Source organism: Glycine max, chromosome 14 (genome assembly GCF_000004515.6).
Source record: "Glycine max cultivar Williams 82 chromosome 14, Glycine_max_v4.0, whole genome shotgun sequence".
NCBI lineage: Eukaryota > Viridiplantae > Streptophyta > Magnoliopsida > Fabales > Fabaceae > Glycine > Glycine max.
Window position 1 is genome coordinate 31094966 of NC_038250.2, and position 72089 is coordinate 31167054.

The 72089-nt window shown below is 36.5% G+C and overlaps 1 protein-coding gene across 1 annotated transcript; it reads left to right on the forward strand.

Moving 5' to 3' along the window:
• Positions 1-30719: 30719 nt before the first annotated feature.
• Positions 30720-33678, forward strand: LOC100792746 (uncharacterized). The gene is made up of 2 exons (XM_006596187.4): positions 30720-31742; positions 33400-33678. Exons 1-2 carry the CDS (start codon positions 30940-30942, stop codon positions 33464-33466), a joined length of 870 nt encoding a protein of 289 aa, XP_006596250.1. The 5' UTR covers positions 30720-30939; the 3' UTR covers positions 33467-33678.
• Positions 33679-72089: the final 38411 nt, after the last annotated feature.

A 72089-nucleotide genomic window follows, 5' to 3' on the forward strand; every position in this document is an offset into this window, starting at 1 on the left:
TTAGGTTTTGGAATTTATTTTAGAAGCTACACTAATGAATTTGTGGTCTAATTAAATTGGATCATTCTTAAATCAATTGGACCTAAACATTGGTGTTGCAATTGCAAATTGGCGTTGTCATTCACTCATTGAATTGGAGGATGTTTTCCAGTAGGCAATTGAACTATAAACTACATGATTGGATCTAGAATCAATATAGTGATTTGTGATTAATCCTACCATGTGTGTGAATTTCTTAAGTCGAGCTTCATACCAATTAAATTTTTATTCAAGTTTGGTGAATTTTTTTATCTCCTCATAATTATCAAAACACCCTTTTCTAACTCTCCTAACTTAATTAAGAAACAACCACAATACCCTTCTTTTTCTTCAGCCTTCAATTCAAAGCATTGAAGCATAGCAGCAAGGGTGGTGTGAACAACCTTGAGTGCTAGTGAAGCTCAAGGACACCCTCTTCTTCCACTCCCAAAAGGAAAAAGTTGATAATGTTGTCCCCTGACCCCAACTTGACCCATTTTTCCACTCTCATGATCATCGCTAAGAAACCTTTCTGGCCTAAACTCAAGATGGTCATCCCAGTGCTTTGGATCCCTACCAATAGCCCACACATTAGTGAAAACCTGAGTCTTTACTGGAATGTCATATCCAGCAATGGTGTCTCACCCAATATAGTGATTTACAAGAAAATGAAGACCAACATTTAACCACTATTAGATCCAAAAGCCTAAGAATGGAATCATGCCTAAAAATGATAGCGTATGGGAAATATATAGTATTCATAAATATTTGAAGAAATAATAACCTTAATCATGCTTATCCCTAGGTAGGACCACATACCTCAATATGTAGTCAAGCAATTCAAACATCAAGATTTCCTGATTACTAGAATATACAGACCTCCTCCAACTAAACATTTGAAGAACAAGTTGAATTGCTACCTTCATGACTGTTGTATTTGAAATTAAGAGGAAAAAGAGTTAAATAGATGATCCATTGTAAGTAAAAGGTTAATTGGTGATGAAAAGTTCAATTTCAATACCTCATGAATATTCTGCTGCAAATCCAGAACAAAGTTTCCATAAGCTGTGAGAGGAATATCCAAACATACCCATAGAAACCATCCATGTTTTGGTTCCAAAAAAATTTATCAGAAATAAAATACCATTGAAAAAGAAAGTTTTTTTCATGGAAGCCAAACTGAGGAGTTAAAACATAGGAAGTAAAACAGAGGAAAGTCATGCAAACTGTTTCTTTTGTAGCTTGAATTTTTTGTAACCTTGTAAAAAAGTAAGACAAATTTAATAACATTAAAATTTACAGATTTTATCAGGCAGGAAATATGAGATTTAAACCATATTTGAAGCAAGAAGTAAGGGAAGGAAAGTACATGTCAGCTACCTGATTGTTTCTCATATCACTTAATGTTGTCAAAATGTTGAACTACATGTATATATAAATGTATTTGCCATGTCCTGATCTGGTTTGTAGTTTTGACACGCTTATTTTGAACCTAATACATTGCTGTCTTTTAAATGTAGGTTGTGAAGGTTCATTAAAATACTTGGTATGTAGACAACACACTAGCACAGAGATTGCTCCAGGTCATTGGTAAGCATAAGCTCTTGTCCATCAATATTTTCTTTGAAACGTGTAATTAATTAAATTACTTTGCAAGATTTGTAGATACTTCTGTTAAATTATTATATGGATGATAAATTTTAGAACTGATTGGATGTTTAATATCAAGAAATAGTATGACTTTTAATTGCAATGTTAGCCACTTGATCAAAGAAACTATGATACCAAGCCAAGGATGAACTTGGCTACAGATTGTAGTTGTTAGGTGCATTCACATACTTCGTTTTGTATATCTAACAAATACTTATGTCATCCATGTCATCTCAGCACAATCTTCTCTCTTCAACCCTAGTTCTAGAAAATTGTCTTGCATCAAGTGCATTGCCTTATCTAAACCTCCAACATACACAAACTTGAACCCCCACACTCCACTGTTTCTCTGTCAGCTAATTCCCTCTTTGCAATTTTGTATCTTACTGAACCTCTCTGCACTTTCTGTGTCCAGAGTTCAAACTCATTTTAGTCTATCATAAGTTGAAGCCATCTTGTCTACTGCTTGCTTTTGGGAAGCCCTTGCCACCATTGTGAAAGCTGAAACCAGGTTTGAATGTCTATAATATTTACTATTAGTTAGTCATTATATATTGTTCTGTTAATCAAGATTATCTAATTGACTTATTGAGAACACAGTGGCTTGCATCTGTTATTTATTTTAGTATGCAAATACTCTAAGCCTCTATCTGCTATTTTGATGGTATATATTTATGTAGGTCCTTGATGATGGTATATTTTTATGTAGGTCTATGTGATATATTTATATAGAATATTTTTTTTGCATGTATTGCCTAGGATTATTTGCTATCAACATGGAAAAAGTTTTGACACTAGTTAAAGACAATAGGTCTAGTCTGTTCTGTATTGTTGCCCTTAAATCTTCACCTAATTACTTAGATTACATTACTATCAAATAACACTTATAGCTATTCAATATTCATACTTTTTGGAAACTACACATTCACTTGTATGAGTTATTAAGAGAGATTCCTCCAGCATGAAAACATCATCACCAATAAATTCTGAATGAAGCCTTTCATGTCCATCAAATTCCTTGAGTTGTACCAATTCCTCAATTGGAATCTTAACCTCTTGATCCATTCTCAAATTTGTGTAGTTTTATCTCCATTCTCAAGTTGCATTCCTCCTTAATCATTGTTTCCTTCATTATCCTCCTCCTCCTCTGCAGCCTTGGGATCTCCAGTTTCAGACTTTGCCTTGCCTTCCTCTAAAGCAGATTTAGTTTCTTTGTTATCCTTCTTTGATCCTCATGATTTCCGAGCACGTTTCTTTGGAGTATCACTATCTGTTGGTGGAGTTGACTTCACTTTCTCATTGATCCTTGTTGATCGCCTGGGGGTCTCACCAGTTCCCCAATCAAACTCTGAAATGACAGGATTACCAGGATGTGCCTTTAGGTATTGCTCCAATTATTTTTTGGTACTGATCTCCTCCCCAGGATGGTAGCTACAATAATCTAAGTAATTAGTGCAGGGTAAATGTATTATGTTTCTTCGGGTTCAGCTTGGTTCTTATTATATGTATCTTGACATTTAGAACCAGCTGCTAATCCACTCCCATTATGTATCTACAGTACCTCTGGTACTCATTTATATATATACAACTTACTTTTGCTGAGCAAAAAAAACAAATTCATTATTTTCTCCGTAGAATTGGTAAAACAACATGTGTTATCCCAAATTGCTCCCATGTTAATATGTTATCCTTTCTATTTCACAAACCACTTGATCCTACTTTTGCCAAGTCAAAATCAAATAACTTGGAATGATATCCTTCACCTAATAGGATAATGGAGCATTTCAGGTCTTCATATATGATAAGAGGTTTCATTTTACTATGCAAATACTCTGAGCCTCTAGCTGCACCAGCTGCTATTTTGATTCTTGTATTCTAGTCAATTGATTTTCTACCACACGAAAGATCTAGCAAAATGAAAGAAAGAAAAAGATATAACTCAATTTCCATTGGACATGCACTCATATACAATAAGCTTCTAGTCTTTGTGGTCATAAAATCCTAATAGAGTGACCAAATTTGGATCCATTGGACATGCACTCGTGTTTGTGGTCTCATCACCCTCATCACACAAACACACACACACACACTCATCACAGCCACACACATACACACTCATCATAGCCACACACACACACACACACATTGTCTATGGTTTTTGCTTTGATGCATAATGCGGTCCTTATAAGGAAAGTTGGAAGTCTGAGAGTTTGGCCACCATGTTGCTATCGAAAACAATTTTATAAGGTGTTACGTCATGATATAAGATGGTTCACTTGGGAATTGTGTCAAAGTAGTATGGTCATGTTCTGCTTTGTGCAGATCTTTAGCCTTCATTTCCATGTACAAATGTGTCTTTTCTGTGCAGGATTCCTTTAAGGAGCAGTCGTCACAGGGATCCTTCGTCCCCCATGGACGTCAGGATGTTCTCACCGCTGCTATTGGGCGTCCAGAGCACCCTGGATGTGTCCATGCTGCTGGAGCCAGTGTCACCATCAAGCAATACTTTGGATCGGCTCCACGGATGTCCCGCAGCTCTTCCTTGCTGCCTCCTGAAGAATTACAGTAGCTGACCCTGCAAATCAGGGACCAGCTAGAGGAGTCGATCACAAAAAAAGTGACTCGGCAGCTCATGGCATCGTTCAGCCAGATGCAGTCCCAGTTTCAGTCCCAGGTGCAATCTCAGGGACTTGCACTGCCTCCAGAGCCTCTGGTTGGTCCCTAGGGTCCTCGAGTAAGCACAAAGGAGAGTTGTGTTGATCCCTCAGGAAACGATCCTGAGACGGGTGACTCAGAGAGGTGCTGCTTGTACATCGAAGCACATCTTGCCCGCCTAGTTGCCTTGGGAAGACTTTATGAGGGATCCACTATTGTTCATAACACTCCTTTGTTGCCTGGCCAAGTAAAAGTAGGTGTGGAGGAGGTTAAAGATCCAGATGCTCTCGTTCATGTACCCACTGATGAGGTTTCCTTAGTGGGGCAAGCAATTCACGCCTTCCTTGCTTGGCCGACACATCTGGTCAAGCCTTTATCACAACAGGTACTTTACTCTTACTATATGTTTCTTCTTTTTGAATTAATTCATTCAACGTGCCTCAAATTAGGCCATTTAACTTTGTTTCATGAACAGGCAGTTGTGTCTCCAGCAAAACCACCTCAACAGCCGGATCCGGAGGTCGATGATCTGCTTTATTTGATGACATTGACCATCCCAGAGCTTTTCTTGAGGCCTTACCAGGTTACATGGGATCCCACCGTGTTCGGGGTCTTTAATCCAGACTTCCCACTCTACATAAAGCATGAAGACCTCTCTGAAATCGCACACGGTGATCAATGTCTCAGCATATTAGTGTTACAGTTGTGGATTCTGTAAGTCATTTTAGATTACTTTTAATTACCTAAGTTATTGCTTTCAATTCATAAATATTAAACTTTGACTTAACATAAACAGGCATCTAACTAAAACAAGTATGCGAGCAGGGAATTCTGATCTGTATGGATTCCTCGAGCCATAGTCCATTCAGAGGTATGGGCAATCGTAGTTTGAGGCTGAAAGTTACATAAATAGTTGGATGCAGAGTTCAGAACGCGATGTCTACCTTGGAGCCTACCTGAATGGGTAAGTCACACAAAATAACATTCTTTAATTAATGTTTACTAATATACTAACCCATAGTCATCTCCACTACAACGGACACTGGCAGATGGTGGTCATCGTGCCCAAGGAACACCTAGTTGTTTGGTTTTGTTCATTGCATAACAGGGCAAACAACAACCTTAAGGGGATAATTAACAGGTCAGTGTTCTTTTCAATACATTTGCATTCAAATACCTCAACAACACCAGTTTATAATTGTTACTCGTCTAGAACAGTGCTTTAAAAGATCTTGATGATGCTCCATAACCTAAATCAAAGGCTCCTGCTAGGTGAATTGTCGTCAAGGTACGTCATTTACATAAAACTTCCACTTATATATACTTCTTATGTGTCTGTACACTAATTGTTTAATTAATATCCAAATTTCAATATGTATTTAGTGTAATATACAAAAAGGAAGCACTGAGTGCAGCTATTATGTCATGCACTGGATGTCCACCATCATTTTAGGAAGTTTCAGGAATAACTGGGAAGCGGTACGTTTATTTCAACCAAATTCTATTTTTTTATAATTTGTATTACATTATTAACTTATTATCATCTATTTCATCATGCAGTAGTTTAACGATCCATTGGAGCTAGAGAGATTAAAGGCGCTTCGGATCCAGTGGGCACAGTATTATCTCCGAGTTAGAGCTCAGAGCTAGGATTTAGGGACATTAAGTTTAGCTTAGTTTACTTTGGTTTAACATTTTTGTCATTTCCTATGTTATTTGAACATTGAATTCATTTGTTGATAGTTGTTAATAATAAATGAATTATTCATTGTTTATTGTGATTAAAATTGCTTGAAAGCATAATAAAATGTTTATTTGCTGTGAATTGGGTCTGAAATTGCATTTTACAGGTACAATTTTGGGTTTATTGTAAAAATAGAAAGTTTATATAAAAAAAACTTGAAAACAACATCGGTTATTAATAAAAACTGATGTTAATATAGTAAACAACATCGGTTATTTAGAAAAACCGATGTCAACATACACCTTAACATCGATTTTTCAATAAACCGATGTTTGTTATTTCTAATAACATCAGTTATTTATACATAAACAATGTTAATGTACAAACGTTAACATTGGTTATTTATAAATAACCGATGTTATATATAACTAACTACAACAAAATAAGTGTATACATGACGAACGTTGACATCGGTTTTCTAGAAAAACCGATGTTAATCTATTAGTTAACATCGGTTTTTCTAGAAAACTGATGTCAATGTTCATCATGTATACACTTATTTTGTTGTAGTTCTTTATATATAACATCGGTTATTTAGAAAATCGATGTTAGCATTTTTATGTTAACATCGGTTTTTCAAAACCGATGTTAACAATAATACATTCAACATCGGTACTTTCAACATCGGTTTTAAAATCAATGTAGAATGTCGTAAATAACCGATGTTGAAAGTGTATTTTCTAATAATGAATCCCTAAATTGTTTGAAATCCCAAATTAGGTAGGAAAATCATCCAAACAATCTGTTATTAAATTTTGAAATTAGGAAATGAATCCGTAACCTAATCCATTTTCAATACTAAGCATAATCATAATCATGAAAATCAAAAATAGGATTGAAGAAAAAGATGAACATTCACAAAGATTAGAAATACTAAACTAGAACTCAAATTCAACCTTGCTTGGAGTGGATTCTTGGATTGATTGAGTGTTTAGCCTTCCATGATCATCAACAGTTAAAAGCCACGAAATATTTGCAAGGAAAAGGAAGAGAAAAAGCGGAAAGGGAAAGCAGAATGAAGAATAGTTGAGAGAAAAAGAGTTTGATTCTAAAGCTTGCACAACAAATTTCTAAAACTGTTTTTGTACAAAATGAAGTAACAAACTAACTAACTAACTTCCACTAATATATAGAGTCACTACTTAGAAAGAAGGGATGGACCTTGATTAGGTCCATCTAATATACCTAATTAAACTAATTACACAAAACTAGACCCAAACTCGCAGCCCAATTATTGAAGTGCAGAGGTTTTGACTTCCAAGGTCATATTGACCCTTGAAGTGGTAGAATTGGCCAAATCTTATTTGTGACAAAATTGAATATCTTTTTCTTAGCTTTCTAGAGACTACTAACATACTCCATTTGGAGTTTTGTAGTGTCCTATAGGCCATGCACAAGACAGATAGGTCAAGTAAGCGCAAAATCCAAAAATTAGCTACAATTCTCAATTAAGCTCAATCATTTGCCTAAGACTAAAACTGAATGAAAGTGGGAAAATAGGAGTCAAAGAGATGTTAATTGAGCTAAGAAGAATAGAAAAATATTAAACTAAAAATGCTCAATCAAATTTCCCCACACTTTATCTTTTGCACTCCTGGAAAAAACTAAAAGAAAGACTAAAAAAAAGAAATCAAACTAAAAATAACCACAATTAAAAGAAGGTATGAACAAGGCACACATATTTTTCAATGGAGCCTAACAATTCACAAAAATGAGAGAGATGGAAAATGGAAGAATGGTCTCAAGGTAACAAGCAATCCATGAGCACATGAACACAAAATGCAAAGTGGACAAGCAATCAAGTTAAAATTAAGAATGTACCATGGTGATAGAAATCTCTCAAAGAACAACACTCAAACTTACCAAATGTGTATGGGTTTCTGTTTACACTCAAGCACCACATGTAACTAGCACATCCAAATTTTGACAAGATTCTAATCCATTCAACTTGAAATACACATGCATCAAAAGATCAAAAGGACTTTTATTGGTTTGTAATGTATGTCTAGGTAAGAGTGGATATGAGAAAGATATTTAGGCTAAAACTAAGGGAAAAGAGGGCAATGAGAGTAAGTCAACAAGTAAAAAGAGGGTTAGAAACAAAGAAACAAAGTGGATAAAAGAAAAAAATTAAAATAAAAGAACTTATAAGAATGAAAATGAACCACAACACATTTTTTCATTTTTTTCTCTTCTTTTCTTTGTTTGTACATTTTTTTCTTTTGGAACTTTTGCTTTTTTAAACTCCCATTCTTTCTCTTTCCTTTTATTATTTTTTTTCTTTTTGTTTTCTTTCTTTTGTATTCTTCTCTTTTTTTTTTTTTTGTTTTCAACGTGTCACAAGAAAATAAAATGACGAAAACAAAGGAACTTTCATAAAATAAAGTACAAATTCCCCACACTTGTTTGAAACCCACTCCCAAACATAATTCCAAAGCCCATTTTCTCGCTAAAGTTTTGGACAACATGGTTTTCCATTTTTTTTTTTTGCTTGTAATGAGCTACAAAATGAAAGAAGGGGTTAAAGGCTCAAAGAGGGTGACAATGGATATCAATGCAAGGTAGGTTTATTTGGCTAGTGGCTAAAAAGAAGAAGGCCTAAATCATCTTAATCAATGCATGTGCAACAAGGAATAACAAAAGAGGCAAGGCAAAACCTAGAGTAATCTAGCACAAGGGTGAAATCACACATGAAAGAGCATGAATGGAATCATGCAATCCATCCACAAAATCCCAAAACTCAGAAGGCATCATTCTATCACACATGATCCACAATTGCAACAATGGTTTACATCAAGCATGAAATCTCTCAACAAAAATTGATACATCTCTCAATTTATACAAGTTAGAAATCCTATGAAAAGCATGAGAAAGTGTCTAAATTCAACAAAAACATTAAAAAACAACAACTATAAAATCTGTATTTTTTTATTTTTTGTATGTAAAAAACGGTAAAAGAACAATAAAAAACAAATACTATAAAATAGAAAATAGAAAACAACAACATACATCCACAGATATAGAAAAACAAAAAGAACATAATACAACTAAACAAAAACAAAAATCAAATACAGATACAAAAACTGAAATAAAATATGGAAACAAAAATAACAATAGAAACAATAAAAACAAAAAACAGAAAAAAAATAGATTTTTTTCTAAACCCTCCCCCCATACTTGAAATGCACATTGTCCTCAATGTGAGCAGGTAATGAAATGCAAACAAAGAGACAACATATAAAAGAAAAGGGAAGGAAAGTTCTCAAGTGCCATTCAAGGCACATCATCAAATAAAATTGGCAAGATCAAAGAGAGGTCCGCCACAAATTCCTCCTCCACTTTGGGGCTCTAATGAAAAAGCTTGAGTTGCTAACCATTGACTTTGAAGACTTTACTGGTAACTTCATTTTTAATCTTAATGTTTAACCAATATGGAACTCCTTCCTAAGAATCCTAGAGTCATGAAACCTATTCACTTTCTCCTTGTAAATCTTGGAGTTCTCATAGGCTTCTAAGCTGATAACCTAAAGTTCTTGCAATTGAAGCTTCTTTTCCATACCCATTTCTTCAAATGTCATGTTACAACTCTTTACCGTTTAATAAGCATTGTGCTCAATCTCCATCGGAAGGTGGCATGTCTTACAAAAAATCACCCTATAGGGAGACATCCCCAAAGGTGTTCGGTAAGCAGTCCTAATGCAATCATACCCCGCAAGGGCATTGGATAGAAAACTCCAAGTAGATTGGGCCAGAGATGCAAGAGAAGGCCCTAGGGTTCTTATGAGCCTTAGGGTAGATTTCGGGTCCATGGGCTAAGTACGAGCCAACTTGATGCAATCCTACCCCCCAAGGGCATTGGATAGAAGACTCCAAGAAGATTAGGCCAAAGATGCAAGAGAAGGCCCTAGGGTTCTCATGAGCCTTAGGGTAGATTTCTGAGCCCATGGGCCAAGGTTGGGTCCAATTATCTTTGTACATATTAGACTAGGATGTCATTATATTTGGTCCTTGTATTTAGGGCTCCATATTGTAGGTAGGGTATCCTAGAAATATAGGATTTTTCAGCCCTTGTATTTTAGGGCACCTAGACTAGTTTTTGTATTAGGGGTAGTTTTGTAATTTCACATGAACTAAGTGGATATTTGATGTGTGTGGTTGGAAATAAATTTAATTGAATTGGTAGAAGCCCAATCCAATTAAATTTTAGAGGGGGAAGTGAGCATTTGCTTACTACACCCCATTGCCACATCATATAGTCACACTTTGTGCATGTCCTTCATGCTTTTCATGCCTCATGACACCTAAACACACGTAGTGGAGAATCTTGGAATTGATCTTGGATTAGTGGGCTGAACCATAACTAAAATTCACTAATCATAATTAGTGAAATTTTGGCTCCAAAGTTTGGCTCCAAAAATTCAATTTCAAATTCAAGTGAAATTTGAATTTCCCTCCAATTTTGTGTGACACTTAGGCTATAAATAGAGGTCATGTGTGTGCATTTTTTTCAACTTTGATCATTTGAATATTAACTTCAGATTTCAGAGCTCTTTTTAAGCACAAAATTTCGTGCTCTTCTCTCCCTCTCCCTTCATTCATCTCCTTCTTCCTCCAAGCTCTTATCCATGGTCTCCTATGGTGGTGAGCTTCTTCTAGACTCATCTTCTCCTTGAAGTGGCATCTCCTCTCTCTCTTCCTTTCTCCATTCCGCTGTCATTCATCTTCCAAGAAGCAAAGGAATCCATTGATGAAAAAGATCCTAGGCCTACAAGCTCCAATGGAGCTTGCATCATGTGGTATCAAGAGCATCTTCATCTAGGTGATGTTCTTTTGCTTCCTCTATCTTTTTGTTCGGTGAATTCTCTTTAATTCCTTGTTCTTCATCTTATTCTCCATGTATATCCTCCATTGTCTTGTGGTTTGGTGCTGTTTAGAGTAGATTCAAAAAAAATAAACCGATTAAATCTTAAATCTACACTTGTTCTTGCATTTCTATGGTTCAAATTTTGTAGATCTACTCTTGAATCTTGTTTTTGTGTTGATTTTAGGTTCTATCAGTTTTCATTCATAATATTCTTGTGCTGAACCTTTAGATCTAAATTTTGTTCCAAAATATTGATTAGAAAAAAAAAAACACAAAAATCTAAGTGTAAATCACTTAATCCATGTTGTCTTAGAGTCATGTTTAGTCATAGTAATAGTCACATTATGTTCTAAGTTTGTGTTGAATTTTATTTTGTTGATTGAATCCTAGATACATTTGTTCATGTATTCTTGTCATTCTTAGCCTATCTTTTGAATTTTGAGTCTAATTCATGCATGTTATTTAGTTCATAACATGTTCTAAATCAATTCCTAGAAGTAGTCTTGTTCTTGAACTTTTTTTTGCTTTCTAATTTTCCTACATGATGCCTATGATGAAGTTGAGTTGTGGTGCTGAGTTGTGGCTGGATATTTGAATCAAAATAAGTCTTAAGATCTCTTTAATTGTGTTATTCAAGATAATTGAGCATAAGCAAACACAAATTGTCACTATCCAAGCCTTAAGCAACATAAACACTACTCTTGATTTCTAGGCTGAAATCGCTGGTGCTGGCAGCTTGAACATACGAACTTGTATAAATTACTGGGAATTGGTCACTACGTTTTTTGAGCTGAAACTTTTACTTAATTTTCTAGACATCTGGACCAAAATTATAAAAAAAGAACCAAGCGATTTGGATTAAAGGAAAAAATAAGAAAAATCTCACAAGTTGGCAGAAAAATCAATGTCCAGGAAAAAAAAAGTGAAAGGAAAGTGTGCTTGTTGTTTTGGCTCAAAATTTGTTCTATAATTGGTGCCTATTTTATACCAATCCTAGTTCTGAAATTTCAATTGAAAATTATTGTGAAAACAAGTGCCAAAACTAGAGGTTTCTTGAGTCTTTTTTTTAGAGTTTTTCTACTCTACTCTAGAGCCATTCTAGGTTTCTCTTTGAGTCCTAGCTTGCTTTTTTTTGTGCTTTTCATTGCTTTAATTGTTGAATAATCCTTGGAAATTTGTCTTGTTAAAACTCTATTGGTTTAGCTCTCATTTCATTTTTTTTGGTCTTTGGTTATTGCTTGTCTCTTTGTTTCCTTGCTTGTGAGTTGCCATATAGGGAATTGGAAAGGAGGATTGGTGCCATATCTTGAAGAATTTGAGTCAAGAAGCAAGGGGCCAACCACCTTAAGAGCTATTGGACTAAGAAGCACTCCAAATTTAGTGAAACACTAAAGAGAGAATAGCCACCACAATTGAGGACTTTTTTCTTTGTAATTTTGTAATTGGCAATTTGCTTTGCTTTCAAATTTTGTAACAAAAAGGTCTTTCATTGGAAGTAAGTTGGGAGCCTCCGCTAGGTCACCCTACTTCCATTTGTGTGTAATAATTTTAGGCAATTTTCCCTTAGGATAGTGAGTGTTTTGTTGGGAACCTTAAATGAGGTCATCCAAACACTCTTAGGATCCGCCTAGTTTGCATTTCTTGCACTTTAATTTCTTGCTTATTTTCATAGCTTATTTCCTTTATCCTCCATTGTCAAACCTCCTAGATAGCTTTCCTTTTACCAATAAGTTTTTTCCTTATCTTTCACACCTCTTTTAGTTTTTATTTTGGCTAGTTTGAACCATAGTTTATTTTACCTTTTGTTTTCAAACCCCCAACTAGAAAGAACCATAACTTAGGAACCAACATGAGTCTTCATTCTTCATCTAGTGTTAATGGTGAGGGTTCTACTCCTAAGGACCCCTTGTATAAGATATTAGATGAGTTGAGATCCCTTAAGTTGTGGAAAGAAAAACAAGAGAGAAAAGAAAAAGGTAAAAAAAGAGTGGAAGAAATAAGTCAAGATGAAAGAGAGAAAATAAGAGAGGAAGAAAGAAGAAAAATAATGAAAGAAATGAAAAGGGAAAAACATGCCTCCTATAGTAGTCATGAATCTTGCAAGAGTTTAAGTGAAGAACTTAGCGACTATTATAGAGGGCGTCATAGTTCACATACTAAACATCACTCCCAAAAAAGAGAAAAGGATAAAAGGCCTCAAGAGGTTAACATTAGCCTCCCATATTTCCATGGAAAAGATAATGTCGAGGCTTACTTAGATTGGGAAATGAAGGTTGAACAACTCTTTGCTTGCCATCATATTAGCGAAGAGAGAAAAGTTCCATTGGCTACCCTTAGCTTTCAAGGGTATGCCCTCTATTGGTGGAATTCCCTTGTTAGGGAACGTAGGATTCATGGGGATCCTCCAGTAGAGTATTGGAATGATCTTAAGAGTGCCCTTAGGAAGAGGCACATTCCCTCCTACTATGAAAGGGAGCTTATGGACAAGCTCCAAAGGCTTAGACAAGGGAGTATGAGTGTTGAAGAATATAGACAACAAATGGAACTACACCTTTTAAGAGCTGGACTTAGGGAAGAGGAAAGAACAAGCATAGCTAGGTTCCTTAGTGGACTTAATATGGAAGTGAGGGACAAGGTTGAACTCCTTCCATATAGGGACCTAGATGAGCTAGTCCAACATTGTATAAGAGTGGAGCAACAACTTAAAAGAAAGCCTTCTTCAAAATCTTATGGCTCTCACTCTTATCCAAGGAAGGACCAAGCCCATGGAATTTTGGGGGCTGCACCTTCAAAACCTAAGGAAGATAAGGGTAAGACCATAGAGAAATACACCCCTAAGACTAGTTCCCAAGAAAGGACTAGCAATATTAAATGCTTCAAATGTCTTGAGAGAGGTCACATTGCCTCTCAATGCCCCACAAAGAAAACCATGATCATGAGGGGTCAAGACATTTATAGTAGTAAAGAGGAGACTACTTCTTGCCCATCCTCTAGTGGAAGTGAAGATGAAGTAAGGGGTGAAGAGTCTAGTGAGGAAGTCTACCCCCATGAAGAAGGTGACCTCTTAATGGTTAGAAGGCTCCTTGGAGGTCAATCTTGCGATCTATCTCAATCCCAAAGAGAGAACATCTTTCATACAAAATGCAAAATTTTAGATAAAACTTGTTCTCTCATTGTGGATAGTGGATCTTGTTGCAATTGTTGTAGCACAAGATTAGTTTCCAAGTTGAACCTCACTATCATTCCCCACCCAAAACCTTATAAACTTCAATGGCTCAATGAGCAAGGGGAAATGATAGTTAACCAACAAGTGAAGGTACCTTTCTCCATTGGGACATATAAGGATGAAGTTAATTGTGATATAGTTCCCATGGAGGCAGGACATATTCTTTTAGGAAGGTCGTGGCAATTTGATAGGAAGATCATTTATAATGGCCTAACTAATGAAATTACCCTCACCTATCTTGGCACTAAATTTGTGTTGCATTCTCAAACACCTTCACAGGTGGCCAAAGATCAACTAACTTTGAAAGATAAGAGGGATGAGGAAGAAAAACTTGGAAAACAAAAGAAAAAGAAGGATAGTAAGGCCTTGTCTTCAAAGGCCAAGGGGAAGGAAAAGGAGGAAAAGGATTCCTCCAAGAATATTGTTAACAAGGAAAATCATTTTGCAACAGAATGTGATATTAAAAGAGCACTCCTTCTTAAAAAAAATTTCTACCTTCTCCTATCAAGGGAAACATCCCTTAGCACCACAATACCTCTTGAGCTTGAGGTTATTCCTCAAGTAAAGGAGTTGTTGGATGAGGATTTGGTTCGCAAGAGCTTAAATCCTTGTGCTTTATTGGTGTCTAAAATAGGTATTATTAGGCACCAAATCCCTATGATAGGTGGTATGATGAATGTGTTGAGTGGTGCAACACTCTTTTGTAAAATCACTCATGCACCCAACATCTTCATCATTTGTGTACATAGGAACTCATTAGGTAGGTTTGTTCTTAATTTTTGTTTCAATGCAAACCTAGGTGCTCATGTGGGACACCTTAGGTTTGTCGTAATTTTTTGTAGGAATAATCAACATGAAAATAATGAAAAATGTATGTTTTATTCCATTACTTTCCTTAACTTTTTAAATAGTGATCAAGGGCTTCCCATGGACCCTAAGAGAATAAAGGTCATTCCTGAGTGGCTTACTCCACCAAGTATAAGAGAAATTTGGGGCTTCAATATCTTAACAAACTTTTACAAAAGGTTTGTCCCATATTTTTCTATACTTGTAGCACCACTCATTGAGTTGGTGAGGAACTATATTCTCTTATGGGAAGATGGCCAGGAAAGGGGTTTCAAGTCCTTACCGTACTCTAACCTACCCAACATCACTAATACATATGATTTTATTCTTTTTACAGGTGTTGAGGGAAAAATTAATGAGTTTCAAGAACCTCTGGATTTGAGGTCAAATCCTTTTCAAGGGGGAGGGAATGATGCAATCCTACCCCCCAAGGGCATTGGATAGAAGACTCCAAGAAGATTAGGCCAAAGATGCAAGAGAAGGCCCTAGGGTTCTCATGAGCCTTAGGGTAGATTTCTGAGCCCATTGGCCAAGGTTGGGTCTAATTATCTTTGTACATATTAGACTAGGATGTCATTATATTTGGTCCTTGTATTTAGGGCTCCATATTGTAGGTAGGGTATCCTAGAAATATAGGATTTTTCAGCCATTGTATTTTAGGGCACCTAGACTAGTTTTTGTATTAGGAGTAGTTTTGTAATTTCACATGAACTAAGTGGATATTTGATGTGTGTGGTTGGAAATAAATTTAATTGAATTGGTAGAATCCCAATCCAATTAAATTTTAGAGGGGGAAGTGAGCATTTGCTTACTACACCTCATTGCCACATCATATAGTCACACTTTGTGCATGTCCTTCATGCTTTTCATGCCTCATGACACCTAAGCACACTTAGTGGAGAATCTTGGAATTGATCTTGGATTAGTGGGCTGAACCATAACTAAAATTCACTAATCATAATTAGTGAAATTTTGGCTCCAAAGTTTGGCTCCACAAATTCAATTTCAAATTCAAGTGAAATTTGAATTTCCCTCCAATTTTGTGTGACACTTAGGCTATAAATAGAGGTCATGTGTGTGCATTTTTTTCAACTTTGATCATTTGAATATTAACTTCAGATTTCAGAGCTCTTTTTGAGCACAAAATTTCGTGCTCTTCTCTCCCTTTCCCTTTATTCATCTCCTTCTTCCTCCAAGCTCTTATCCATGGCCTCCTATGGTGGTGAGCTTCTTCTAGACTCATTTTCTCCTTGAAGTGGCGTCTCCTCTCTCTCTTCCTTTCTCCATTCCGCTGCCATTCATCTTCCAAGAAGCAAAGGAATCCATTGATGAAGAAGATCCTAGGCCTACAAGCTCCAATGGAGCTTGCATCACCACTTATCTTTGTAAATATTAGATTAAGGTTTCATTATTTTTGGGCCTTGTATTAAGGGCTCCATAATGTAGGTAGGGTACCTTAGAAATATAGGATTTTTCAGCCCTTGTATTTTAAGGCACCAAGACTAGTTTTTGTATTAGGGGTAGTTTTGTAATTTCACATGCACTAAGTGAATATTTGATGTGTGTGGTTGGAAATAAATTTAATTGAATTGGTAGAAGCCCAATCCAATTAAATTTTAGGGGGGGAGGTGAGCATTTGCTTACTACACCCCATTGCCACATCATATAGTCACACTTTGTGCATGTCCTTCATGCTTTACATGCCTCATGACACCTAAGCACACTTAGTGGAGAATCTTGGAATTGATCTTGGATTAGTGAGTTGAACCATAACTAAAATTCACTAATCATAATTAGTGAAATTTTGGCTCCACAAATTCAATTTCAAATTCAAGTGAAATTTGAATTGAAATTCAAATTTCCCTCCAATTTTTGTGACACTTAGGCTATAAATAGAGATCATGTGTGTGCATTTTTTTCAACTTTGATCATTTGAATATTAAACTTCAGATTTCAAAGCTCATTTAGAGCAAAAAATTTCGTGCTCTTCTCTTCCTCTCCCTTTATTCATCTCCTTCTTCCTCCAAGCTCTTATCCATGGCCTCCTATGGTGGTGAGCTTCTTCTAGACTCATCTTCTCCTTGAAGTGGCGTCTCCTCTCTCTCTTGCTTTCTTCATTCCGCTGCCATTCATCTTCCAAGAAGCAAAGGAATCCATTGATGCAGAAGATCCTAGGCCTACAAGCTCCAATGGAGCTTACATCATGTAAAGCATGAAGGACATGCACAAAGTGTGACTATATGATGTGGCAATGGGGTGTAGTAAGCTAATGCTCACCTCCCCCTCTAAATTTAATTGGATTGGGCTTCTACCAATTCAATTAAATTTATTTCCAACCAAACACATCAAATATTCACTTAGTGCATGTGAAATTACAAAACTACCCCTAATACAAAAACTAGTCTAGGTGCCCTAAAATACAAGGGCTGAAAAATCCTATATTTCTAAGGTACCCTGCCTACATTATGGAGCCCTAAATACAAGGCCCAAAAATAATGAAACCTGAATCTAATATTTACAAAGATAAGTGGGCTCGTACTTAGCCCATGGGCCCAAAATCTACCCTAAGGCTCATAAGAACCCTAGGGCCTTTTCTTGCATCTCTGGCCCAATCTACTTGGAGTTTTCTATCCAATGCCCTTGCAGGGTAGGATTGCATCAAGTCCTGTGGGCCCATAGAGCATCCTCAAGTTGCTTGCTCCAATCCTTCCTGTTGGGCAGCACTACCTTCTGCAACACTTGCTTGATCTCTTTATTAAGAACCTCTGCTTGCCCATTAGTTTGGGATGATAAGTTGTAGCAACTCTATGCATAACCCCATACTTCTGGAGCACATCAAACCAGCAACAAATGTTAGATCTCACAAAATCCACAACAACTTTAGAATCATTAGTTTTGGTGGCCTTAGCTTCAACCCACTTGGAAACATAATCAACAACAAGTAAGATATATGAAAAACCATGAGAAATAGGAAAAGGACCCATAAAATCAATACCCCAAACATAAAAAATCTCACAGAAAATAATGGGTTGTTGGGGCATCTCATGCCTATGTGTAATGGTCCCTCCCGCTCTCTAACACTACTCACAGGTGGTAGAAAAATGATGAGCATCTCTAAAAATGGTGCGCCAATAGAACCCATAGTCTAAGATCCTCCTGATTAGGCATGATAAAACTATAGAATAGACTGAATCTCATGATTGGGCACACACTTAAGAATCACTTGGTGTTCATTTTCCCATATGGTTCCTTTTTCTCCAATTTTCAACAAATATATTCAAGGGAAATGAAACACCAGAAAGTGCACCGGGTCGTCAAGTATTTAAAATTAAAATAGAGTGATGTGAGTATCGAACTCAAGAAACTTGCTTATTAGACAGGGTTCTATTCAGAAGTAATGCATTGTTGGAGCAAACATTAATAATCGATGATTAAAAATAGAAATAAACTACTTCCATGGTAAAAACAGTAAATGCAAGTAAAATTTGACAGCAATTGGTAAAAAGCATTGGGTCTTTCTAACAAACAAGTTGATTCATATGAGGATATTTCTCTAATTAATCATGCTCTTGTGTTCTATGTTGTAGCCTAAAGTACTAAACCTCGATCCCTAGTAAGTTTAGACTAATTTAACCTAAGCTTCGACTGCAGATCCCTCTTGTAAGACTAGGCTTAACTTAAACAGCATTATCATCACAACATATTCAGAAAACCAAAACCCCACAATTCATCCCTGGTAATGTAGTTATTTAGTCTTGCTTCTATCAAGTTCTAAGGCAACGGTACATTTCCCATTGCTAATGTCACCTAATAGTACACATAAATGGGTGATTAGACCAAGAGCATGTGGTAATTAAGCATTGAAAGAAGCATTGAACACACAAAACACAATTAATCAGATATTAAAAGTAACTACATCAACTGTTCCTTAGAAATCCCCAACTAGGGTGTTTAACCAGCCATACAAGGAACCCTAATGCAAATGAGACAGAAAGTATAGAGCAATTGTTGCTTACACAAGAAGGGGGATCCCTCCTCCTCTTCTTGGCACCTCACAATCACTCAAACACTTTCTAATCTCTCAAAGTGATGAACCTTAGCTTCCTTGCTTAGCTACTGCCTCTCTGCTGTCTCCAGAGCTCTATCTCAAATTCTATGCAAAAGTATACAGCTCTGGTCTCCAAATTCATCTTGCCTATGTGGTGTACCCTAATTCTGACAATTCAGGCTTAAATAGACTCTAAAATCGTGACATCGCACTTAGTGCCACCCTCGCGCTTAGCGCAAGTAAGTGGATTTGGGCTTGGCACCAGTCATGCGCTGAGCTTGGCAAGAGACAAACGTCTTGCTTAGTCGTGCTTAGCGCGCGGCCTTGATCCTTGAGCTCTTCCAGATTCCCTTGTCACGCTAAGCGCACTGAAGCTACGCTTAGCCCAGGATGTGCGCTAAGCCCACAAGATCTGCTTAGCGCGACTGCTCCTTTTAGTACTTCAAGATTTTAGCCTCTTTTGACCTGAAATTGTACAAATTTTTTTCATTAAATCACATGAAAGATACTCTAAAGATAGCTATTCAAACAAAACAAGATTTATATACAAATTCCTATAAAATAACTATAATTTTGGGGACTATACAAGTTTTAGAAAAAATTTTATATACAAAAGTTAGTCGTATAAGACAACTAACAGTTGGTCACTACCAAACCTCCACAAGTAAGGATCATCCCACACATAGTATTTGGCATCACTCTTAAGTTTATCCATTTGAGACCTAGATGCATGCGGTGGGAGGAAAGATGCAACAATGAAATTCACAATGTCGGCAAACCAAGGTGTGACATGTGATGTATGCAATTGCATCAAATGCTCATCAGGGAAGTTATCCCTAACAGGAAGGGAATTTGCAGGTCCCTCAATCCTGCTCAAATGCTCAACCACCATGTTTTCTGCACCACTCTTGTCTATGATCTTAATATCAAACTCTTGAAGAAGAAGCATCCACCTGATCAATCTAGGTTTAGCATCAGACTTCTTCAACAAGCAGTGGGGATGAAAAGATATGTGTGGACTATGAACAGGTATATAAACTAACTATATAAAAGGAAAATCATGTGAGTAATGATGTGTAAAGACAAGTAGACAACTTGTTGGTCTTCCTATTAAGTGCCTGATGTTATAAGGATATTCTCTACTTAACAATGCGCATGTGTTCTATGGTGTCTCCTGCAATGCTAAACCCGGATTCCTCATGATAGTCTAGCCAAATCCTGATCAAGCATCATCCTCAGATCCCTCTTGTTGGACTAAACTCGACCAGAACTACATTAAGACAAACATACAAAAAACTAGGTTACCGTACCTCGATCCTTCGTGATAATACGATAAACTAGCCCTATCTTATCAAGTTCTAAGAATCAGACCAATTCCCACTGTTGAATGATCCTAACAAAGCATGCATCTTCGTGATCAAGGCAAAAGCACACTGAAATGATGTATTGATAGCACAGAGAACACATAAAACATCATTAAATAGCTTTACAGGTATTTACATCAAGTACCTACAAGTAAGAACCAACAAAGGATTTAGCTCTCCATATCTGGGAAGCTTCCTTTACAACAAAGAGAAGAGAAAAATAAACGATTGAAGAAATACAAGCAGTGGGGATGTCTCCTCCACCTCTAGAACCTCACAATCACTCATAAACTCATCTCAAGCTCTCAGGATGACTTCCTATTCAAGCTCAGTTCTCTGTTAGTCTTCACACAGCAAAATCTCAAAACTCTTTGGAACTTAGACCTTTCTCTCTCTAAAAATCTCTACACATGCAGAAGCTTCAAGAAAAGGCCAAACTCCTCTCCAAAATCTGATTTTAGGCTTAAATAGGTGGCTTTGTTGGTTCTTCTGAGGCCACAGTCCCTGAGCCTTTTGTTGAGGAGGCAAGTAGGTCACAAATGAGATAGAAGGCTGCTACTCTTGAGAGGTCACCACAGGTTACACCAGATCCACCCTTACCAGTGGTGGATATATCATCTCCTCAGCAGCCAGCAGACCTTTCTACACGAGTGCATGAGATGCCAGCAGACCCTCCTACACCAGTACTTGAGATACCAGAGGACCCTGCCACACCAGTTCTGGGACTGACTACTACTCCTCCAGTCACTCCTGTGTTACACTTTACAGATAAGGAGGATACTCAGGATCAGGACACCCAGCAGCAAGACCAGTCTTAGGAGTTTTAAATTCTTGTTCTTGTTTTTGATAAATGTTATAATTATGATGCTTTTAGCACATTTTTTTTTTGTGATATGAGTTTATACTTATGTTTACATACTTTTGTTGTGGATGATTAGTATGCATGTCTTGAAGCATATTGAACAGTTTTACTTCATTCTCTAAGTATGCAGTGCGGACATAATCTTTTTTGAAATTAGTGTTGTGAATTGATTGCTTGAATGGATGAAGCATGTGTTGAAATCATGATTTTTGAATGAGCATGTATGTTAGATGAGAAAGAACAAGAAAGTAGGCTCACAATTAGAAATGTTAGTCAGTGGACAGATTGATTGTGAAAGAAAAGCTTGAACCATAACCCGGTGAGAGTGTGAACTTAATTGTTGAGAGAACAACGAGCATAGAGCAATGATTTTTGTATCAATCTCTGAATTTTAGAATGAAATGCATGAATTTGGATATGATGAAGGCCATTGTTGTATATACAAGCCACTTGACCAAAAAGCTTACATGTTTATCAATGATGATATCATTTGCACCCATCCTTGAGCTGAATTGTAATTGTCAAATTGAACCTTGAGTTTTGAAATGTCATCTCCATTTACCTTGCTTTGGTTTTAGGAGAGCACATTGGTTTAAGAAAATTTTGCCCCAAATTTGGGGGTGTTTGTTTGATGGATAATTTTAAAGGTAAGAAACAACAACACACACAACAAATTAATAAAATGTTTTGTGTCAAAAAAAAGGGAAAAAAAAAGAGGAATTCAAATAAGTGTGTGTGTTGTTAAAACAAAGTCAAGTGAATGGGCTAAGTGGATTAAAAAGACAAATTGGGTAAGTCTAGGATTTGTGCTCTCTTAGAACTCAAGCTTTTGCATCCTAGAAAAGCCCATCATTTTGGTAGCCCAACTTCATCACAAGCCAATAAAAGTCCTTCTTATTCAATTTGTGTATTTCTAACTTTATGGTAAGAGATGAAGTACAAATATTGGACCTCTTGTTAGTTGTTATTGCTAAATAGCTTAAACACATATGATTGAGTGAAACAGTGGCCGTGAGACTTTGGTTAAGCATCTTTCCATGAAATCTGTCTCCTGCCTAGCTTCATTTAGTTGTGTTGCTCACTAACATGTTCTCTTCTCTAAAAAACTGCATGCCTTGTGAAAAGAAATTGATAAAGACATTATGTTTCATTTGTTATCATGTGATTAATATTTTGTGAATCAGCTTTATCGCCAGCTGCTTAAAGAGACTATCCTCTTATTCTCGCTTATAGATTAAGCTTCCTTCGAGCTCTTAGTGTTGCTTTCCAGAGGATTGGAATACCCCTTGAATTGAGTTCTCCTTTTGAAAGGGAAGGCGGAAGCCCTCATGGAATCATTTTAAAAAGAAAATAAGTGCATTAATTCTGTAGTGGATCTTTTACAAGATCAATTCAGATTGTCTCTGGTTCGTTTAGAAAATGTGGTTCGAGGAACTATATGTGGAGCAATTTGGCACACCTTTGTACATAATCACTGCATGTTTTTATCACTTGGGGACCAGTGAGCTGTTCTTTATTTGCTTGAGGACAAGCAAAACTATAAATTTGGGGGAGTTTGTTAGTCGGTTAATACGACTAACTTTTGTGTAAGAAACTGTTGTAAATTGTATACAACTCCTCCCATTTATGGTTTATTTTGTAATATTGTAATTACTTCTTGTTAATATAGGTAATCAACACTCAGTATCCCAATTTTGTGCATTTTATGATCTTTCCATCTCAATTTCAGGTGAAATAGGCAAGATTGGTGAAGTGTAGAAATTGTCAACTCGCTAAGCCTACTCATCCACTGAGCAAGCAATCCGCTAAGCGTGACCTCCGTGGGCTGAGCGCAGAGAAGAATCTAGAAGAAGGATGAGCTGTACTGACTCGTTGAGCGAGTGTCAACTTGCTAAGCGCACTGCCTGCAATCCTCCGTGTTGAGCGAGAAGACAAACGCTAAGCCAAAAGCCAATATGCATGCTAAGCGAGCCATCTCGCGCTAAGCACGTGACCACTAGCAAGATTGCCTATTTAAAGCTGAAATCTTGAATTTGGAGAGAGGGGTGAGCTTTTTAGAGAGTTAGCTTTTGGTTTTGGCTGTGGAGAAACTGAGAGATAGCTGAGCTTGATGAGGAAGCCATCTTGTGGAGCTTTGGATGAGATCTTGAGTGATTGTGAGATTTCTAGAGGTGGAGGAGACATCCCCACTACCTGTATTTCTTTAGTCTTTCATTTTCTCTCTTCATTGTTGTAAAAGAAGTTTCCCTGCTATGGAGAGCTAAATCCTTAGTTGGTTCTTCCTATGGGGTACTTGATGTAAATAATTTCATATTTATCTAATGATGTTTTATGTGTTCACTGTGCTATCAGTACTTAATTCTACTGTGCCTTTGCCTTGATCACGTAACTGCTTGCTTAGTTAGGGTCAGTCAACATTGGGAAATGGTTTGATCCTTAGAACCTGATAGGACGGGGCTAGCCTATAATATTTTCACAAGACATCGGGGTACGATAACTTAGTTTTTGATATGTTATGTCTTAATGCTGTTATGGTCAAGTTTAGTCCAACAAGAGACATCTGTGGACGACGCTTGATTAGGATTAGGCTAAACATGCGCAAGACATTAAGGTTTAGTAGTCCAGGAGACAACATAGAACACAGGAACATTGTTAGGTAAAGAACATCCTTAATAACATCAGTCCACCCTGTAGGAAGACCAACAAGTTGTCTATCTGTCTTTACACACCGCTACTCACCTCTACTTGCTTTTGAATAGTTTAATTTACATACTTGTCCATACCATACACCAAAATTTTATCACAAGACACATATTTATTGAACCACAACTTTACCAAGTAAAACAAGTTCCCCGAGAGTTCGATACTCGGTATTCACTTACCCTTTTATACTACTTGAGCGATTCGGTGCACTTGCCAGCTGTCGACCAAGAACCACTGACCATCTTTCATCACAAGAATCTTGAACATAAAATACCTGTTTAGCTTGTTCTGCAATGTTGAAAGGCTCATTCTGATAAGTGAGCTTCTTCAGATCTACCATAGTAAATCCGAAATCATCGGTTTGCACACCGATATTGCTATCTACTCACTTCCACTTGAAAAATCAGACACTGAATTTTACATAATTAACCTCCCAAATTTATTCAATGACTCCAAAGTAAGGCATGGAAACTACACAGGGTTTGTAATCATGTACAGTAGCAAAGTGTTGAGATTCAACCCTTAGACTTAGACCATTGTTTTGCAATTGTACTATTGTCATCTTGTGATTTTGTGTAGAACGAATACTTGTTGATATTGCATCCTTGCCAAGTTATAACATTTCTTTTAGGCCAATCTGCTAACTTGCTTAACGTTTTAGATGCATTATGGTCATCAAAGATTATATCTTTAAACCAATTTAGAAAAGTCTTGTTATGCTCTTTCAAGACCCTATTCTTGAACATTTTTGGGTTACTTTCCTTGACTAAAGCTTCATGATGAACTATGTACGATAGAACTTTATTACTGTTATTCAGTATATATAAATGAGCTTGTTGCAATTCTTCTAGACTTGGAGTGGAGTGATAACATGCAGTCCTCTTGAACCCTTACCTCTCAGTCTCTCGTCATGCTGAGACTCCAGAACCCCAACAAGTTTTGCCTTTTCCATGTACTCGAAACAAAACTCAATATCTTCTTCCGCAATGTACCTTTCAGCAATAGATGCTTTAGGATGGTGTAGATTCTTTGTGTACCCTTTTAAGATCTTTATGTATTGCTCAACTAGGTGCATCCACCGCAAATAAACAAGACCACAACTTTTAATTTCTCTCACTAGATGAACAATTAAGTGAACCATGATGTCGAAAAATGAAGGAGGAAAATACGTCTTCAATTGACACAAGATAATAGAACCCTCGTTTTCCAACTCATCTAACTTGAGAGGATCAATGACTATGCTACATATGGCGTTGAAGAAAAAACACAAGCGAGTTATGGCATGTCTTACTTTCTTAGGCAAAATGTCTCGTATCGCCACAACTAACAGTTGTTGCATCAAGACGTGACAATCATGAGACTTTAAGGCTACTAACTTGAGATCTTTCAACTGCACGGGGCTCTTAATATTTGAAGAGTACCCTTGTGGCACTTTGATACGGCACAAACACTGACAAAAACTTATCTTTTCCTTTCTGGACAAAGTATGACAAGCTAGAGGCAAGTATATTTTGTTACCATCAGACCTTGGATGTAACTGGTCTTGTATACCCATCTCAACTAGATCTTAGCGAGTATTCAAACCATCTTTTGTCTTGCCTTGAATGTTAAGAAGCATGCTGATGACACTATCACAAACATTTTTTTCGACATGCATAACATTAATACAATATCTGATATCTAGATCCGAATAGTATGGAAGATCAAACAATATTGACCTCTTCTTCCATATGGAAGTTTTATTGTCACTCCACCTATATCTGGCCTTGACATTAACCAAACTTAACACTACTGACAACAACGTCACATACTTCTTGTATCCCGGATACAAAGGCTTCTTCGAATCACTTTGCAATGTATCATACATAGGGGCATGTGCTTGCTGAAAAGATTTTTATCCAAGATCACAAATCATTTCCTCTAAGTGATCTCACATTTGTACATCAACCGGTTCAGATTGGGACACCCTCTGCATGTCTGTCAATTCACCATGTCATATCCATGTCGTATAATTCTTCTTTATCCTATCACACAATAGATGTTCTCGTATGTCATTGAGTAGTTGTCATTTCCCATTCAAACAGTTTATACAAGGACATAAATATTTTCCATTCTCATCCAATCGACTTCTTTCGGAGGTGAACTCAAAAATTGTTCCACGCCTTCCTCACACATAGGGCTTATGCGACTTGGGTTCATCCAACTTCGATCCATCTAATTATTAACTCTGTGATACTCACAAAGTTTTTCGATGCATGAAAACCTCACTTTTATATTAAAGGTGTGACCCTATCCCATTTAGGAAAACATATTTTTATAGTAAATTCATACGTTAAGGTTAAGTCTTTTTTCTTAAATTTGACAAAATTTCGGCAGCATTTTGCATTGGTCTCCAAGTACATGACATGAAAGCGGTGAGATTAATTCCACGACAATCGAGTATGCACTCAGAGAACAAAGAGAAATGCATTGTACCAAAATTTCATCAAATTTAAGAAACTACACTTAACCTTTATGCATGAATGTACTATAAAAATATGACCCTTCTCAAACTGTCTAAACGGACAATTCAAGATTTAATACAACAATTAATGCAAATTGTCCGCAAGAATCATTGTATTCAAGCTGGGTTGGAGTGGGACCAAGCAACTCAAACCTCAATAGGAAACCAAGCAAGTCAAGACACCCCAAATATCGGTTCAAACAATGAAACCAACAACTTTGATTAGAAGTCAGAATTAAGAAGTATTGCATGCTATTTATATAATAATGAATAATTGTCATTTAGAAAAATAAACTTCAAATAATAGGAAGTGGAGGAGTGTTGCACCTTCAATGGCTATGAAATAAGCCTCACAGGACACTGGTTAAATTGCTCCTATCAGCAAAAATAAAAACATATATATAAATAAAGGAAGACATGATCAAGATTCAAAGAAACACTCCTATCTAAAATAAGCCTCACAGGACCGACTAGAGGAATAAAATTCTAATGCATGAATGAATTTTGGACATACTAGAGGAATAATAATATAAGGTTGCTATTTGTTTAAGCTAAACAACATTTTTCTACCTACAAATCAACAATACATTTTCATGTACTGCAAGGTATGCATATTTTACAAGCATTACAATCACTAATGAATACTGCTATACCTTTATCCTTTTGTATTCAAAAATCAAATCATTCATTAATAGAAAAGGACAAAAGAGTCCATCATTACAGTCTTACAGAGGCTTGTTGAGGCACCAAGTCTCCCCACACACAATTTTGGTAGCACCTACCAAGTGGTGCCATAACATGTGCTGGTTTATTCCTATCTCTTTTCACAAGTGATAAAGATAAAAAGTTAAAACTCTATGCTAACTAAATACAGTCCTTCAATTTGAAGCACAATTGTGGACTTCCTTTACTATCCTTAAAGCATGCGCAAACAAATTGAAAAATTAAAATCAGACTCAACTTCAATCCTCTCCATCCTATAATTAATTGTCAGTTGTAGACTCCATCTCAAGGCTAAAACTTCTACTATCTATGGTGCTACATTAATCTGAGAAAAAGAGCTTGCTTATACCTGTGTTGCATCCTACTCTCAAGTCTGGGTATTGAATATACATGCACAATACAATACATAAATTGTTGATCTATACATAAAGTAGATTCCCTTTAGGTGGAATATTTCTCTACTTCTTTAAGCTCAATCAACTATAGCGAGACAACAAAAATGTATAGCACAATCCAGTGTAACAAGTTTAGCATTATAAGGTTATTGTATAGCACAATCCAATATACATAAAACAAAACCCTTTTTTCATGACACGAGGAATAAGTTTAGCATTATAAGGTTACTATACAAAACATTTACTATAAGAACAGACTTAGGACAAAGAAAGCATAACACAACATTAAATGCTCAGGTCGACGCCGCGACAACAGGGAAGGTACCTGGCATGAGATGTACCTGATGCCACAAAGAAACCAAATAGAAAGAGAAAGAGTGGAATAGAGGGAAGGTACCTGACGTCGACACCGGAGTGCGAATACCATAGTTCGAAGACACAATGCTTTTAAAGGTAGGGAGCTGAGACAGAGATGCCTAGAGTGGAGGCAAAGAGGGAGTTGAGACAAAGAAGACAAAAGCACAAGAAAATAGGGCTCTGGTTAATATTTTTTTAAATGTAGGTTCAACATTGGTTTTCACTAAAAAATCGATGTTAACCAAGTGATATTAATGTTTAACATCGGTTTTTTGGAAAAAAAAAACAATGTTAATTAATAATTTCCTAACATTGGTTTTTTGAAAAACCGATGTTAACATCGGTTTTTGAAAAACGAATGTTAATGAACTTAAGTTATTTACAATTATGCCACCACATTTTTGTTAAAAATGATTTTATTGAAAACCAATGTAAACCTAGAATTTAAAATCTATATTTTCTAGTAGTGCACCTCCAAACTAGCCTCATCAGCACAAAAACAACCTCACACAACAACGAAGGTTGCCTTCATGTTCTCCTCCATTTTATTGGTAAACCAAAGCATTAGTTGATGCCTCAATTTTAACAAGAGGGAGGTTGTAGCCTAGTGCCTCCAGTAGGCTTCCCTCAGCCTGGTGTCTCCTTCATGTGGTTGCCTGAGGAAGGTGTCCACCTCTGGATGATACTTTCCATCACCTTGGGAAAAGGTCATTAAACCTTGGAAATGAGAATGCATGGGATGAGACCCTTTGGGCGGTGCCTCTTGTAGGAAAATACCCTGGTGACGCCCGGCTTGGTTTCTCTGTTGTCCCTTTTCAAGCTGTTCCTGTGTTGCCCCTTTGAAAAAATATTATTTTCATGATTTTTTAAAATTGAATCACGATTAAATATTAATATAACTGTTATCCGACATCGTTTTGAATGGACAGCTAGAGACAATTTAAAAAGAGATAGCAAAAAAGACACAATCGGTGGCGCCTCATTCACTAACACCACCCTTAAAGTGGTTTCAAACTTTATGGTGGTGCCTCTTGGCAGACTACACGGGTGGAACGATGCCTTCTAAATCAAATATGATAGGAGTCATCTATAACACGAAAATATATTGGTAAAATAAAGTCTTATTTTATTATTTATAAAATTAAAAAATATGTAAAAACAATTTTTTTTTTATAAATTGTCAAACCGTTTCAAACTAAACAGTGAAATCGCTTAGATGCAACTGTACTTTTTTTTTTTCTCTTTTCAATTTCAGGTGATCGTGGTCCATTATAGAACTATTCCGTATGTGCTTGATGGCATGATGCTATGTACTACCAAAAACAAAAGCACTCACACTGCAGGAACTGATTTTTACAGCTACCAACTAAACTACGTATGTTTCTTTGCAGCTACACATCCATGATGATATATTCACTATTTACCTTGCTTGGTAAACATGCAATAGTATTTATTACTATTACCAAATTTATGAGGTGACAATGATTACTGAACGCAGATTCTTAATAGGAACAACAAGAAGTGGGGATCTACCTTAGAGGGTATACACTTACACTCTCTCATTTTTAAAATTTATCAAATTTATAAATAAAATCTTATATTTTTATATCTTATTTTATTTATATTTATATAATTAAACCCACTAAATTTATTTTTTATAATTTACATCCACTGACTTAGAATCTTGAATCCACCACTAAAAACAACCATTATTGTTTGTGACAAGGCAACGAAAGAGACAACATTATTGTGATGATAGCTTTAGCCTTTATGATCCACTCCACACATCTTAGTGCACCCTGATGTGGGACGATGGTGCCATTGCAATAATTATTTATGGTTCTCTGACCCTCTCAATTCTACCATATCTGAATTTCTCCTGACACGTATAACATTGAAGCAATTAATTCCAAGAACCAGATCCTTATAAGGAGGAGCTTTCATCTTATTTCTTTGTAACAGTTCATAAGAACAAAAGGAGTTAAGACCTGAAAAAGCCAAAGGAGCATAAGGTACATAACAATGTCCCTACAAAAAAGAGCGCAAACCCTCAGATTTAATAAGACTCTTAATCTTTGTATAAGTCTGATTGACTTGATTTTGTGGCCAGTAAGTCTTCCTTATGTGACAATTTAACTTTTGAGACTTAATTTATCTAAAGTAGAATTTTACTTTAAAAAATTAAAGTTATTAATTAAAAAACTAATAGTCTAATTATATATATATATATATATATATGTATGTATAATTTTACTATAATATAGTCAATATATTTGCCAAAAATTTATATTTTACTTTTAAAGTTAGTTTATCACAATTCTAATTTTGGCATTATGTAAATTTGTAATTGATTGATACTGAACAAATTAGCAAAGTCACGGGGCAAAGGTGCGTGCGCCATGTCTTAGTCTTGGCTATTTAACAAAGCTGCAAAAAATACGAGAGACAGACGTGGTCACCGGCTTTTCCTTTCAAGCAAATAAAAGACAAATGCTAATGGATACCTTTAAAATACTAGTTAAATTTTTTTGAGTAAAATGTTTTATAAGAAAATATTAAAAATATTTTTATTATAGAAAAATATCATTAATATATCTTTATTGAAAATTTTAAGATATTTTAATCAAAACTTTTTATTATTAATTTTTTTAATTAGTGCCTTAAAGATATTAATTAACTAGACTAAAAAAGCAAAAGACCAAGAGTGCTCAAAGACAAAAACGGGTGAATAAAAACGAGGAGTGGAATAGGCCCGCGGGGCACCCCATCTAGAATCGCTTGACTTTAAGTACGCTCTCTCACACTCTATTCCCAATCAATTTTTTTTCCTTCTTTTAAAAACCTTAGTCACCAAGAAATTAAAAGAGCATCATCACCGTTGAAGCTAAACGTGTTGTGTGTGTGAAGAACAAAACAACATCCTCTGCACACACACACAAACATCATTATTTTTTTTCTTCCTCTTCGAACCACTAAAAAAAATGTTTGATCCACGAAGAAACCAACCCACAATTTCGTTTCCATTGTCCAATGAAATAGGACAAATAACTCATGGTTATGACACATGGGGTGCCACAAACACTGATTTTATGGCATCAAAGAAACCACCAAAAAATTACAAGAATTGTCACAGCTACAACGACATGGAAGTGCAATTGGGAACAGGATCAAAGGTGGATGATAATGAATCTGGTATTTGTTCACCTCCTCTATGGACTACAAATCCACCAAAGAGTCCTCATCACCGCAAAAACTATTATAGGTGCCTTTCTCCTGCTTCCAAGACTCAAGCCATTGCAAGAGGCCAAAGGGAGCTCATGGAAATGGTTAAGAACATGCCTGAGTCAAGCTATGAGCTTTCTCTCAAAGATCTTGTGGAACATCCGAGAGTTGAAGTTGCACAAGAGAAAGGGGCAGAGGAGAGGAAAAAATTGGGTAACAAAAATGTGGGTAATAGAAAAAAGGTTGATATGAATAAGAAGGGTCAAGTGAAGAGAAGTGGGAACATTGATAGTGGAGGGTTTTATCTCAAAATGGTGTTTCCAATTTCTTTGGGGTTTAAAAAGAAGACTAAAAATGAGTCTTTGGTGAATAGTGGTTCTAACAAGGTGTCTCCTAGAACTTCGGTTTCTGATGGATCAAAGAGCCTTGATAAGGAGTGGTGGAAGAAGAGCCTTTCAGCTTCTGGTGGAGAGAGTGATAGTGGTGTATCGAGCATTAATAGTGGAAGCAAGAAGAGTTCTGGTAGCAGCAACAGTAGCAGTAGCAGCAGAAGTAATAGCAGGTATGCTCAAACTAATAGAAATTAGAGTTGACGGTTATTGAGTTTACAAGTTGAAATTTTAGAAAATCAATTGGCTAATTGCATGCTATTCCTAAAATGGTATGAAACTGTGAATTTTTCATGAATAAAGGGTATGAATTTTGCTGGGGGACTTTAATTTGGTGAGCATGATGATCTAATCAATAAGTTTTTAATGGAGTTAATGGTTATTGAGTTTACATGTGGAAATTATACAAAACTAGGTATGTTCAAAGTAATAGAAAATAGAGTTAATGGTAATTGAGTTTACATGTTGAAATTGTAGAAAATTATTTAGCTAATTGCATGCTATTCCCAAAACGTTATGAATTTATCATGAAAATTGCAAAGGGTTTGAATATTCTGGGGGACTTGAATTTGTTTAGAAAGGTGATCTAATCAACAAGTTTTTAAAACTCAGTTAGCATTTAAATGCAGAATGGAAATTAACTAAAAGGTCTGGATTTTATTGGTAAATTCTTAGGAAATGAAATTTTCAATTTGCTTTTACTTTTTGAATCGTTTGGTAGATTGAATGAGAATTTAATTTTTGTACACTGATAATTAATTTAAAGACTTTTGTTATGGTCAACCAAATTAATACTAATATTATATGGATAACTTTGTATAAAAGATCTCTGTTTCCACTTGAAACAGATACATATAGCATAATTTATAGGCAAAAGTTATTACCATATACATCCATGGTTTCTTATAATATTTTGAACTTGCTGGATTTTCAAATGCTTTGTTTGATTCTAATCAGAACAGTAATTAAGTTGTTTTTCAATCAAATTGTGTTTCTTGGTAAATGACAAAGTCAAAGAAAGTAGACAAAAGTATGCATGCACTATGCACGCATTGTCGGGTTTATTGGCCTTACTTCACGGAGGTTAAAGGGTCGAAGGCACCACACTATTTAATTGATAAAGTTTTCTGGCGTAACTTTTAAGGTCCTTTAAATCAAATCAAATCTTCAATTGAAGTTGTTCAATTGTTGGTGGTGGGTAAAAAAAAAAGAAAAAAGAAAGAAAGACGCTACAGGGAAGTCTTGTTCGTCAGCTAGGTACATTTTTGTCGGATACTAACCTAATTAACAACCGAAATTGTTCACTTGTTGTATGACAACCAAGGTTTACTGGCCCAATGAATCAATAAGCAGAAAAATTACTTAACAAATCATGAATAATAACTAATTTATTTGTGTGCATGCACATAGATAACAGTAATTCCAGTTCCTGCCCGCGTTATTCAAGAACGATATTCTTTATATATAGTGTAATATATAATGAGAAATATTATTAAGAGTTTGATTTAATTGATTGAATATGATATATTATAAAAAAATTATATTATTTTTTATTATTATCGATCAAAAAATATAATAATAAAAAATGTTAATAATAATGTTTTTGACACTCTTCCGAAATATTATTTTTGACTTAAATTTATTAAAATCTTTAATTTTAATGGATGTTAGATTTAAATTATAAATTATTGATTTTTAATAAATTTTAATCAGAATATAAGTATTAGAAAAAGAATGTCATCAATATTTTTTATATATAATATACTATATAATTTGTTTCTTATATTATAATCAGTTAAAAGTAACATTTTTTTTTTGGGGGGAATGCAGGCATGTAGTGAGTGCTAGTAGTTGCTGGCCTTTCATACGAAGACCCGAAAGCCTATTACCAAATTAGGCTGTTGGCACTGATGATCAAGATCGAGTACAATATATGAAGAAATACATATATGCTATTATAGTTTTCTTGGTTTTTAGACATGACAATGCACATAAAAGTTTAGTATGCAGCGTGACGAGTATGTTTATGTATATTTTCCCAGAGAAATTTTAACGAAGCATCTTTTGTTTTATGCTTTCTCTATATAAAGAACATGAATCTGCCTCGGATGTCGTTTTTGTGATGAGCTGGTTCGCAGAGGGAAAAATACACAGCTTTGTTCTGTTTAAGGTACAAAAAAGAAGTTCTAGATTTGAGACAAAATAGAAAGTGTACACTTTGTGCCGCTTAAGGCCTAAGGTTATGTAATTAGTAAGATAAAATAATTAATAATCAGATAAAAATGTAAACAAAGAAGTTTAGATTATTAATACACTTTAATTAAATTTCATTTTAATATTCATAATATTTAAATGTATATAATTAATTTTTAGAACATGTACTCACAAAAATCCGGAGTTGTCTTACATCAGGATGACCTTGGCCAACGTGGACTCCGCCAACGTGAACTCCAAGATCTCGCACGTTGGACCAAGAGTTCCATTTGTTAAGAGGGTAAGAGGGGGGACCAGCAAAACAAAATACTCTGACACTCAAATAAGTATGTGAGTTAGAAGAGTATGAAAAGAGTGAGACGAAACCTAGTACTTATGGAATAGACTGGGAGTTATGGGTCCTTGTGTTGTAGGGGCTGTTATGGTGTTGTAACAACCCTTGCAGATAGTTATCGATTTGTAGATAATAACTAGTAGATAATTATGGCTTATAGATAATGTGTAGCTTAGAGATAATTGAATATCTGTGACATGATAAGGAGATTGCAATATATTCAAATAATATAGTGGTTAGAGATAACCTGTCAGTTGATAGCCTGATTGCTAAGGACACGACGTTCGTGCTCTTGTGGCAGGGCTAACATGGAGGACTAAGTGTGTATTAAAGGAACATGCAACTTGCCACGTGTACTTTGTGGACCTTGGACAGTATACAAGCCCCCCAAGCTCTAAGTCGGCTTGTGAGAAAAAGAGGTTGTCTAGTGTCGAGGGTAGTAGTAGCCTTGACAAGTAGGAGGGTTGTGAGTATATCGAGCCCCCAAATGTGGACAAGTATTGTCTGGTGCTGATAGTGGTAACCTCGACAGATAAGAGAGTTACAAGTCTGTCAAGCCCCCCAGCCTAGACAAGTGTTGTCCTTGCTACTTCTGTCAAGTTGTCCAAGGTGGACATGCTTTGGTTTTGCAAGCGAGGCCTGACGTGTCAGGTGGGAGAGGTCTCTGTATTTGACAACTCTACCCATTTTTGACCATTAGAGAATGCATTGAAGACAAATATTTCATTTTTCTTTTGCTGTAGACGAGTGTAGTGCACGAGAAGCAATCTTGCATATGTGTCACTTGTGGAGTGAACACGTACTGTTAGACCTTGTGGCCTCAATAATCTTAAGAGGGATAGGCTACGAATGCAGAAGAAGCAACAAAAATCAATTTAACAATGTTCTTTAAACATGCAAGACAAAATTGATTGCAACAAAATAAATAAGATAAGGGAAGAGAGAATGCAAACACAATTTTATACTGGTTCAGCCACTTCCCGTGCCTACGTCCAGTACTCAAGCAACCCACTTGAGATTTCCACTATCTTTGTAAAATCCTTTACAAAGTCTGAACCACACAGGGATAACCCATCCCTTGTGTTCAGATGCTTTACAATAAGAGACTTACAGTCTCTTAACCAATCTCATTGAATAAGAAGAATTCTCTCTTCAAGAAAAGAATATTACAATGAAGATCATGTAAGAATCCTTATAGATTTTGCAAGTGTTTGGTCAAGGATTTCTTTTGAGAGAGCATTTGACAATGAAGTTCTTATGGAATCTCTCTCATTGTCTTTTGAGAGGATAAGACATTTTTGCCAAGCAAAACTATCTTAATCTTTTGAGAGGATAAAACATTTTGATCAAAAACTCTCTCTTTTTTTAATTTCGTCCCAAGTCACACACATATATAGGCCTTTGATGGCCATTCAAAATCCAAATGATAAGATGTGACTGTTGGCGATATTCCTTGAAAATCCTCTCCGGTAATCGATTACAGAATTAGTGTAATCGATTACACAGTTGTTTTTCTTGAACAGTTGTGACCCTTCATTTAAAATTTGAATTCCCAACGTTCAGAGTCTCTGGTAATCGATTACATATGATGTGTAATCAATTACACACTTTCAAACCATTGGTAATCGATTACATGTGCCTTGAATGACTTGAAACCTTTCATTGTGAGGCAAGGCTTGATCTTGAAGAAATCTTGAATCAAGGCTTTGTTTGTTGAAACAATCTTGTATTAATCTTGAAGCAAAATGAGCCTTGTTTGATTCTTCTTTTGACATCATCAAAATTATGTATACATACATTCACATGTACTGGAGACATGGTACATGGGTGAGGGGAGCTGCATCGTGGTGTGAAATTTTAGGGCACCATTTCAGCTCCCTCAAGTTACCAAAGAGTCGCACCTCCACTTTAAATGGAGTGGAGGTTTGATTTGTGACTACCGTCACTTTTGAATTTCTAATTTCTCCTGAGAAACTTCTTTTCCTTCCAATTGCGATTTGCGATTTCCCCTTTCGATTGTCTTCTTCATTCTTCAAGGTATTCTCTTTGACAATGTCTTCTTTCATCTTTGACTCGACCATAGGTATATGCGATAGTGACTCTGGGGGTTTAGTTCAGCAACCCTTGGTGGACTGAGAGGTCATTTTCATCAGCGGTTCCTCCTCAAAGGAGACTCATCATGGGGTTTCTAATAGCAAGTCCCCTTCCTCGGGGAGGTTGACGGTCTCACACCGTGCTGGTGGAGACACTGCTCACCTCCGTGGAAGGGCGCAACCTTCTGCTACTTCTCTGGTCGGGGAACCTATTCTAGTCACCATGAATCTCCCCCCTTCTGTTTTTGGGGGAGCTAGGAGGAGTGGTAAAGGGGGCGTTAGGGCATCCTCTTGGGTGCGATGTAGCCACAGTGTTGGGTTGCCATCATCCCCCCTATCGTTGTTGGCTTTGAATTGGTGAAGGACGAAGTTCTAAAATATTGGTCCTGCATTACCTCTACGGTGAGTGTTGTTACTTTGCAACGCCAAGTGAAATTGGCCAATCTAGAGTATTCCTACAAGCTAGTTGTCCTTTCTTGTGTGAGCAATGTTTTCCTTTTTTTGAGGGCGGCATCAGGCAGTCTACCCTTCTTTTTGTGTACCATTATTTCTTTGATGTTTTGGGTTTAGGTTTCCCCTTGAACACATTCTAGTGTGCCTTGATTGAGCACTTGAACATGGCCCCTTCCCAACTCCATCCCAATAGTTGGGCCATGGTAAGGGCCTTTGAGATTTTGTGCCCCTTCTTCCACATTCAGCCCTGTGTGCCGGTGTTTTTGTACTTTTTTCAGATGAAGTTGATGGGCAAGATAGGCTAGGTCTCCATGAACAACATGTCCAAGAAGCTGTTCAAGTTTGACTCGAACGTATTTCACCATTTCAAGAACCATTTCTTCAAGGTCTTGGCTATCGACATCATGGTTGATCGATTACCACTAATGTTCAACCGGGACAAGGAGCCTCGCTTCTCGTTCTAATAGCAGTCTGACCCCACCAAGTTCAAGTATTTTGACAAGGATCTATTGACCATGATGGAGAGGGTCGACAAAGCTATTTTGGAGCAACTGTCAGCCTCGCTGGTTTCGAGTGTTGATTTTATAGGTCTTTTTCCTATTTCTCATGGTTTTTCATATATCTTGCTTGTTGTTGATTATGTTTCTAGGTGGGTTGAAGCTAAGGCCACCATAACTAATGATTCTAAAGTTGTTGTGGATTTTGTGAGATCGAACATTTTTTGCAAGTTTGGTGTGCCTAGAGCCATTATCAGTGACTAGGAGAGCCACTTTTGTAACAGGTCATTGTCATCCTTGCTCCAGAAGTATGGGGTTGTGCATAGAGTTGCTAAAGCTTATCATCCCCAAACTAATGGGCAAGTAGAGGGTTTTAATAGAGAGATCAAGCAAGTGTTATAGAAGGTAGTGCAACCCAATAGGAAGGATTGGAGCAAGCTACTTGGAGATGCTCTATAGGCCCATAGGACCGCTTACTGAACACCTTTGGGGATGTTTCCCTATAAGGTGGTTTTTGGTAAGGCATGCCACCTTCTGGTGGTAATTGAGCATCGTGCTTATTGGGCGGTGAAGGGTTGTAACATGGCATTTGATGAAGCCAGTATGGAAAGGAAACTTCAATTGCAAGAACTTGAGGAGATTCACTTAGAAGCCTATGAGAACTCCAAGGTTTACAAGGAGAAAGTGAAAAGGTTTCATGACTCTAAGATTTGTAGGAAGGAGTTCCATATTGGCCAAAAATTGCTCTTGTTTAACTCTCGCCTCAATCTTATTTCTGGTAAACTTCAATCTAGATAGGATGGTCCTTTTGTAATTACTAATGTTTTTTCCCATGGTGCATTTGAGATTAACAATGAAGTTACAGGCAAAGTCTTCAAAGTGAACAGTCACAAACTCATGCTTTTTCATGAGAGCCCCCAAGTGGAGGAGGAATTTGTGTCGGACCTTTCTTTTGTCTTGCCAATATAAAAAATATAGATTTTACATTTGTTGTTTTCCAATGTTTTTGTTGAATTTAGGCACTTTCTCAATTCTTTCATAGGATTTCTAACTTGTATAAATTACGAGAGATGTATCATTTTTATTTGAGAGGTTTCATGCTTGATGTGAACCATTGTTGCAATTGTGGAAGTGATAAGTAGGCTTAAAAAAAATTTAGGTGGATCATGTGTGATAGAATGACGCCTTGTGAGTTTTGGGATTTTGTGGATAGATTGTATTATTCTATTCATGCTCCTTCATGTGTGATTTCACCCTTATGCTAGATTACACTAGGATTTGCCTTACCATTTTTGTCTTTCCTTGTTCCACATGCATTGATTGATATGATTTAGGCCTTTTTTCTTTTAGCCACTAGCCAAATAAAGCTACCTTGCATTAATATCCATTGTCACACTCTTTGAGCCTTTAACTCCTTCTTTCATTTTGTAGCTCATTACGAGCTAAAAAGTGGAAAACCCTGTTGTCCTAAACTTTAGGGAGAAAAGGGGTCTTGGAATTGTTTTGGGAGTGGGTTTCAAACAAGTGTGGGGAGATTGTACTTTGTTTTATGAAAATTCATTTGTTTTCGTTATTTCATTTTCTTGTGACTTGTTGGAAAAAGAAGAAGAAAACAAAAGGAAAAAAAAGAAGAAAAAGACAATAAAAGAAAAGAAAAAAATGGGAGTATAAAAAATAAAGTTCAAAAAGAAAAAAATTGTACAAACAAAGAGAAGAAAAAAAATGTGTTGTGGTTTATTTTCATTCTTGTAAGTTCTTGTTATTTTAATTTTGTTGTTCTCCACTTTTTTTCTTTGTTTCTAACCCTCTTGTTACTTGTTGACTTACTCCCCATTGCCCCTTTTTTCCCTTAGTTTTAGCCATACATTATAAACCAATAAAAGTCCTTTTGATCTTTTGATGCATGTGTATTTCAAGTTGAATGGATTAGAGTCTTGTCAAAATTTTGTTGTGCTAGTTACATGTGGTGCTTGAGTGTAAACACAAACCCATACACATTTTGTAAGGTGAGTGTTGTTCTTTGAGAGATTTCTATCACCATGGTACATTCTTAATTTTGACTTGACTACTTGCCCACTTTGCATTTTGTGATAATGTGTTCATGGATTGCTTGTTACCTTGAGACCATTCTTCCATTTTCCATCTCTCTCATTTTTGTGCATTGTTAGGATTCATTGAAAAATGTGTGTGCCTTGTTCATACCTTATTTTAGTTGCGGTTATTTTTTTTAGTTTGATTTCTTGTTTTGAGTCTTTCTTCCCGTTTTGCCCAAGAATGCAAAAGATAAAGTGTGGGGGAGTTTGATTGAGCATTTGTAGTTCGATATTTTTCTATTCTTCTTAGCTTATTTGACCTCTCTTTGGCTCATATTTTCCCACCTTAACTCAGTTTTGGTCTTAAGCAAATGATTGAGCTCAATTGATAATTGCGGCTTATTTTTGGAATTTTGTGCTTACTTGACATATCTGCTTTGTGCAGGGCCTATAGGACATTATAAAAATCCAAATGGAGTGTGTGAGTAGTCATTGGAAAGCTAAGAAAAAGATATTCAATTTGGTCAATTCTACCATTTTGAGGGTCAAATTAGGCTTGGAAGTCAGAACCTCTGCACTTGAATAATTGGGCTATGAGTTTAGGCTTTGTTTTGTGTAATTAGTTTAATTAGATAGATTAGATGGGCCTAATCAAGGCCCATCCCTTCATTATGAATAGTCACTCTATAGATTAGTGGAAATTAGCTAGTTAGTTAGTTTGTTTGTTTGTTACTTCATTTTGATCAAAAATAGTTTTAGAAACTTGTTGTGCAAGCTTTAGAATCAAACTCTTTTCTCTCAATTGTTCTTCATTTTTCTTTCTCTTTCCACTTTTGTTCTTCCTTTTTCTTGCACATATTTCATGGCTTTTCCACTGGTGATGATCATGGAAGGCTAAACACTCAATCAATCCAAGGATCCACTCTAAGCAAGGCTAAATTTGAGTTCTTGTTTAGTATTTCTAATCTTTGTGAATGTTTTTAATCCTAATTTTGTTTTTCATGATTATGATTATGCTTAGGATTGAAAACAGATTAGGTTATGGATTCATTTCCTAATTTTGAAATTTAATCATAGATTATTTGGATGATTTTCCAACCTAATTTGCGATCTCAAACAATTTAGGGATTGATTTAATTGAACTATCTCTAATGCATTTTACTAAACTTTCACACTTTTAACATCATTTGTAGTAACTGTGATAATTCGATTTGCATTGGTTTGGTCAATTTTATTAATGTTGTTAAACTTGATTCGTATTTTGTTTTTTTTTTGTTTATTTATCTCTATTTTTGCATTTTTGCATTCCTTTACATTTGCCTACAAACAATTTGTTGAAATTCCCCTTGTTGTTTATAAGTGAATTGAAGTAGGAACCAAAATGAATTGTATCTCTGAGTCGACCTAGGTTAATCCTGTACTGCAAAATTCTTTCATTTTATTTGTTTTGGATCAATTTGATAGTCGTTATTAGAGACCAGTCAGGGTCACTCTGTTTTGCGAGAATACACCAATCATATAGGATCAACATAGGCTGGAAGGAACATTAAAACCGAGTGTATTTACCTCCAAGGCCTACACTCCGAAAAGTTCATCAGGGCCTCTCCCTCCTAATTCTGGTTCAACCCAAAAAACATTTTAACACACAGACTCTATCTATGAACTATACAAAACACACAACTCCTTAATTATTCTTAAAATAATTTTAACTCATCGCACCTCAAAGTGATTAAACTCGTCGAGCATTAACTCATCACTCTTAAAAGGTCTTATAGTTGTGTGATTGTACAGTTCATAGCTCACAACGCAATGCATACAATATCTCAATACACATATATCTTAGTATTCAACACATACTAAATTTATCACATACACCCAATCTCAATCACAATGTTATAATCCCAAAGCAACATGTTATCACACCTCATGAATCATATACACATCACACAGTTTTTACCTATGAACTATACAATACACACAACTACTCAATTGTTTTCAAAATAATTTTAACTCATCGTGCTTCAAAGTGATTAGACTCGTCGACTTCCCACAGTGGAGCCCATCATAAAACTCATCACACATTAACTCGTTGCCCTTAAAGGGTCTTACAATTGTGCGATTGTACAGTTCATAGCTCACAACTCAATACATGCAACATCTCAATACATGTGTGATCTCACAATTTTAACACATACTCAACTTGTCACTTACAAATGGTTCATCACACTTTCATAATCCCAAGACAACATGTTATCATGCCTCATGCATCATATACATATCACACAATAATAATATTTATATGTTATGTTCATATGATTAAACCCCTCAAAAAATTTCACATAATCATATCAAAATCAAAGGAATCAAAATTATAGGTTTAAAAACATGAAAATATAAAGAGCACTCAATTTTATCAACCAATTCGCATCAAGGCATCAATTGGTCCGTCAAACATAACAATCTCATGATTATAATAGTAAAGGAAAAATTACAATACAGTAAACATCCCAAAATAAATCCCACTTTGATCCTCTAAGGATCACTATACATGTTCACTCTAACAAAAATTGCGATAAACTCTTCCCTTACCTCTAAGTGGGCTCAAGTGTGTAGTTTGACAGCGATAACTAATATAGCTCCATGTAGAGCTTGTATCTTCTTCATCAATGGAGTCCTTTGCTTCTTGAAGATCAATGGAAGTGGAATGGAGAAGGAGGAAAGGTGATTCGAGACGCCACTTCAAGGAGAAGATGAGAGAGAAGAGGGAGAATGAGGTTTGAACTTTGAAGTCTAATTTCTCAAATGATCAAAATTTAAAAATTCACACACAAGGCCTCTATTTATAGCCTAAGTGTTACACAAAATTGGAGGGAAATTTGAATTTCTATTCAAATTTCACTTAAATTTGAATTTGAATTTGTGGAGCCAAATTTGGAGCCGAAATATCACTAATTATGATTAGTGAATTTTAGCCATGGTTCAGCCCACTAATCCAAGATCAAGTCCAAGATTCTCCACTAAGTGTGTTTAGGTGTCATGACCCAAAATCTACCTTAAGGCTCATGAAAATCCTAGGGCCGTCAGCTGCATCTCTGGCCCAATCTTCTTGGAGTCTCCTAGCCATGGCTCTAGTGATGGGTCCCTACTTTGGGAGGATTGCATCAATAGCTGCGTCTCTAGTTGTTCTCTATGATTCCTCAATGTTTTCTTTTGGTTGCTCTGCTAGGGTTTTCAAGCGTTAAAGAGAAGGAGAAAGGATTGAAACCTCAATTTCACTATCTCTGTGTGAGGGGCATATCTTTTTCTATGGATATTAATTCACAAAACCCAACTCTATAGATAATAATTCACAAAACCCAATGGTGGGAGTGTGCAAAAATGAGTTCCAAAGGTGGTGTCCAAATTTCAAGACAATCCAACGGTTAAAGACTCTGAGATCGTAGTTTTATTGAGACATGTTTTGTTGTATGCAGGAAAAAGAGAGGGTTTTGGGAGCGAAAAAAAAGAGAACGAATTTGGGAGGAAGAGAGAGTGTAGAAACGTAAGGTAAATGTAAAATTTGACCTAATGTCTCTATTTATAGCTAGGATATTCTAAGTCTATTATTTACTTTATTTTTCTTTATTTTGCTATATATAAAAAGAAACTTTATTTTACTCTTTTATTAAATAAATAACCAATTAAAACATCCCTTTTATTTTCTAAAACATTATTTTACTCTATTTATTTTCTAATACTATGAAATCCTTATTTTAATTAATGAAAACCTTTTTGTCTCCTTTATTTAATTTCTAAAAACTCTATTAATTTCTAGTCCACGTGACTAATCATTAAAACTCAATTTCAACCCAATATCTCATCCCAAAATATTTACTTAATTCAATTATTTATAAAAACTAAAAATACATATATATATATACATACACACACCAAAAACTGGGGTGTTCCACACCTGGTTGAAGGTCTTGTCAACCAGTCTGGTGGTAGGTTGTTCTGACTTGTCAAACCTAGACCTTTGACTATTGTAATCGTAGTTGCCAAGGAGTGATGCAATCAAGGGTGTGCCTTGGGTTTGTAGGATTGTGCGTACCAAGGGTAGACCTTGGGTTTGTAGTGTTCCTGCATAGATAAAAGTGAATAATATGGAAATTTACAAGGGTGGACCTTGTGTACCTAAGATTTCTACGAATGCAAAATTTTTGCTACCGAGAGGCACACCAAGGGCGGACCTTGGGTTTGCCGAGCTTTGGACTAGGTGCGCTTTCACCCTGGGTTTTGACGAAGCTCACCAAGGTCAAACCTTGGGTTGGTCGAGCCTTTGGAGAAACGAGACTCACCAAGGGCGGACCATGGGTTTGATGAGCCTTTGGAGCAATGACACTCACCAAGGGCGGATCTTGGGTTTGACGAGCCTTTGAAGAAGTGAGACTCACCAAGGGTGGAGCTTGGGTTTGATGAGCTTGTGAGACTCACTAAGGGCGAACCTTAGGTTTAACGAGCCTTTGGAGATGCGAGACTCACCTAGGGCAAACCTTGGGTTTGATGAGCCTTTGGAGTTATGACCAAGATACATTTGTCTTGGGTTTTTATCAAGGCTCACCAAGGATGGGCCTTGGGTTTAGCACACCTTGGTAAAATTGACATAAGGAAATTAAAAAAATTGAAGAGAGATAAGCTTTATTCAATGTAGTCAATTCGGTACAAATTCCCTTTGTTACGCTAGATGTGCCTCGTTAAAACCTCTCTATGCAAAACCTTGATTTTTCTCTTTTGGGACAAAAGACTTGAGTAGGAAAAAGAGTACAACATTCAATCTTCCCACAGGTCAACTAAAGTAGAACTTTAGATGGGTAGCATTCCATGTTCTTGGAATTGCTTTATCATCTAGTTCATGTAGTTTGTAGGCTTCGTTGTCTAGGCTTGTTATGACCCTGAATGTGTCACCCCAACTGGAGCTAAGCTTTCTCACTCGGGGATCTTTTATGGCTTCACCTCTGACTCGCCATACGATGTGGCGAGATTGAAAGGCTCGTGGTTGAACCTTTGTAAATTATCTTCATCTCTAAGAATGCAGAAGAAGAAGAGGAAAAAGCAATCAATTTAATATTGTTCTTTTAAATGCGCAAGACAAAGTAAACTGCAATAAAATAACTGAGATAAGAGAAGAGAGAATTGCAAACTCATTTTATCCTGGTTCGTCCACTTCCTGTGCCTACGTCTAGTCCTCAAGAAACCCACTTGAGATTCTCCACTATCTTTGTAAACTCTTTACGACTTTTGAACACACCTTGGGATTCCTCTCCCTTGTGTTCAAGATTCTCATAAGTCAAGAGACAAATAATCTCTTGATCACAACAATGTTTTTAGAATGTACAGAAGAATTTATCTCTTTTAGAGATGATAATACAAATTGAAGATCTTAGAAGAATACTCAATTGATTCGCAAGTGTTTGGTCAATAGTTGTTCAAAGAGCATTTGACAATTAAGTTCTCTTTTTAAAATCTCTCTCTTGCTTTTCGAAGTCAAACACACATATATATAGGCCCATTGTGCCTTTTCAAAAAGCTTTTCTAAAATTTTCTCACTGGTAATCGATTACAGCATTCTGGTATTCAATTACACAGTTATATTTCTAGTCATGACTTTTCAAAGGTTTTCTTGAAATCTCTTCACTGGTAATCGGTTACAGGATTCTGGTAATCGATTACACAGATCAACATTCAATCAGTTTTGTGTCGTTAGTCAAAAATATCTTCACAAACTCTCTGGTAATCGATTACACAGTTTGGTAATTGATTACCAGTTCAAAAATATCTTTTTGAACTGATTTAGCCTTTGATAAAAGAGTGTTTGATACTAAAGATGTTGAGGCCAAACTAAAGCAATCAAATTAAGATTCTTTAAACAAACTTACTAAGTTCTTATCTAGGATTTACTTGATCTTGTTCTTTTGACTTGATTCAATCCATGATCATTAAGTAACCTTTTTGGCTTCATCAAAACCTGCATTATATTCATTCACAAAAGGAATGGGCACCTAGAAAATCATTTCCTTATGCAAGATACAACAATGATGCAAATGAAAATGAAGCTAATCTAAGATGTTGGTATTAACATGATGGGTGGATGAAAGGGAAGTCTCTCCTCTTTAACTGAAGTAGAAGAATGAAGAATAGTAGTCATTAAAAGTTATAGCCACCAATTTAGAAGTAGAGGGATTGGCAAATGGAAACCCTCTGGGAGAAAATGGTATCATTCAATCCTCTATTCAAGTAATGAATATAAAGGAGAAAGGAAATTTAAAAAAAAAAGATTTTGAAAATGAATCAATGATATCAAGAAAACCTAAAATAAATTTGAAAAAGTCTTTTTCAAAAACAAACTACACATTATTTTATTAGGATGTGAAAATTGTGTAGTGATAAAACAATTTGAAAAAAATAATATATATCTCGATAAAAAGAAGTTCAACTATGACCATAAGGTTTCTAAAGTACTTCAGAAGCAGGCTCTAACTCATATTCTCTTAGCTTTCCAAAAAGTGTAACTACCACCATTGTATTTAAATATTTATATTCCAATATCTCTGTACTTTTGGGTTGCCAAGTTCTATTGAGACTTTTTAGAAATTTTACATTGTGCTCCTTTCTTTCAAATGTTTTGCCAAGAGCCAACAAATGATTCACCACATGTGTAAAACGCTTATGCACATCGGAAATGCTTTCTCTTGGCAATATTCTAAACATTTAGTATTCTTGAATGAAAGTGTTCTTTCTTGCCCTCTTAACTTCCATAGTACCTTCAAGAGTCACTTCTGAGATTTCCCAAATTTCTTTGGCATTTGCACATTAAGAAACACGATAAAACTCATCAAGCGTTAAAGTAGAGGAAATAATATTTTTAGCTCTAACATTTTAATGAGCACGCCTATTTTCTTTGTGTACAAGAATTAAAGTCTTTTTCTACCTTTTTTCCATAAACAACAACATTAGGAATGTAAGGACCATTTACAATGGCATTCCATACTCCTCTGTCAACAGATTCAAGGAAAATTCCCATGCGTACTTTCCAAAATGAATAGTTTTCTTTGGTAAAAAGGAGGAGTCGGTTTATAGAAGCACCTTCCCCAAAGGTTTGATGATTTCTAGGCATTATGAGGATGTTTTTTTTTAAACCGTTTAAATGACTATATATAAAGCTCTGATCACAATTATTAGAAATAATTGCGCATGAAACCACAAACCAAGAGGGGGGTGAATTAGTTTTAAAATAATTTTAGACCTAAATCAATGGTTTTCACAAAACCTTTTCCTTTAATCCAATTAATCCAAGAGACTAAGATATGCTGTAAACACTCTTATGTTTTCCCATAACACAACTTATGTTGTAAACTAAGATACCAAGAAAATATCAACAACCAAGTGTTCAAAACCTTAACCAATAACCAATAAAGAGTTGAAGGGATAAGATAAAGAATATGCATAGAGATTTATATTGGTTCAATTTCTAGGAAATCTACATGTAGTTGATTTGTAGTAACCTACCAGGATCTTTCCACTATAATTTTTGAGTTACAGTCAAATCACAAACAAATGCACACCACAAATGCCTAAACTCTTGAAAACCTATCAAGATCTAAACCTAAATATATTAAACCCACTACATGCACGCCATTGAGAAACCTACTCAATGAAAATGAAAATAAGAAACACAGATCAAGCAACAATTGCACTTGATATGTGAAGAATGTGAAAGTTTGAAAACATATCCTTTGTAGTATTAACTTTCCTTCATGATCCATTGCACTCATTGAAAGAGATGATTCCAATCAAGGATCAAAGTAGTGATGACACTCAGAGGTTTAAAGAGTCTCTCAATGAAAATCAGTGTAAAATATGAGAGAAAAAATGCACACACAAAGTTCTTTGAGAAACTTATTTTTATAGCCTCAAAACCAAAATAGTTGATTATGCCGTAAAGATAGTTGACTAAATTATTCCTCACATCACCTTGGTTTCCCGATGAACAAATAGTCGATTATATCACCATATAGTTGACTATTTGTGAAAGTGAAAACTCATGAAACCCAACATAATCAATTAGATACTAAAGATGGCCAACTAAATTTGAACCAATCCTAATTCTAAAATAGCAGAGGATCGATCTAGTCTACTATATTAGCATATAGTCAATTAGATTATATTGATGCAAAGTTGAAACTTAGTGATTTTAAAAACTAAGTTACAAATGTTTCAACTCACTTAGGCTAACTACCATTGATCTATACAATACCAATCATTTTGAGATTGTTGAATCTACATGTGCTAGTCTAGGATACATGTATGCATGATATCACACACAATCAAGCATAAGCAATAACAATCATCCTAATCAATCAGTGATTATAATATTTACAACTTATCATCTACAAAACTAAGAGGTCTCCATAAAGTCTTCATGTTTACAATTACAAAAGGAAAAATCTAGCTTCTTAAGAAAAGATAGAGTGATACTATTGAATTCTTAGTTCTCTTCCTCGAGTATTCCCACCTACTTATTTAGGAAAAACATCATTAGAAAATGATGAGTTGGGTTTTGACTCTTAGGCTTTAAAGTTGTAGTAACTCCTTAGCAAAGACAAAGACATTATTAGAACTAGACGATCCATCACTAGACAATCCATTCATTCCCTTTGATTTTGATGAATAACAAAGATATATATGTCTGATTACTAATGATTTACATGCAAGAGTACAGGACATGTCATATGGAAGCATTTTGGTAATAACTTGTTATACTTCAAGCTTCATTTATGATTGTTCTCCACTCCACAATTCAATACCTATTTTTAAAAAGTAATATTTTGTGTCCAACATGCTACTAATAGAACAAAAGTTGAAAACTAGTGGATCATCCACTATGATTTTGTCACGCGTCTAAAAGAACTCTTCAACATTTACATAAGTATTTCTATCTTTTATAAGTGTAGTCCAATAAAGAGTGGATTCACTCATACTATAATCTATCAATTTTAGATTGTTCTTTATTACTTAATTTAAATTGTCATTTGAATCTATCATGATTGAAACAAATTTAGAAAGGAATTATTCAAGATCAATTCACTACGGAATCATGAAGAGCTTGCTTTATTTAGAAAGATTCACACCTTCAATTGTCAATGCGCCATAAAGACTGACAATGGTAAAATATTGAATGCATTGACCCCAAAGAAGATCTACTCTTCCAACAACTATAAAAGGCAACTTATTTCAATGTTTAAAAATGGGAACAAAGAAGAAGAAAAAGGGAAAACCAACAAGAAGTGAAAAGTGACCAAGACGAGAATTTAAAGAGAAATAATAAGATATCATTTTTAGAGAAGCACTGTGCTTAGAGAGTTTATTCTTTATCTAACAAATTTTTGTTCTGAGATTAAGATTTTCATAGCAAACACACTTTGTGAGTGTTAGAATCTTTGATTCTATTTCAAACAAGTTGTTTGAGAAAATCAGGAGTTGCTTACTGGTAAAATAATACTTGGATGTTCTTAGATTCATGGAGAGTGATAAGTATCAATTTTACATGTTAATACTTCTTTCATGACACTTATTTACTTGAGTTTTAAAAGAACATGCTTGTAAAAATCCCCATAGATATGTATTTTTGAGTATTTTTGTATTTAGAAGAGTTGACAGACATTTTTTATGAGAAATCTTAATTTGTGGATGCATGAAATATAGAAGTGCTAAGTCTAAATGAAATGTGTCGAGCTAATCAAATTTAGCTCAGTAGAATAAGGCCAGAAAAGAAAGAAAATAGGAGAACTCATCTAGGTCCAATCCGTTGAGCAAAATGTAATTCAGCTCAACAGATTGGAAGCAGAATAGGAGGAAGTGAAGATAATAAATCCGCTGAGCTAAATATAATTTAGCTCTACGAAATGAGTTTCCTTCATGCTGAAGAATGTTGTTCCGCTAAGCAAAATTTTTGTCCTCTAAGCGAATTGCCTCATTTTTGCACCTCCTTTACTTGATATAAATAGAAAAAGGAGAGAAAAAGGAAAAAAAGGAGTAGAGGAGAGAAAATTAGAGATTGAAAACAGAGCTTCACAGGAGAGAGTGCAAGGATTGAGAATCTGGGGACGGAGGATCATTTTCCAAGCCTTTCTCTCATTCATTCATTCTCTTTCCTTTCATATTATTTAGTGTTAGTCATTTGATTTTAATTTAATGCTTGAGGTGAATTGATCACTCATTTCATGATTCAAGGTTTGGATTCTAACTCGGATGTATTATCCATATGCAGATCTAAATCAAGTCACCCAATGGTTATAACTGCTAGGAATAGAGTTAGAACTGTTGGTTGTTAAGATTCTTGATTTTAATGTTGGGGTTTTGAGTTGATGATCAAGGAATTGGATGTTGATCTTGAAATCCTTAGAATTTTCACAGTTAAGGAATTAACATGAAACGAACCCATGAATCCAATAACATTGAATACAACAGAATCAAGTATGTGTAATCTAAAAATTGCAAGATTGTTAAACAGGTGAAATTCGATCCCAATGCTTCATTCCACTTGTGCAACTTGTTCACTTTGTTACCTGTTCTTGAATATAACTATTAATCATTTCCATTATGAAAACTTGGAAAATGAAATTTTGTACATTTGTAATTAGCTTGTTTAGGAATTTTCATTAGAATAGTAGAAATTATCGTAATATCTACCAAACCTTGTGGATACGACAACCCACTTACCACTATCTATTACAAAAACTTGGTATACTTGCCAAACTTCCATCAAGTTTTTTGGCGCCATTGTCAGGGATTACACTTAGATATTTAGTAATTTCAGCTCTATTCTTATTGAAACTACTTTTACTTTTTCTATAGATAGTTTTAATTTTCAAATCATTTCTTGTGTTAACTGTTGGATCAAGTGGCCTCAGAATAATTAAGAAGCGGGGTTGAATTAATTATTACTAGACCTTTACTAATTAAAAATTACCCTTCTTAGGATTTTAATATGTTGTTAAGAAAATAAAGAATAGAAAAGAAACTTAACCAAAAGTAAAAGAAAGAATTAAAGTGCAGAATGGAAATTAAAAGAATAGGGAAGAAGGAGACAAACACACAAGAGTTTTTATACTGGTTCGGCAACAACCCGTGCCTACATCCAGTCCCCAAGCGACCTGCGGTCCTTGAGATTTCTTTTCAACCTTGTAAAAATCCTTTTACAAGCAAAGATCCACAAGGGATGTACCCTCCCTTGTTCTCTTTGAACAACCTAGTGGATCTACCCTCCACTAGAATTGATCCACAAGAGATGTACCCTCTCTTGTTCTCAGTCAACAACCCAAGTAGATGTACCCTCTACTTGTACCACAAAGGATGTACCCTCCAATGTGTTAAGACAATGTTCTCAGGTGGTTAAACCTTTGAAACTTTGTGAATGGGGATACAAAAGAATTCTCAGGCGGTTAGTCCTTTGAAATCTTTTGTATATGGGAAAGGGAAGAATCAAAAGAATTCTCAGACTGTGTCGTTTTGAATTCTTTGACAAGGGAGAAGGGAGACACAAAAGAATTTAGGCGGTTAGTCCTTCGTTCTTTTGGAAAAGAGAGAAGAGAGACACAAAAAGAATTCAGGCGGTTAGTCCTTGGCGAATTCTTTTTGGCAAAGGAAGAAGGGAATGAAAAAGATGAATAGCACAAGTTTTGTTTTCAAGGTTTGGAAAACCATAAAACTTTAGAAAGCTTTTGGCAAAGGAAGAAGAAGAAGGAGTTCAAAGAGATTCAGAAATCAATTGGCAAAAGTTTGTTGTCTAGAGAATGAATGAATAAAATGAAAATCAAAGCCTTGCTTTTATAGACTCTTCAAGTCTAGTCAAGAGACCATTAGAAGAGTTATAACCTTTAGAAAAACTTAAAAACCATTTGGAAAAGTTATGACTTCTAGAAAAACTTGAAAACTATTGGAAGAGTTACATCTTTTGATTTTGTTAAGAAACTATCACTGGTAATTGATTACCAAATCAGTGTAATCGATTACACAAAGCTTTTTTGTGAAAGGATGTAACTCTTCATAATTAAATTTGAATTCCAACGTTCAAACATACTGGTAATCGATTACCAAATCATTGTAATCGATTACAACATTTTGAAATCAATTGGAACGTTGTAAATTCAGTTGAAAGCTTTTTGAAAAACATTTTGCTACTGGTAATCGATTACAATAATCTGGTAATCGATTACCAGAGAGTAAAAACTATTTGGTAAAAGGTTTTTGAGAAAAATTCATGTGCTACTCAGTTTTTGAAAAAAAATTTAATACTTATCTTGATTGAGTCTTCTCTTGATTCTTGAATCTTTAGTCTTAAATCTTGATCTGTTCTTGATTCAATCTTTAACTCATTCTTTGATTCTTGAGATCATCATCTTTGTTATCATGAAGTGTTCTTGACTTTTGAGCTTTGCTTTTTGTCATCATCTTTGTTATCATCAAAACTCTTTGAATCAATCTTGATTCATCATGAAGCTTGCTTCTACAATCTCCCCCTTTTTGATGATGACAACTTCTGAAATCAAGAAACACACACACACACACACTTTTTCCTATTCGATCACTCACATAAATTTCCATTCTCCCCCTTTGTTTTTGAATTTATGCTTCACTTGAAATTAAGTTAATTATTCATGTGAGTTCTTGATTTAATCCCTATTTCTCTCCCCCTTTGGCATCAACAAAAAGCCAAAGTGCGTAACAAGTATGAAACATACAAATACAACTAATCATTCACACAACAATCATGGAAAAATATAAACTAAACATGAAGCAAGAAACATGACTAGATCAAATATATAGAAAAATCACATAGTCATATAACATAATTCATAATTGTTCAAACATACCATGCAAATAAAGAAATGCTAAATTGTTCAAATGTCATAATAATATAGATTATTTGGATAAGTCACTGGCATTTATCAGTCCTAATTCTCTTCTAATGTTGTAGAAGGTATCTTTACTAAGTGGTTTTGTAAAAATGTCTGCAAGTTGATTTTTAGTATCTACAAATTCTAAAACAACATCACCTTTTAGAACATGATCTCTAATAAAATGATGCCTAATTTCTATATGCTTGGTTATAGAGTGAAGAACTGGATTTTTAGATATGTTTATGGCACTTGTGTTATCACATTTTATGGGAATGTGATCTAATACTATTCCATAATCAGATAGTTGTTGTTTCATCCATAGAATTTGTGCACAACAACTAACAGCAGAAATATATTCTGCTTCTGCTGTGGATAATGCTACACTATTTTGCTTCTTGTTATTCCAAGAAACAAGAGCAGACTCTGTGAATTGACATGTGCCACTAGTACTTTTCCTATCTGTTTTTGATCCAGCAAAATCCGAATCTGAGTATCCTACTAAATTCCATAAAGAATTCTTAGGATACCATAATCCTAAATTAACTGTTCCCAATAGATATCTTATGATTCTTTTTACTGGCTTTAAATGTGAAAACTTTGGATTTGATTGAAATCTTGCACACATGCATACACTAAACATAATATCTGGCCTACTTGCAGATAAGTAAAGTAGAGATCCAATCATACCTTTGTATTGCTTTGGATCAACAGGTTGACCGGATTCATCTTTGTCAAGATAACAACTGGTGTTCATAGGAGTAGCCAAGTGTTTTGAGTTTTCCATTCCAAATCTCTTAATGAGTTCTTTGCAATATTTTGCTTGGTTGACAAAGATCCCATCATTTGTTTGTTTGATTTGTAGTCCAAGAAAGTTATTTAACTCACCCATCATGGACATCTCAAACTCACTTTGCATATCAATAGAAAACTCCTTGCACAAAGATTCATTAGTAGATCCAAAAATTATATCATCAACATAAATTTGTATCAACAAGATATCATTATCCTTCTTTTTAATGAATAAGGTGGTATCTACTTTCCCTCTAGTGAAATTCTTTTCTAATAGGAATTTACTTAATCTTTCATACCAAGCCCTAGGTGCTTGTTTTAGGCCATAAAGTGTCTTCTTTAATCTATACACATGGTCTAATTTTTGTGAATCTTCAAACCCAGGAGGAGGTTGTTCCACATAAACCTCCTCTTGAATTAGACCATTTAAGAAAACACTCTTGACATCCATTTGATATAGTTTAAAATTCATAATAGATGCATATGCTAATAGCATCCTAATGGCTTCTAATCTAGCTACAGGTGCAAAAGTTTCTTCATAGTCTATACCTTCTTCTTGGTTATATCCTTTTGCTACAAGTCTAGCTTTATTCCTAATTACTATACCATTTTCATCCAATTTATTTCTAAATACCCACTTAGTTCCTATGATTGGATAATCTGAAGGTTTCTCTACTAATTCCCATACATCATTTCTTTCAAATTGATTTAATTCTTCTTGCATAGCTACTATCCAATGGTCATCTATAATAGCTTCCTTAAAGTTTTTAGGTTCTATTAATGAAACAAGTGCCATATTATTGCATAAATCTTTAAGAGAGTGTGTAGTTGTTACCCCTTTTGAGATATCACCGATGATGTTGTCAAGAGTATGATTTCTTGAAGTTTTCCATTCTTTGGGAAGATCATCATTTTCTTGGACTATATCATCTTGAACATCCTCATTTTCTTCATCTCTCTTCCTTTTTAGATTTCTTTCTTCATTTTGTGTATCTTCCAAAGAATTTGCAATATCATCAAGAAACTCCTTTCTCGGGGAGGTAATATTAGTTTCATCAAAAGTAACATGTATTGATTCCTCAATTGTCATGGTTCTTTTGTTGTATATTCTAAATGCTTTGCTATGTAAGGAATACCCAAGGAAGATACCCTCATCTGCCTTAGCATCAAACTTTCCTAGGCTTTCTTTACCATTGTTTAGGACAAAACATTTACATCCAAAAACATGTAAATGAGCAATGTTTGGTTTTCTATTATTAAAAAGTTCGTATGGGGTTTTCTTTAGAATGGGTCTGATTAAGGCTCTGTTCATAATATAACATGCGGTGTTAACCGCTTCTGCCCAAAAGTATTTTGGTAATGATGTGTCATTTAAAAGAGTTCTATCAAAATGGGTGGAAGCCATTGCCACACAGAAAGGTGATGCAAAAATAGTCATTCGGTTTTTGAAGAAAAATATTTTTTGTGGGTTTGGAACTCCTAGAGTTCTCATCAGTAATGGGGGTTCCCATTTTTGCAATGTGCAACTACAGAAGGCATTGGAGCACTATAATGTCAGACAGAAGGTTGCATCGCCTTACCACCCACAAAAAAATGGTCAAGTTGAAGTCTCAAATACAAAGATAAAGAGAATTCTAGAAAAGATTGGTTTGCTAAATTGGATGATGCTTTGTGGGTGTATAGAATAGCCTATAAGACCCCTACCAGTCTTTCCCCATTCTAGATGGTGCATGGCAAGGGATGTCATCTTCCAGTAGATTTAGAACATAAAGCTTATTGTGCTTTTGAAGTTTCTAAATTTTGACCCAAAAGCTTCTCGAGAGAAAAGGAAACTACAACTCCATGAACTCGAAGAAATGAGAAGGAATGCTTATGAGCCTTCAACATTGTACAAGGAACAAATTGAAGTCTATCATGACATGAAGATTCAACACAAGGAGATTAGGCTTGGCCAATTTGTGTTATTGTTCAATTCCAGGTTGAGACTTTTCCTTGGAAAACATAAATGTAAATGGTCAAGTCCTTTCTTGGTTAAGGATGTCAAGCCATACGGGGCAGTGGAATTGGAATACCCCATTACAAAAAGGTCTTGGATTGTCAGTGAACAATGATTAAAGCCTTATCTTGGTGGTGAAGTGGAAAGACTCACTACTGTGATTAATTTACTAGATCCATGTCTAATAGGCATCAAGCTAAGTGACGTTGAACAAGCACTAACTAGGAGACAACCCATCTCTTTTCATTTTTTGTTACTTGTGTTTTCAATATTTAGAATTTGTGTTGTTTGGTACAAATTATGTTGTGATGCATTTGAAATTTTGAGGAGAATAGAAGTGGAAGTGCAAGGGATACAAGGATGAACCCCTACTGCCAACATTACATTTCACTGAGCGAAATATGATTTCGCTTAGCCATTTGGGAGAAAAAGAATGGTAAAAATGAATTTCAAAGTAGGGCATATTTCGCTCAATGACACTAATTTCACTAAGCAGTTTATGCAGGAAATCTAAAAAAAATATTCAACAAAATTTTGCTAAGCATATTATATTAGGTTAACGAAAATTTGGCAAAAAAACATGGGTGACAACACTAGAGCCATTTCGCTAAGTGAATGGGTTATGAAATGAAAAGGTAAAAACCCCAACTTTCCAACTTCCCACCTTAATAATGTCCTAACTTTTCACCTTCCCTCCTTATTTAAAAAGGAGTGAATCCCATGCCCACAATCACTATCACTTCCACTTACACTCTCTGATTTTGCATCTCCCTTAAGTTTCCTTCATCTTTTTCATCTTCCCCATCTACTCTACCCATTGCATCACTTTGAGTAAGGTAATTTTTTCTTTCCTTTCCTTTTTCATCTATTATGGGTAGATTAAGGATCTAGGATTTAGGGGGATTCTAAAAATATGTTAAATGTATTGCGTACATTAGGAAGTTTTAACCCTAGGTAGAAGATTTTTGTTAAGAATGATGTGAACCCTAGGTAGAAGATTCTACATTTTGTTGTGTAAATCTAAATGGGTTTCTGGTTTCAAGAAAACTCCCATTTTGTTGATTGAAACAAGCTCAAAATAACCCATTTTGAAAAATCTCATTTTGTTGAGCAAAACTTCCCAAGGCTAAGCAAAAATACATTGGTATGTTATAAATTCTAAATGATTTTGTTAAATCAATTGTACCTTGGAATTCAAATCAATACATGTTTAATTAAGGTGCATGCTTATGTTATGGTGGTGTGCTCTCATCATTGAAATATCTCTTTATTCATTGTTTTTTTAGATGGCACCACCAAGGAAACATACACACACCATTCCTTCAAGCAAGAAAATGAAGGGGCAAGCTTCCTCTCACCAGGAACTAGAACCCATGCACAAAGAGGAAGAACATGGCAATCCTTAGGAAGTTCTTGAGCCTTTGGATAGGGAATGCATCATGTCCAAGTCCAAACAACAAAGATATGAAGAACTCAAGTCCAAAATTCTAATTTGTGAGCGAAAAGTAGATCGAAAGGTCGAGCAATATGAAGAATTTCAGGCTACCATCACAAAGAAAAATGGAACATTCTAGCAGAGCCTGAAATGAAATTCAATGAGGAAATAAATAGTCAAAGAATTCTATACCAATGCTTGGCCAACAAAGCAACATGAGATCACTAACATTTCTTGGGTGAGAGGGGTCCGAGTGAAATATGATAGAGATACCATCAACAGGTATATATATGGTTAATGCCATGAAAAAGACAGTATTGACCCTTCTTCATTCTAAGACGCGTGTACTTTTCTTTTTCTTATTTTTTGTCTTTTAACAAAACAATTCTCTCCAATGATGTGTTGCATGAACAGAGTCACAATTCAATAAAAGTGATTTCTACCTTACAAGACATATTTCTTGCTTTTTTTTTTTTTATCACACTTATACAACTCCCGTCTCTCATCTCCCGCTCCCTCTTCCTCCAATTTTTTATTTTTATATTTTATTTTTTCCTTTGTTTTCTCTATGAATTTATTCTTACTCAAGACAAGTTCCTCTCCCCTTTTCATATCTCTCCCTCTCCTTTTTTTCCCCAAAACCCCCATTTGTGATCGACAATGTTGAACAACGATAGCTTGCTCCCTTTGACTCCTTGCCTCAATCCTTTTTATATCCTTTTTTTGTGTCCTTTTTTTTCATTTTCCCCTATAATCCACTTGCAACACTCATTTTCCAAATCTCTTCCTCTGCTACTTCTAGTCACTAGCAGTGCCAATGCAATTTCTAGCCACTACAGACCATGATTTATAAAATAATAGATCAATTAAAACACTCCTTATTTTCATTCTATGCTTCCCCCAAACCAAATTTCAATAAAAACACATATCAAACCCTAATTTGCAAATTTGTTATCTTCCCTGTTAACCAGTACCCTGAGGTGAGTTTTCTTCTTTCATTATTTTTTTTTAATTTGCCATTTAGTGGTGAAAAAATTAAAAGCAAACATGCATAAATTTGGTTTGTCGTTGATTATTAAGAGTACACATATTAGTGCATTTATTATCTAAATGTATTAATTTTGTTGATTTTTTTTGTCGGTATCAAATTGTTTGCATGAGAAGAGGTTGACTGGGTATACTTAGGTTTTCATTCTTTCACTATTTGTTTCTTATTTTTGGTATTCCGTGTTGAAGAGTGGCATTTTGGTCAGTTATACTAAAAGGCTTATGAGTTTGGTTAAGGTTTTCATAAATGGAATTTTTTTCATATTTTTGTACAATAGTGGTACTTCATTTTATGTGTAAGGACTAGCTGTTGGATTATTAATTCATTATGGAAAATGAAAAACAAACATTTGTTACTGTATGGGTGCCCTTGCTGCTAAAGCATGTTAATCTATTATGGAGTTGTATGTTTTTCAATTTATTGTTTTATAATTTTTAGATTGTGGTTCATTGTGTTAGACAAGTGGCCTCAGATATCTTAAGAAGGGGGGGTTGAATTAAGATATCACAAACTATTTTCCCAATTAAAATTTTATTCTTCTTTAATGATAATAACAATGTTCCCTTATTATGAATTACTATAATTCAATTCAAAATAAACTTCCTTAACGCAAAAGATAAATAACAATAAATAAAGGAGTTTAAGGGAAGAGAAAGTGCAAACTCAGTTTTATACTAATTCGGCCACACCCTTGTGCCTACGTCCAGTCCCCAGGCAACCAGGTTGAGAGTTCTACTATCTTGTAAAAACCATTTATAAGTTTTGAACCACACAAGGACAACCCTTCCTTTGTGTTTAGATCGCTTTACAACAAGAGACCCTCTGTCCCTTAATCACTTTCCTTGAATAAGAAGTAGAGAAGAAGAAATATCTCTTGAAAGAGATAGATTGTACAATGAAGCACTCAAATAATTCCTTATTGAATTGCAAGTGTTTTGGCCAAGGAATTTTTAGAAGATAAGACAATTTAATCTTTTGAGAGGGCAAGACTTTTTGGTCAGTAAAAACTCTAAGAAAATTTCATGCCCAAGTCCCATATATATAAGCCTTTGATGGCCATTCAAAATTTAAATGAAAAGATGTGACTGTTGGGAATTATTTTTGAAAATCCTCACTAGTAATCGATTACCATAATGGTGTAATCGATTACACAGTTACTTCTGAAGAGTTATGACTCTTCACATTTGAAATTTGAATATTTAAACACTGGTAATCGATTACCAACTTACTGTAATCGATTACATAACTTTGAAATTTAAATTCAAATTGCTTATGCTTGTTTTAAAACTTTCCAAACCACTGGTAATTTATTACAAGCCATGTTTAATCGATTACATGTTTTCTAAAACATTTAAAACATTTAAAAGCTTTTCAGAAGGCACATTGGCCACTGGTAATCGATTACATCTTTTGGTAATCGATTACCAGATAGTAAAACTCTTTTAAAAAACATTTTAAGTTAAATCCTTTGGCCAAACCTTTTGTTGTTTCAACTTGGAACTTTCTTCCTAAGACTCTAGGAATTATCTTGATCATATTTCTTGGATATCTTGGATTCTTGTCTTGAATAAAACTTGAGCAGCACGTTTCTTTGGCATGATCAAAACTTCTTCTTGAAGCCTTGCTTCTACAATCTCCCCCTTTTTGATGATGAAAAATCCTGAAATCAAGATAGTCTATACAAGTTTTGATTGATCATTCACTCATCCCATACTCCCCCTTTCTTTTGGAGATTAAGCCTAATTTTTCTGAAATTTATCTCTTGATTTCTAAGCCCGTTTCTCTCCCCCTTTGGCAACATCAAAAAGCCATAGTGCATGGAAATTTAAAACACAATTCATCCAAAACCATGATCCAATAATGTTCAGAAAAACAACAAAATAAACAACCAAACATAAAGAAGCAAATGCAGAAGTCTCAATCAACAAAGCCATAATACAAGGCTGGAAAATAACTACGTAAAAGCAGAAAATAAAATATAAGTAATGTAAACTACGAATCTACAGGAGGATCAAAGCATCGGCGGATGAAACTCATACCTTCCTCAAGACCAGTTGTCATACCCTAATTTCGTCCGGGGACCATTGTTTGGTGGCATGCAACTTTCGTATAACCACTTCGAGGTACTTGGCACCCATCGTTAGGCAATTCGTGAAGTTCGGTGACATGCCGGAAATCAAAAGAAAGCATCGTTGCACAATTCGTGGAGTTCCGTGACATGCTGGAAATCAAAAGAAAACATCGTTGCACAATTCGTGAGGTTCCGTAACATTCCGGAAGTAAAAAAAAAAAGAGGATGGTTGCGTAATCCGTAAAGTTTTGTGACATTACGGAAAGAAAACAAGTATCATTACGTAATCCGTAAGGTTTCGTAACGTTACGGAAAAAGAATCAGCAAAGAAGGGGGTGAACTTATCAAGATAGGGGTGTCAATAGCAATTCGAATCTAGGCCCTTCCGGAACATTTTGGAAGTTGGGTTGCTTAAGGACGAAGCAACTGGGTGGCAAGCTCCTCCACGTTTTTGAAAAATGGTTTCCGGGGCTTCCGTGGCTTCCGTAATACTTCTGTAAAATTTCCGAAAACCTTGGGTAAGCATATTCCACTTAACATTGGTGAAAGGGAAGAGAAAAAAAGATGAAAGTTAAGTCATATATGCTTCCGTAAGGCTTCCGTAACTTTTCCGTAAATTACGAAAGAAGGTGGGGTGAACTTATCAAGATAGGGGTGTAAATAGAAATTCGAGTCTAGGCCTTTTGGAAGTTGGGTTGCTTAAGGAGGAAGCAACTGGGAGGCAAACTCCTCCACGTTTTTGAAAAATGGTTTTCGGGGCTTTCGTGGCTTCCGTAATGCTTCTGTAAAATTTCCGAAAATCTTGGGTAAGCATATTCCACTTAACAATGGTGAAAGGGAAGAGAAAAAAGATGAAAATCAAATCCGAAACACTTCCGTTAGGCTTCCTAACTTTTCCGTAAAATACAAAAAAGGGGGGTGAACTTAGTAATTCGGGTGTGCTTAGAAATCTTCTTCATTAAGTCTCTGGGCGGCAAGCACCTCCCTTTTTTCCTATAAATAGGGGAGGCGGGAGCTGTTTGAAAATGTTCAAGACCCCTTGGCTATGCATTTCGGCTATTTTGGGCAAAAAAACACGTTTTCGTGAAGAAAAATCGAGTCGAAGTGCTTCCATAACGCCTCCGTAAGCGATTCTGTGGAAATTCTTCATCGTTCTTCGTCGTTCTTCACCGTTCTTCATCCGTTCTTCGTTCGTTCTTCGTTCTTCAACGGGTAAGTTTTCGAATCCGAGACTTTCAATTCATTTCTGGTTTTGTGTACTTTCACTTTAATTTCGTTTACTTTCAGTTTTCTTTTCTTCCGTTTTTAACGTGCTTTAGTCATTTACTTAAGTCATTTTCTCGCCTAATCAAAAACTAAAATAAATTTCCACCGATCATTTGAATTGTAACATCCGTTAATTTCTGTTAAAATGAAATCCGACCGTTCGGTCATGCCGTAACCACGTTGGAAACTAAAAAGAGGTAAAATAATAATATAATAATAAAAAATATCTTTTAGTAAAATAAATCAAAAAAATCAATCGGACGTTTTTCTTTGGGATTTCTCTTTCTTAAATCGAATCTACTAATAACCAAAGTGAAACTAAGGCTAAAATCAATTCATAAACCAAACTTTTGTCATCGGCTAAAAAAGCCATTTTCAAAGGTCCAACACCTTGAAATGGTCTTTTCCGCTTTTATTGGTTAAGTGTAGATTTCTACAAAGCCTAAAATCAATATGTAACTTTGTTACCTCTTTGAAAAATAAAGAAATCATTAATGGTCCAATGCCTTAATGTTTTCTCACTTTTCAAAAGAATCGAAAGATTGTCTAATGGTCCAACGCCTTAAATGACCTTTCATTCAATAAAAACTAAAAAATAACTTAACCAAAACGCTTTGTTCATAAAAGAACTACGTAGGTCTGATTTTCTCATCACAATTGAGGAATACGTAGGAGCAAAGGGAAACGCCCTTGTCGACCACAAAAAGATAAAAACATAAAAAGGCATAAAAAAAGACATAAGAATGTAAAAAGGGAAAAGAATATAAATTGAAGTCATATTTGCACATTTGATTAAAGGCTGTCGTCTCTTGTGACGGACGTGTGGGGTGCTAATACCTTCCCCGTGCATAAATACAACTCCCGAACCTTTCACTTAAAGTTCGTAGGCTACGTCTTTTCCGGTTTTTCTGACGTTTTCCTCAAATAAACATTGGTGGCGACTCTGTACGTATTCCTTTCTTGGAAGACGCACCCGCGAGCCCCGCGTCGCCCACCCGCTGAAGGGTAGGTTGCGACAGTTGGTGACTCCACTGGGGACTATTATTAGAGACTTAGGCCAATCAATCAGTGTGCTTTCCTTACTATGACTTCCCTTTTGTTCTTTTTCTTTGCTTTTTTTTCTTATGTTCTTGTATATATAAACACTTTTGATGCTTTTAGTGTGTTTTAAAAGGTATGCATGAGGTAAATATTTTCATTTGATGCACACAAACACCAACACTATTTGCACACACGATGATTTGAAAAAGGGCCCTATACCCGGGTTCGTGGAAACATAAGGAGTGGAGGTGAATCTGTGATCATGCTAGGTCTCCGACTTGCTTGATTACAGTGAACCCTCATCTAGAGTTTTTCTCTTTGATAACATATTGCTGCTAGTAGTTCCTACTGCTGCAATATGTTCTTCGAAGGGGATGATACCTCTAGAGACCATCAAGAGAGATATGACCACCTTGGGAATTATCACTAAAAACCCTTTTAGCTCTCTCCCATATAGGTCCCTTGAATAGGGGCACGAAGCGGACACGCTGCGTGCCATTTTCACACTACCATGCATAAGTGTCACGTACCCTTTTTCTTATATTTTGTGAATATTGTCATACTATGAACATTCCCGTGTTGCGCCTTTCGCATATGCATCACGCACGGATTCTGTTTTGATCCCCTCTCTTTGGCAAACCAACGGAGGGTCCGTGCCACCTGCTTAAATACATACGTCGGGCACTTTGCTACCCCAAGACGTTGTATCTTAGAAGGAGACAATTTCCCGGGCTCCCGTATTCATAAATTGCATATGTGTCATATGCATTTCTTCATGCATTCATCCATTCCACCCATGATAGATGTCAGAGTTTTAATTCGCACCGATTTTTGTTCACTTTAGTAAAACATGGGGTCAAGTCAAATGCCTTCACTTAAAAGGAGGTTCTATCAAGTCAAGGTCAAGAGCCTAGGGACCACCAGTCTAAAGGAGTTAGGGCCGTTAATGAGTTAGCTCCAGCGGCAAGCTTTTCGCAAAGCTTACGGTAAAATCTGGGACTTAGCCATGGTAGAAGTCTCCCCAGAGGCCATTGCCTCCCTTGCCCAGTATTATGATCGGCCGTTGAGGTGCTTCACCTTTGGGAACTTCCAGCTATCACCTATGGTAGAAGAATTTGAAGAGATCCTAGGATGTCCTCTAGGGGGAAGGAGACCATACCTCTTCTCAGGGTTCTATCCCTCATTAGCTAGAATTTCTAAGATAGTCCAAATCTCGGCGCAGGAATTAGACCACAGAAAGCAAGTCGAAAATGGGGTGGTTGGAATACCGAGAAAATATTTGGAGGCAAAAGCAAGAATCTTGGCAAGTAAAGGCGAATGGGCCCCGTTCATAGACATTCTCGCACTGTTGATCTTCGGAGGAGTCCTCTTTCCAAATGTGGATGGGTTGGTGGACCTAGCAGCAATCGACGCTTTTCTCGCCTATCATAACCACAAGGAAAGCCCGATTGTCGCTATGTTAGCCGACCTATATGACACCTTCGACCGAAGATGTGAAAAGAGCAATACAAGGATTGTCTGTTGTACTCCAGTTCTTTATGTATGGTTAGTTTCACACCTTTTTCACCAAGAGGTGAGGCATGCTTGCCCGCTAGAAAGCCACTGTTCATGCACAGAGAAAGGAGGGGCAAATTGGGACCAACTCTTAGCAAGCAAAGAAGGAGCATCTGTCAACTGGTTCCCTCGATGGAAGGAAGGAAGAACCGGAGTTCTTATTTCATGCGGAGGATTTCCAAATGTTCCCTTGATGGGGACGAGGGGTTGCATCACCTACAATCCCGTTCTTCCTATAAGACAACTTGGCCACCCTGTGAGAGGGGCACCACTAGAGGAAGAGATCGCGCCCGTCATTTCACGAGGTTTCAATAAGACCAACGTGGAGACGCTTCAGAAGGTCCGCAAGGCATGGGAGGTGTTGCAAAAGAAGGACAAGGAACTCTGGGGCAGTAACAATGGGCCCATCGGTGGCTATCGTAAGTGGTTAAAAGCCCACGTGCAAGGTTTGGATTAGCTTCCAAGTTTGAGAACTGCTAAAAGAGAGGAAGCTGAGGCACCGGAGGAAGACGAAGAGGTGCAAGCCCTTAGGGCGGAACTCGAGCAAGCCCAAACAGTTAAAGAAAGGTTCAAATCAGCAGCTCTGAAAATCCGAAAGAGAATACCAAACTGAGAGATGTAAATGTGGCTACCACCAAAGCCTTGGAACGAGAAACCAAGAGGGCTTGTAGGGAAGAACACGGTCGGAACAAATTCCGAGGGGCTCTGTGGGGTAGCAACAGCGAGCTTAACCTCCGAAGAGAGGAAAGGGACCAATCACGAGTAGACAGTTTGATCTTGAAGGATGAGTTGAAGGCTTGCTCGAGGTCCAAGAGAAGTTTGTCTCAACGTTTATGCGAGACAGAGACCAACATGTTAGCCATCATCAGCAAGTACCAAGAGGAACTAAGTCTAGCCACGACCCACTAGCATAGGGTGGCGAACGAGTATGCCTAAGTGTACGTGGAAAAGGAGGCTAGAGGGTTACACCAAGAGGCAACCATGTGGATGGACCGATTTGCTCTTACCTTGAACGGGAGTCAAGAACTTCCCCGATTGCTAGCCAAGGCCAAAGCAATGGCGGACACCTACTCCGCCCCCGAGGAGATCCACGGACTTCTTGGCTATTGTCAGCATATGATAGATTTAATGGCCCATATAATTAGAAACCGCTAGGAAGCTTGTATTGTCACTCAAATCTTGACTAGTTATAACTTTCTGAATAAAATGAGTTTATCCCACGTTTTTACTCCAAAAATCAGTGCGAATCAAGTCACTCCCGCAATTTATCTCTAGCAGGCATTGTATGTTGGTCTCGTCCTTTGTCACGGGAAGCCGGAAGGTCCACGTCACCCCAAATGTGCAAGTAAGAAGAGATAATCTTCCGGGCTCTCATGTCTGTAAATGCATTCATATCATGCATCGCATAAGTATCTCTTCATGGCATCATAATGAACATATCATTCCTGCATTTGTCCGTTATCATATTCCAGCCTCACATTTTGTATGAGTCATTGCATCATCATGCATATGCGTTCAACAAACTTTTTTGATCTACAAATTGCATACCATTTGTTTTCATGTTTGCTTATGCGTGATCCTTGCGACAAAAACAAAAAAAGGGAAGCGTGAAAATTCACACTACATTCTTAGTTGCATATGTTCGGTACCATGAGCCAACCATGTTGGGATCATAAACTCATTTCACTTGAAAACAAAATGATTGAACATGGTACCTAATGCATGGTTAAACTAAGAAAAGATGTTTCTCCAGGCATCTCAATTTCATAATTACACTTTCCATGCATAGCATATGTATTCTCGAGTCTTTCATCTCTATGAAATATTGTTGAAGTATTGGCGATCAGAATTGCCATTCCCTGGATTACGGGGTTGAACCAAGCTCATGCTTTTGCGAAACTGGTTCATCAAGTCAAGTTGAAGTATAGAAGTAACCACCTTGCAAAAAAATTGGGGCAAAAGATGGATCGAGTTACATCGCTGCTTCATCTACCGCCAAACACATTTAGGACTATTGATGTCCTTGTTACTTCCAGTTTCACCTTGACAAAGATGTCATGGACCATGTTGAAAGCCTAAATTGATTCAACCCCATGTCCTGCGTAAAAATTTGCAATACTTCAACTATGCATCATTCGCATACATCCATCCTTTTCATTGGTTGCATTGCTCATTGCATTCTTTCCTTGAAAAAAATGAACTTAATCATCAAAAAGAAAAAAAAAACACGCTTTACGGAGCCCTTACCGAACCTGTGCTAGAGCTAGAGTAATGGGTGAAGTAGAAGAGGTGCAAGAGAAGATGAAGGTCGACATGGAGGCCATGAAAGAGAAAATGGCCACAATGATGGAGGCCATGATGAGCATGAAGAAGATAATGGAAGCCAATGCGGTTGCAGTTACCGCTACCAACGCTTTTGCTAAGGTGAACCCGATGCCCCCATCTGGCCTCAACCAAATGAATCATCCAACCTCAGCTAGGGTAGGCAAAGATTTAGGAAGTATGGGCAGCCCTATTTATGCGCAAATTCAAAACCAGCATGCCTTCCCACCATATGGCTTGCCTCCCAACTATACACCACCCAATGTGGCATACACTCCCAATGAGGATGTCAATAACTCTACTCCCATACCTGTTGAGAGACAACAACCCCAAACTGATCATGCACATGTCTCTTAAACCGTGGGGGAGACACATGAAATTACCCACCACATCAAAAACTGGGGCAAATGAAGAGGGTGAGAATAAGGGAGAAGCCCATGCTGTGACTGCCATTCCTATACAGCCAAGTTTCCCACCAATCCAACAATGTCATTACTCAGCCAATAACAAACCTTCTCCTTACCCACCGCCCAGTTATCCACAAAGGTCATCCCTAAATCAACCACAAAGTTTGTGTACCGCACTTCCAATGAGGAACACCACCTTTAGCACAAACCAAAAACACCAACCAAGAAATGAATTTTGCAGCGAGAAAGCCTGTAGAATTCACCCCAATTCCAGTGTCCTATGCTGACTTGCTCCCATATCTACTTGATAATTCAATGGTAGCTATAACCCTAGCCAAGGTTCATCAACCTCCATTTCTCCGAGAATACGACTCGAACGCAACGTGTGCTTGTCATGGAGAAGCCCCGGGGCATTCCATTGAGCATTGCAGGGCCCTGAAGAGTAAGGTGCAAGGTCTAATTGATGCGGGCTGGCTGAAATTTGAGGAGAATCGCGTGTAAATCTTGACATTGACAACGGATGCCACACATGGAGCAATTTTGAAAGCTGTTGTTAGATGTCTATAATGACTCATCAGGATTTTCAAGTTTGTACCATTATTGTAAACCACAGTTACAATGTTAAATGAAATGGATAAAGTTGATATCTTTGTCCCTCATCCTCTCACAAACGCATCTTTGCTTATTCAACTTTCACCGGAATGTGGGTGCAAGCCATTGGTCTGTTTGCTCAAGCGACCTGTGCTCCTGAGTTTGGACTTCAAAGACCGTTCAATCAGAGATTACTCGTCTTGCACGTTGGTGGGGGTGCCGTAAAACAACGAGTAAAGTTCAAAACAAATAAGTTTCAAAATAAAAATAAAAAAAGAGTTCAAAAAGAAAAAAAAAGCATTTGATTGACTGTGTTTTCAAGACATTCATATGACCTCATTTAACATTCCGGAAAGTTTGTCTTTTTAGAGAGAAGTGAGTTATCAAGAATAGGATGCTGGACAAATGGCCTCAGTTACCTTAAGAAAAAGGGGGGTTGAATTAAGATACAAAGACTATTCCCCAATTAAACTTTCACTCTCTCTTTTCGGATTAACAATTCACCCTTAACATGAATTACTCAAAAGACAATTCAAAATAAACTTCTTTAAAGCAAAAGATAAATAGCAATAAATAAAAGAAGTTTAAGGGAAGAGAGGAATGCAAACTTGATTTATACTGGTTCGGCCACTTCCCGTGCGTACGTCTAGTCCTCAAGCAACCCACTTGAGATTTTCCACTCTCTTTGTAAAACTCCTTATACAAAGTCTGAACCGCACAAGGACAACCCTTCCCTTGTGTTCAGGAATCCTCTACCACAAGAGACCCACGGTCTCTTAATCCCTTTTCAGAAATAAGAAGAAGAGAAGAAGAAATCTCTCTTAAAAGAGATAGATTGTACAATGAAGATCAATCAAAATTCCTTATTGAATATGCAAGTGGTTGACCAAGGAATCTTTTTGAGAGGATAAGACATTTCAGTTCAGATAAACTTTTAATCTTTTGAAAGGATAAAACTTTTTGGGCAATGAAAACTCTCTTTAAATTCGTGTTTCCAAGTCACCTTTGATGGCCATTCATAAAACATTTAAATAGATGTGACTCTTGGAAATTATTTTCTAAAAATCCCCTCTGGTAATCGATTACAAGACTTGTGTAATCGATTACAGGCTTTAAAATTTGAATTAAAACGTTCAATAAACTGCTGGTAATCAATTACCATCCATGCGTAATCAATTACACATTATAAATTTTGAATTCAAATTTCTAGTGACTATGATAAACATTTTCAGCTGCTGGTAATCGATTACCAGAGAGTAAATCTCAATTTAAAATGATTTAGATAGAATTCTTTGGCCAAACCTTTTGCTTTGGAAACTTCTTCCTAAGATTCTAGAGATCAACTGGATCATATATCTAGATTTTCTTGGATTCTTGGATTCTTGTCTTGAATAAAACTTAGAAGCACTTGATCCTTTGGCATCATCAAAACATCAAAACATCTTGCTTCTACATTGGAGTCATTTGACTTAATCCATCAACTGAAAAGAAATCCTTCAACTATTTCTTATCCTTGGAAAGTTCTTTTTGCAAGAATCAACCACTTCTTTCATTCTTCCCTGCTACAAGGTCATGACGAAAGACAACGATTGGTACCTCAAAGCCTTACACTGGGGCAATGAGGGGCATCGTGCATGAGCCTCAAGCAAACCTAGGGGCAGATTAGAAGTTCCCACCCAATAGGTTCCCAGCTACAAGGTCATGACGAAGGATAAAATTGGTACCTCAGAGCCTTACACTGGGGCAATGAGGGGCATCGTGCATGAGCCTCAAGTGAACATAGGGGCAGATCTAAAGTTCTCACCCATCGATGTTTTTAAACAAAACAAAAGGGGGGGACAAACCCTGGAATTTCAATGGATTGATTAAACGTCAAACGACTCCATTGTCGTCACTCCAAAATGGTCAAGTGACTAAATCAAACAGAACATATACTCTGAGGGAGTTCCCAGAAAGATTTGCAAAAGATAGGATAAGGTTGCATGAATTATCACCTCTTTCAAAAGGACAGTCAATTTGTGTTTTCCAAAAAAATTAAATTAAATCAAAATCAAAATCACAAAATATGGAAAGAATGTCATTGTACAACTTTCCATTGCATTGCATTGTTTCATATGAAGTCCGCATTTACCAAATTTCACGACAAAGGTTGCATGCATCTGCATCCCTAAAAATCATGTTAACTACATAGATTTCCTACATCTAATGTCCAAATCTTTTGAATTTGGGATGATCGGCCCTCTCAATGAGTCAATCTCTTGTCTTCTCATAAGGGTGGACCCTAGGGTACTAGTACCCTCATCTTCAGAGGGCTGCTCGCCCTCGTCTTTAGAGGACTACACGTCCTCACCTTTAGAGGACTACACGTCCTCACCATCAGAGGACTACACGTCCTCGCCATCAGAGGGCTACACGCCCTCGCCTTTGTAGGGCTACACGCCTTCACCTTCCGAGGACTACATGTCCTCACCTTCAGAGGACTACTCGTCCTCGCCTTTAGAGGACTACACATCCTCGCCTTCAGAGGACTACACATCCTCGCCATCAGAGGACTACACGTCCTCACCTTTAGAGGGATGCATGCCCTCACCTTAAGAGGACTACACGTCATCACCTTCATAGGGCTACACGTCCTCGTTTTCAGAGGGCTGCATGCTCTCACCTTCAGAGGACTACATGTCCTCGCCTCTAGAGGACTACATGTCCTCGCCTTCGGAGGGCCACGCGCCCTCGCCTTCAAAGGACTACCCGTCCTCGCCTTCAGAGGACTACTCGTCCTCGCTTCAGAGGACTGCACGTCCTTGCCTTTAGAGGGCTGCATGACCTCGCCTTCAGAGGACTGCACGTCCTCGTCTTCAGAGGGCTGCACGCCCTCGCCTTCAGAGGGCTGCATGCCCTCGCCTTCAGAGGACTACACGTTCTCACCTTGAAAGGACTACACGCTCTCGCCTTCAGTAGGCTCCACATCCGCACCTTAAGAGAATTTAAGGTCCTCTGCCCTTAAATGCTTAACCGAGACATGCACTCCCGGTTAAGGGGCCAGTAGTTTCCTTTTATCAGTTCTTGGGCCACCCCCTGATATTGGAGGAGGACCAACTGTGTGAGCACAACCAGAGAGGGAGGCTATCACGCAGCTACTATGCATACCGGGGCAAGATTTCACCCGTGCCGCTGCAAAGAGACAAGTGTGGATCATGCGCACCAACATGACCACTCTTACACAGATATGGATGACGTTGCTACTTAGTAACGTTCTGCCCAGCGACCGCAATGCCGATCTCCCCCTGCGAATGTATCAGTTGGTCTGTGTCGTTCCGACATAGGTAAGTATGCATATGGTTCAACTGATTTCTTATACCATCCACTATTTGTAGGGATCGTGCCCGCCAGACACCCAGTGGACTCAAAGAAGTCCAACAGGGTCTTGGGGTTTCCAGTTTGGATTACGGGCTTCTGTCAGTTCTACGGAGTGCCTGTCACCCCCGGCAAGGTCATCACCTCCCCTACTAATCAAGCTTTCATCAAGAAGTACTGCGCCCCCAGGCAGGCACAAGGCGAAACACCACAGCAGCCTGGGGATGGCTGGCAGCGGGCAACAAACGCACTGCCACCACCTTTAGAGTTCATCTCAGCTCATCCACAAAAAAGGTTAGAGCATTGCCTACGACACATGGCCGACCAATAGGTGACCATAGTCCAAAACCAAAGGTAAGCAAAGTACTAGGTTCGTGACCGACAAGTCATCATGCGTCCAGCTCAAGACGGTAAAGAAGCGCTACTAGGAGGCAACCTAGTAACTTTTAAATTTCTGCTTGTTATTTGATCACCTTTTGTTTCGCAAGTCATAGTAGGACACACCTAATTGCTCATGATCCTAGGAATTTAAATAAAACAAGCGCAAGCAAGGAACGTAGTCATACCTCACAAAATATATGTATGTGTGTTTAGGTAGCAAGATACCTTAGATATGCATGTATGTAGCAAAAAGATATCTCACAAAATATATATATGTATGTTTAGGTAGCAAGATACCTTGGATATGCATGTATATAGCAAAAATATCTCACAAAACATATATATGTATGTTTAGGTAGCAAGATACCTTGGACACGCATGTATATAGCAAAATACCTCACAAAAATAAACATATGTTTAGGTAGCAAAATACCTCATGGAAAAAGAAAAATAAGAAGAAAAAAAAGAAAGAAGAGAGAGGAAATGAACAAATGATAAATAACTTAAAAAAGAAAAAAAAAGAGGAAAAGGAAAAGAGAGCAAGTAAGGAAAGAAAAAGAAGGATGGAAAAAAGAAAATAATAAGAATAAAGAGTTGTCTAGCTAAAAATCAACATGCTCGTGAAGAGAGATAATTTCCAACTTTTATTTGAAGGAAAAAATTCGCTGATCATAGCTAGTTTTTGAAAAAAATGTGTGTACACATTTGAAGGGTAAATGCTGTGAAAGTTTTTCCGAACACCCAAGATAGACTCGGATGAATGCACAAATTGATAAAAGAACATATTTTGGAAACACTGGGTTGACTAAAATAGGGAAAATGAATTATGAGCCCTAGCATCACATGACCAAAATTTTTCGACACTTGAGTGTCCACTTAGGTGCATGCATGATTAGTTTTGCATAAAATTTCCAAATCATCATTGTTGCATTTGTGTCATGGAAATAATGTGGGACATTCCCTTTTATCCTTGAACCAAACCAAACCCTGACATATATCAAGTCCAGTCGTGCTACAAGCCTTGAGCCAAAATCCCAATTTACCATAAATCTTGACCCAGGGTGAGAATGTCAATCCTTGCCCTCGGAAGAAAACAAAAAAGGGGAAGCAAAAAGAGAAAATTCCCAATCAAAGAGCGAGAGGAAGCAAAAAAAAAAAGAAAGAAAATTCCCGATCATGGATTGGAATAAAAATAGAAGAAATATGCAGAAAAGTCTTTGGATCAGACAATATCTGAACAATACAGAATTGTCACCAAGTAAAAGAAAGGAAACCACGACCTAAAGTGGTCCTCTCCCTTTGATTGCCAACCTAAATCTTGTGCGTCGGTGGGTTGTTCACCTCACACTAAACAAAAACAGAAAAGGAAAAAGTAAAAAATAGTCAAAGCCAAAGTTCCCACCAAATAAACACCATTCCCAAGGAAAAGTCCTATTGATCCATGATCACGCATGTAATCTTTGATTTGATAGGAAATGATTTGCAAAACCAAGTCATGATATATCTATGGTTCGGAATTAGGATGAAACACTTACCCGTGTGAGATTGATACACTTTGAGTGATTTTCCTCTATTTTTGTTGAACCCAGTGTTTCCTCTAAATGCTCATTTAGAAGCGAAATGCTAACATCCAAAATCTCATTTATGGTTATGAGAAGATTTCATCAGTATACTTCCCTTCCCCGGTAGACACATTGTTTTTC

Coding starts and splice junctions, on each gene's coding strand:
- LOC100792746 (XM_006596187.4), top strand. CDS start 30,940: ATGTTTGATCCACGAAGAAACCAACCCACAATTTCGTTTCCATTGTCC. Junction 31,743..33,399: donor AGCAGCAGAAGTAATAGCAG/GTATGCTCAAAC, acceptor GGGGGAATGCAG/GCATGTAGTGAGTGCTAGTA.